General features: G+C 39.5%; 1 protein-coding gene across 1 annotated transcript; it reads left to right on the top strand.

The window, feature by feature from the left end:
* Nucleotides 1-17,306: 17,306 nt before the first annotated feature.
* Nucleotides 17,307-59,543, top strand: LOC116888158 (fibrous sheath-interacting protein 2-like). The gene is made up of 22 exons (XM_032889482.1): nucleotides 17,307-17,375; nucleotides 27,199-27,312; nucleotides 27,746-27,871; nucleotides 28,473-28,634; nucleotides 29,101-29,190; nucleotides 29,504-29,643; nucleotides 30,545-30,686; nucleotides 31,305-31,415; nucleotides 31,880-31,997; nucleotides 48,938-49,015; nucleotides 49,710-49,772; nucleotides 50,533-50,604; nucleotides 51,235-51,306; nucleotides 52,151-52,225; nucleotides 52,978-53,046; nucleotides 53,778-53,825; nucleotides 54,695-54,790; nucleotides 55,504-55,575; nucleotides 56,353-56,424; nucleotides 56,642-56,733; nucleotides 58,228-58,264; nucleotides 59,410-59,543. The coding sequence occupies exons 1-22, from the start codon at nucleotides 17,307-17,309 to the stop codon at nucleotides 59,541-59,543; spliced, it is 2,052 nt and encodes a 683-aa protein (XP_032745373.1).
* The last annotated feature ends 12,546 nt before the right edge of the window (nucleotides 59,544-72,089 follow it).

Here is a 72,089-nt window from a genome sequence, read left to right as displayed (position 1 = left end):
CTCTAACTCACATCTCCCTTATCTTTTACTCAAATTACCACAGCCGCCTTGTGTTGTGATTGAAACTGTGATCCTCATGTGTGCTGACGTTTACATTAGTTAATTTTAGCATCACTGACCCAAATACCTGACAAAAGCAATTTAGGAGGAGAAGCGTTTATTTTGGCTGAGTTTTTTTAGTTCATATAGCGCATACCTAATTTTCCTGATATCCTCCCTCATCTGTCTTCCCGGTCTCAACACAGGCAGCTGAAAAGATCTTGTGAAGCCTTTAAGTCAGCTCCACCATCTCTGTTCAGAACCCTGTGGTGTGTCCATTTTCCCTTTGGAATAGGAGACTTATCCTATTTGATCCCCTTCTACTTACTAATTTACTGACTTTCTCTTCTCCTTCAACATCAGCGGCACTGGCCCACTCTTCATATCCTCTAACTTAAGCAATTAAATAAATGAAGATCCCCAGATTTCTCTTCCCTCATCTGTCAAATGGAAAAATAAACATTTCCACCATATTATTAAATCACATAATACATGCAAAGTGCTGGCCACATTGACAGTATTTAGGAAATATCGGCAAGTATTATTAGTCAATGAACTGCAAAAGAATCTGAAGACAGTGCTGAGACATTAAAATTAAAGCTTGAAAATAAGGCGGATCTCCATTTTGCAGATATGGTTTCCTTCGCTATAGTTTCAGATTTTTAACTTAGTGAAATTGGGATCAAATATTTGAAGAATCCTAGGGTTTCAGCCAGTCAGCACAAGTCTCTCCGATGCTATTTCCAGTGCGAGGCCGTGGGCTTGTCTCCGCCAATGGGATTGTGTCATGGCCAAGTTTTCCAGAGAAAGATTGCTATTCCCAGAAACTTCCTCACAAAACTCAGTTCCTGCTTTCTCCCACACACCCCAACATCAAGACTGGTTTGGTTTTAAAATAAGGAGAGTGCTCTTTATCTCTTTATTGAAAACTGTCGGGCTTCCAGTTTTGAGTGTATAAAATAGTTTCATAGCTACGATGTGACGGTAAAATATTCAGGACTGGTAAGGCAGTCAGGACGATTCTGCTTCCATGTAAACATGAGAAAATTGGGAGAACCTAGAAAACCTCAAGACGGCTTCTGGCACCTCTGGGAACAAAAGAAGAATTTGACTGGAATGAGAAAGTGCCGTGTTTGACAGCCCCGATGTGAGTGAAAACAGAGCCCACGAAAGAAGTAGCAGGTGCAAAATAAATTTTTAAAATATGTCAAAATCGTATACTTGTGTGTTAGAAGATGGATGGAAGGCTAGTTGAAACTTTTCTTTATTTAGATTTCAAAACCTGTGACAGGATTGTATTTTCAGAACTTTAATGGCATTTGATAAGGGTGCGCCCTCTAGTGACTCAAACACTAGTGACTGACAATGACCGGGCACTCAGCCTTCCAATCTAAGTAATTGTATTTCCTCTAAAAGTTAAAAAAAGAAAAATGACTTCCTTTACTGTAGCTTAAAAATCACCCTCCTATCAAAGGCTTACACCATAAAGAATAGTTGATTTTAGTCTTTCGTTTTTTATTTTTAAGGAGATATATCCAGTGTTACTATTTTTGAACAAAGAATTCGTAATTTTTTACTGTCTTTTTTTTCTACAATAAGCAAATATTCCTGTTAGTTCTTAACTGTTTTTATTTTGGAATTTTTAAATCACATACAAAATTATGAGTATCATCATAATAAGAAATTGTGATCATACCATGCAAGTCTCCAGATTTAAATTTTGCCAAATTTCCTTTAACTTTTAGTTCTATTTTGAAATGTGCAAAAAAAAAGTTGCAAATACTCATATTATTTTTTCTGGCTTTCAGTTTGACACCAGAACCACCAAAATCCTTCAATATTTAAGATAAGCAAAAGTATTTTCCTATATAAACCCAAATTTCAGATCTCTGCAAAGTCCTACCCACTGTCCCAGAAATGCTCTCACAGATGCCAGGATCGCTGCAGATGCAGCCAATTTCCTCGCCTTCCATGGACCTCAGCACTCCATGAAAGGTCCCCTTTTCTTCATAGATGGTGTTCCCCCTTATCTGGGCTCTGAAAACCCACAGGATATGCCTAACAAAGACTTGCTCACTCTGTTTAGGCTCAGAGAACTGGCAACCCTCTTCAAACATGCTTTCCTCCCTGGCTCAGAATCCCTTCCCAAGATTTCCCAAGCCTAAAGATCTAGCTTCCATTGTCCTGGATCTGACTCTGTACATAAGATACCCTCCCCATCCTGCTCCTGCTCTGTTTGAGTTCCCCGTGCTCAGCAACCCACCTCACTGATTAGGCTCTTTAGTGTGTGGAGAAATATGTAAAATCTCTGAACATCGCAGGTATAATTGATTACTGTACGGTCATATTGGAGTATGGCAAGTCCTTAAACCACCAGCCGTGATATTTTGATAAGAAGGCTGCTACATGAAAACAAACATATGTAGGTAGAGTTTTATGTAATGAGAATTTTAAAAGGCAGCAAAATTGGAGTTATGCAGCAGTAAAAATTGAAACACAAAAATTGTTGGTAAGTCATCAGACATTAGGGAAAGGCAATGTTCCCACCTTACAAGTTTCAGAAGATTGTGGCCTGCTTGCTTCTGACTCATGCACTCCAGAACTGTAAGACAAGAAATTTCTATTACTTTAGGTCACTCATTGTATACCACTATACTTCTTATGACAGCTTTGGGACACTAACATAGATTTTGGTATTGGAAACAAGGATACCACCATAACAAATACTTTGAAATGTGGAAAGAGCTTTTGCATTAGGTACAGTTTGGAGGCTATAAAAAGTTCACAATAAAAGCCTACACTGCTATTGTAATTTGGGTACGGAGTGTCTGAAGAATAGGTTCAGCTTAAAGGCTTGGTCACCAGATAGTAACACTACTGAGAAAGGATTTGAAAATGCTAACTTCATCGATGTGGTTAATCTACTGATGACTTTATGACTGAATAGGCTGTTGAAAGATGGAACCTAATTAGGGGAGTAAGTCCCTGGAAGTGAGTCTTTAAAGATTATGTCTTGGGGTTGGGGATTTAGCTCAGTGGTAGAGCGCTTGCCTAGGAAGCGCAAGGCCCTGGGTTCGGTCCCCAGCTCTGAAAAAAAGAACCAAAAAAAAAAAAAAAGATTATGTCTTGTTCCCAGATTCTTCTTTTCTTGTTCAGTTTCTCAGACACCATGAGGTGAGCCTCAATTTGCTATATCTTCTCTGACCAGAACACTCATCACAAGTGCATTAATGTGGGGGCAAAACAACCATGAACCAAGACTTTTGAAAACATGAGCCCAAACATTCCTTCTACTACATTTTTATCTCAGATATTTTGCCATAGTGATGCAAAGTGACAACCACAATTGTCCTAAAGTTATCACTTACAATATGAATGTTAATGGTGCTCTACCCTGTGCAGAAATGAGGACCAATTTATTGGGTATAGGAAGAAAGGTTGTCCTTACAACAAAGTACAGTGTTATTTTTCTTGACTATCCCTAGAGTTTCAGAGCAAGGATGTGTGACTGAGGTAATATGAGCACTGCTTGAGTCAGCAGAGTTCAGGGTCACATCTAACAATAAGAGAGTAAGGCCATCATTTGCATGTCAGAAAACAGTGTCATTGCTCTGGGCTAATGCAAAGACAACACTACAATGTTTAAAGTTAGATGCCACTGCCCAGGTCTGGGTGTGTGGAATCACTGACTGGTTTCCAGGCTACTGTCAAGATCTGAAGGGTTGGAATTACTGACTGAATTACAACGGATATGGCCCTAGATTTTAGATAGTGGAATGGGAACATTGCTATAGTTGAAAGTAAAATGCCAGGGCTGTGGGGATAAACACATTGACAGAGTTCCAGAGGCCATGGCCATAGAGACATGATCTGCTCCTCAAGACTCAGGGGCCTTGTGGATCACTGTGTTTGTTCCAGAAAGGAGGACCACAGCACAGCAGAGGACAAAGGTGGTTGGGGAACAGACAAATCTACAGAGAGAAGTTCCACTTCCCAAATCTGAGCAAGTGAAACCATTGCCAGGGGTCCAGACACAGGAGCCATCGCCCAAGATGAACAGGGTGAGACTACTTCTTACATTTCAGAAAAGGGATCAATCTCCCAGGATGGAGTGGTGACACCTCTTCCTGGGTCCAAAAAGAAGTTGCAATTAGTGCTAGCGCTTCCAGGGTATTAGAATCCTCCCAGGCCTTAAAGTAAAGCATCAATCCAAGGTTTAAGAGTATAGGGATAGGTCCTACAGCCCTCAGACACAAAACCTGCCTGCAGAGAGCTGGTCTGTCAGGAATAATCTCACTCCAAAGATCACAGGCGTACAGATTCATGGGCCGACAGGAGGGACAAGCTCCAGTCAGAGACAGCAAGACCAATTAACATCAGAAATAACCAGATGGTGAGAGGCAAGCACAAGAACCTAAGCAACAGAAACCAAGACTACCTGGTATCATCGGAGCCTAGTTCTCCCACCAGAGCAAATACTGGATATCTAAACACACCCAAAAAGCTAGAATTGGATTTAAAAACACACCAAATGATTATGAGAGAGGACTTTAAGAAGGACATAAGTAACTCCCTTAAAGAAATATAGGACAACACAGGTAAACAAACAGGAGCCCTTAAAGAGGAAACACAAAACTCCCTTAAAGAATTGCAGGAAAACACAACCAAAATAGGTGAAGGAATTGAACAAAACCATCCAAGTTCTAAAAATGGAAATAGAAACAATAAAGAAATGACAAAGAGAGACAACCCCGGAGATAGAAAACTTAGGAAAGAGATCAGGAGTCATAGACACCAGCATTACCAGCAGAATACAAGAGATAGAAGAGAGACTCTCAAGGGCAGAAGATACCATAGAAAACATTAACACAACTGTCAAAGAAAGTGTAAAATACAAAAAACTCCTAACCCAAAACATCCAGGAAACCCAGGACACAATGAGAAGATCAAACATAAGGATAATAGGTATAGAAGAAAGTGAAGACTCCCAGCTCAAAGGACCAGTAAATATCTTCAACAAAATCATAGAAGAAAACTTCCCTAAAGAAAGAGATACCCATAAGCATACAAGAAGCCTACAGAACTCCAAATAGATTGGACCAGAAAAGATATTCTTCCCGTCACATAATAGTCAAAACACCAAATGCACAAAACAAAGAATTTTAAAAGCAGTAAGGGGAAAAGGTCAAGGAACATATAAAGGCAGACATACAGAATTACAACAGACTTTTACCAGAGACTATGAAAGCTAGAAGATCCTGGGTAGATGTCATACAGATCCTAAGAGAACACAAATGCCAGCCCAGGCTACCATATTCTCAGTTAAGCAAAATTCTCAATTAAGATAGATGGAGAAACCAAGATATTCCATGACCAAACCAAATTTGCACAATATCTTTCCACAAATCCAGGCCTACAAAAGATAATAGATAATAATAATAAAAAAAAACTCCAACACGAGGAGGGAAACTACAACCTAGAAAAAGCAAGAAAGTAATCTTCTTTCAACAAGCCCAAAAGAAGAGAGCCACCCAAACATAATTCCACCTCTAACACCAAAAATAACAGAAAGCAACAATCACTTTTCCTTAATCTCTCTTAACATCAATGGACTCAATTCCCCAATAAAATGACACAGACTGACTGGATACATAAACAGGACACAGCATTTTGCTGCGTACAAGAAATGCACTTCACTGACAAAGACAGACACTATCTCAGAGTAAAAGGCTGAAAAAGAATTTCCAAGCAAATGGTCCCAAGAAACAAGCTGGAATAGCCATTCTAATAACAAATAAAATTGATGCCCAAGCAAAAGTAATCAAAAAAGTCAAGGAAGGACACTTTATACTTGTCAAAGGAAAAATCTACAAAGATAAACTTTCAATTATGAACATTTATGCTCCAAATGCAAGGGTACCGACATTCATAAAACAAAAAACAAAAAAAAACTTTACTACAGCTCAAAGCACACATTACACCTCACACAATAATAGTGGGAGACTTCAATACCCCTCTTCCATCAATGAACACATCATCAAAACAGAAACTAAACAGAGACACAGTGAAACTTACAGCAGTTATGAACCAAGTGAATTTAACAGACATGTATAGAACATTTCATCCTAAAACAAAAGAATATACTTTCTTCTCAGCACCTCATGGTACCTTCTCCAAAACTGACCATATATTTGGTCACAAAACAGGCCTCAACTGATACAAGAAGACTGACATAAACACTTGCATCCTATTAAATCACCATGGACTAAGGCTGGTCTTCAATAACAACAATAACAACAGAACGCCCACATATACATGGAAGTTGAACAATGCTCTACTCAATGATAACTTGGTCAAGGATGAAATAAAGAAATTAAAGACTTTTTAGAATTTTAGGAAAATGAAGGCACAACATACCAAACTTATGAGACACAATAAAAGCAGTGCTAAGAGGCAAACTCATAGCTCTGAGTGCCTCCAAAAAGAAACTGGAAAGAACATACACTAGAAGCTTGACAGCACACCTGGAAGCTCTAGAAAAAAAGAAGCAAATACACCCAAGAGGAGTAGAGGCTAGAAATAAACTCAGGGCTGAAGTCAAACAAATACAAAAAGAACTATACAAAGAATCAACAAAGACAGGCGCTGGTTCTTTGAGAAAATCAACAAGATAGATAAACCCTTAGCCAGACTTCGCAGAGGGCACATAGTATCCAAACTTAAAAAAATCAGAAATGAAAAGGGAGACAAAACACCAGAAACTGAGGAAATTCAAACTCAGGTGACAACAGATGCTATTGAGGATGTGGAGAAAGAGGAACACTCCTCCACTGTTGGTGGGATTGTAGCTGGTACAACCACTCTGGAAATCAGTCTGGAGGTTCCTCAGAAAGTTGGACATTCAACTACCTGAGGACACAGTTATACCACTCCTGGGCATATACCCAAAAGATGCTCCAACATACAACAAAGACACATGCTCCACTATGCTCATAGCAGCCTTATTTTTAATAGCCAGAACCTGGAAAGAACTCAGATGCCCTTCAACAGAGAAATGGATACAGAAAATGTGGTACATCTACACAATGGAATGTTACTCAGCTATCAAAAACAATGACTTTATGAAATTCATAGGCAAATAGATGGAAGTAGAAAATAGCATCCTGAGTGAGGTAACCAGTCACAAAAGAACACACAGGCTATGCAATCACTGTTAAGTGAATATTAGCCCAAAATCTTGGAATACCTAAGAAATAATTCACAGATCATATGAAACTTAAAAAAGAAGGAAGACCAAAATGTGGATACTTCATTCCTTCTTAGAAGGAAGAAGAAAATACATGAGGAAATACAGGGACAAGGAGTGGAGCAGGGACTGAGGGAAAGGTCATCCAGAGACTGTCCCACCTGGGGATCCATCCCATATGGAGCCACCAAACCCATTCCCTATTGCTGACGCCAAGAAATGCTTACTGACAGGAGCCAGGAATGGGTATCTCCTGAGAGGTTCTGCCAGAGCCCTACTGATACAGATGAAGATGGTTGTACCTAACCATTGGACTGAACAAGGGGACTCCAATGGAGGAGTTAGAAAAAAACTGAAGGAGCTGAAGGAGTTTGCAATCCTATAACAACAATATCAACCAACCAGACTTCACCTCCCACTGCTTCCAGGGACTAAATCACCAACCAAAGAGTACACTTAGAGGGACCTATGGCTCCAGCCGCATATGTAGCAGAGGATGGCCTTGTCCAGCATCAATAGGAGGAAAAGCCCTTGGTCCTGCGAAGTCTCATTTCCCCAATATAGGGGAATGTCAGGGCATTGAAGTGGGAGTAGGTGCGTGGGAGTGGGAGCACCTTCATAGAAGCAGGGGAAGGGGGGAGAGTTATGGTGGGGAAGGGGATAACATTTGAAATGTAAATACATAAAATATCCAAGAAAAATAAAATTTGAAAAAAAAAAGAGTGTAGGTATACTGTCAGAGTACCAAAATCCAGGGCCAAGTCAAGGAAGTGAGAGGGATGGGGCTAGTACCTAAGTTGCAGTGGGTAGAGGAAAACATTAAGGCTCTTGGAGGGTTGTTACTTCTAGAGTTTCAATGGGTGAGGTCACTGCTTAAAGTCAGATCCAGAGTTAAAACTCACTGAATAAGGATGAAAGAACGGGACCATTGTCCAAGTTCCAAAAAAGAAACCATTGATCAAAACAGAGAGAGGCATCAAAGAGTAACGTTTGACAGTTGTGGAGGATTACTCAAGGTATGGAACCACTGGCAGAGTTTTAGAGGGAGGGTCCACTTCCCAGGGCTGGGTGAGGAAAAGACCACTATCACCGTTGCAGAGGGAGGAACCACTGTCCAGAACTGAGTGGATAAGACCATTATTAGGGTTCCAGAAGGAGGTCCACTGTCCAGAACTGAAGGGGTAAGACTAATACCAATGGCACCAGAGGAAGGGTCCACTGTCTAGGGCTGGTGGGGGGAAGTAGCTATGAGGATGCCAGAGGAAGCATACAGTTCCCAGAAATGGAGGGGCAAAACAACTGCCAGAGTTCCAAAGGGAGGATCCATTGCCGGAGGCTGAGAGGATGGGAGGCCATTGACCACAGTTCCAAAGGGATAGTCCACTTCCCAGGGCTGACGGGGGAGAGACCACTATCTGAATTCCAGGGTGATTGTCTACTGCTCAAGGCTGAAGGAGACAGAGCAATACCAGAATTTGAGAGAAAATTCCACTGCTCAGAGGAGATGGTGTGTGGTGACTTCTGAGGGCTAAGTAGTAGATTCAGTGTCCACTAATGAGGGAGGCCAAAGGACCATAGCATCTATATTAGTTACTTTTGTGTCACTCAATTCAAAGTACCCAGAGAAATAGCTTAGGAGAGGAAAGCTCTGTTTTGCTTTTTCAGTTTCACGGGATTTCTATCTGTCCTGTTTGGGAAGGCAAGTTAGAGCCATGAATCCATGTTGGCAGGAACGCGTGGCTGAAGCTGTTCACAGTGAGGTGGACCATGAAACAAAGAAAGACACTGGAACTGGAAGAGGCATTCCTTTCTGACCTATCTTGTGTTCCACAATTTCCCACAATAGAGCCACTAATTGGGGAACAAGTATTTAATGCATTTGCCTAAGGTGAACATTTCAGATTTAAAGTGTAGCAATCTACTCCTGATCCCCAAAGGCTTATGGTCATCTCATAATGCAAACTTCATTATCTAGATTCCCCAAAGTCTTGATAGTTACAATATTGTGATAGTTAGGTTTATGGTTGTTTGTTGGGTTTTTTTTTCCGTTGGTTTTGTTTGGGGGACAGTCTTACTATGCAGCTCTGGCTGACCTGAAATGTGCTAAGTAGATGTAGCTGACCTCAAACTCATGGAGACCTAGTTACCTCTTCCTCTGACTCCCACGTGTCCCAAAAGCAAGCAAACTAAACTAAACTAAACTAAACTAAACTGAACTGAGCTAAACAGACTCTGGTTAGTGTTGCTTGGATATATAATTATTTATCTCTGACTCAGAGTGATTGAGTAATTTATCAGGGGCTTTTCCCTGTAGAAAACTGATTCTCCCTTTCTCAGTACACCTTAATTGCCTGGAGCTCTTCATCTAGGGGTAGGGCCTTGTGAGATTTGTAGAGGGATATTTAGGTTCATTAATGTGGGAAGACCAACCTACTGTGGACAGCACCATGCCACTGGCTTGGGAGAAAGCTAGAGAATCACTAGCATGAATACACTGGCTCTGCTCTCTACGGCGCATGTGATGTGACCAATTTACTTGAGCTCCCAATATCCATGACTGCCCTGCCATGATGAACTCTAACCTGAAACTGTGAGCCAAAGAAGCCCTTTCTCCTTTAAGTTGCTTATGAAATTGCTTAAGTTATTTGTTAGAGTATTTTATCATAGTTATAGGAAAGAAAACTAAGAAAAATACTTAAAGTTTTGAACTTCGAAGCTTCTACTAAGACTCAAGGTGTTCCCTTATTATAAGCCTATGTAAAGTAAAAAAAAAAAAACAATAAATCCATACACTTAAAATATACAACAGTGCTGAGGAAACATTCTTAATTCAATAAGAATCAAAGGGAGGACAACAAGAGACGAGAGATGATAGAACTAAAACAAGACAGAATCAGGGTCAAACCCTATACCCCAGAGCTCCATATCCTGTATCTGGGACACATTGGCATCTTTGGAGCTCCAACAGGCTCCAGTAGCTTCACCTCTTTGTTCTTATAATTTGTAGTACACATAGGTTCTCTCTTGGTAAGCTATAGTAATATACGCATATTTCTTCTGCAGATATTTCATTTTCTTGTCACCACGCTGAGGTCATACTGAACCTACATCCATTACAATGTAAGCTTCACCCATTCCTTCATAACTTCATCTCCCAGGTGCTCCTTGCAGAGAATCTGATTTAGCAACCAGTTGCTTGCCTCATAGACATCCTTAAATATCTTGAGGCAAGACACTGCATGTCTGGGAAAGCAGAACCATGTACATGATGCCAAGTTCTGTATTAGTTGTACCCTCTTGGAACACAGCGACAGTAGTCTCTTGCAGACTGTAATCTTTTGGGAGTTTTCTTCTGTGCCTTTTGAACCTGAATAAATGAAGGACATTTCTATGCCTGTTCTAGCCCATTGTAGCTCCTGGATAATGGACACAGAGACCTAGTATTTTTTTTAAAGATTTATTTATTATGTATAAGTACACTGTAGCTGTCTTCAGACACACCAGAAGACGGCCTCAGATCCCATTACAGATGGTTGCGAGCCACCATGTGGTTGCTGGGATTTAAACTCAGGACCTCTGGAAGAGCATTCAGTGCTCTTAACCACTGAGCCGTCTCTCCAGCCCAGAGACCGGGTATTTTTATTAACAAGCTGCAAGCCTAAACAGGAAGCTTCTAAGTTATTCTAACCCCTAAATGTTAATAACCAGATAAATGCCATATTACTTGCCATTTGATTTTGGTTCAGCTCGCTCTGTCCATGTATGTCTTCATAGCTGCTCTCTCATCATGATCTCATAGAGAAGTCCTTGTTCTCTCCAGGTTGTTTCTCCACAGCTTCTTCTCCTTGTGTTTCTTCCTCTCCCCTCTCTCCCCCTGGGACCCCTGACTGGGATTGGACATCCAGCCTTCCTATTTCCTCTACCAGTCATAGGCTGAATCAGCTCTTTATTGACCAATCAGAGATGGTGGGAAACAATTTTTACATAACATTAGACTGAGATGCTTGACCGCATACCATTGTCAAGACTGTAGCCCGAAGTCTAGGCATAGAAATCAGCCTCTGAATACACAGTGCACAAGATCAACCCCCACCAGTCTCAGACCATCTTAGTATGTCTTCCTGGAAAAGTACTTCCATAGGATTCTCTGTGAGAATAGGAGACCCCAGGGGCACTTTCTAAAATGTCCTTCAAATGAGGGGACTGAAGGACAAGTTAAGAGCACTTGTTCTTACACAGGACCCAGGCTCCAGTCCCAAGGACCCCACAGTGGCTCACAAAATGCATAAGTTCCAGGAGGTCCAATGCCCTCGGCTAATCTCCATGAGCACCATGCACATACATACATACAGGCAAATTATTCATACACATAAAATAAAATAAGTCTAAAAAATCTTCCAAATGAATTTATATTTCATACTCTGGAGCCTGTGACAGGTGTAAGTCGCCTAATTCCTGAAGTACTTTCTGTTAAATATAAAAAAAGAAGCTAACAGCAACTATCAATCTGGAAATAAAGCTGGTACACAATTCATAATTCCCTTCAGGTACGACAGTTATAAGAATGAAAGGACCATGATTGAGGGTCAAAGTGGGAGGGAAAACACTAAATAGAATATATGGCAAATCAAACATAATGATGCCTTAAAGGGAAAGAGGGGTTTCTTTTAAAGCCTAGAAAGAATCTTCATTAAGTATGAGAGAGACAGAGACAGAACACTATGAGGAATCAAGAAGCATTTTCAGAGCGCCTCTCCCAGCAATTCTTCCCGAGGAGTCTCTCAGAACTAAACCCCCAGAGCAAGGAAAAGATCTGAATTTTTATAATCTTTTAGAGATGTTAGAAGTTCTCACCCATGTCATTCAGTTTAACACATAATATGGGACAAAGAGCTTGGCGGAGCCACATACTGGTTAGCCTAACGAATCAGGGTCTTCTGTTAGGCCACAGCACAGCTTCCTAATTCTCTCCCTGAGAAAACTATGTGTATACCACCACAGTCCAGGTAGCAGAGAGCAAGGGCAGAATCAGAGTCTGAGCCGTAGTTTCAAAGGCCTTCCCTAAGCTTCTGCTAGCTAGATCCCACCTTCTAAAGGTCCCACAGGCCCCCAAAATCACTAGCAAGGAAATGGATGTACATAACATCAGTCTGTGGTAGATATTTCAGAGTTGAACCATGGCACTTTGCCTCAGTTCTAGAGGGCATTAAAGCCTTATCTAATCCTGAAAGTCTGTAGACAGGACAAAGAAAGGATTACCACCCAAGACTGATGTAACAAGATGTGTTCTAGGTTACAAGGGTCAGACTCCCAAAACATAAATTTGTCTTTCAACCTTCAAAGAATCGAGGCCACTGCTCATGCCCAAGTTCCTTCCCATCATCTCTTTCTAGCCTCTGTTCCCACTCTGTCCTTAGTCCTTGTATTCTCCATCCGATGAATTCAGATGAGACACGTTGTAGTAATTTGAATGAAAATGCCCCCTATTAGCTCATAGGGAGTGGCACTATTTGAAAGGATTAGGAGGTGTGACCTCGTTGGATTAGGTGTGTTCTTGTTGGCAACTCCTTCTCCAGCACCATGCCGGCCTGCATGTCAGTGTGCTTCCTACCATGACAATAATGGGCTGCACCTCTGAACCTGCAAACCAGCCATGATTAAATGTTTTCTTTTATAAGAGTTGTCTTGGTCTCTTAACATCAATAGAAACTCTTAAGACACACTCAAAGTGTAGTGAAAATGATGGGCAGAGTTTATTACTGAATACTATGAAATATTCTCAAGGGGTGAATGTGGACAATGGCCATCTTTAGGTAAGCTGTGTACTAGCTTCTAGTGTCTCTGAAAACAACAGCTTTCTTGTTCAAATGGATGACTGACAGGTTCGTTTGAATTAACTCCTAAGGAAGGGAAGACTTAATCCTTTACCATGAAAGCCCCCTCCTAGATCATGATCATAAAATCTTCATGGATGCTCACATCTCCACTCAGAGCCAGAGATGCAAGTCCCATCTCATTTGCTTAGCAACAAATCATATAATGGAGTAGATTTTTTAATAATAAGGAAAGATGGGGCTGGAGAGATGGTTTGGCAGTTAAGAGCTAGCTTTTCTTATTTATCATGTATAGGTACATTGTAGCTGTCTTCCGACATACCAGAAGAGGGCATCAGATCCCATTACAGATGGTTGTGAGCCACCATGTGGTTGCTGGGAATTGAACTCAGGACCTCTGGAAGAGCATTGAGTGCTCTTAACCACTGAGCCATCTCTCCAGCCCAAGAGCTAGTTTTTCTTGCAGAGGACACAGGTTCAGTTAAATAACATCATCTGTGTGGTTGAAAGTTACCCAAAAGAAGCATACCTTACTTTGAACTATCTACAAGAACAATTAACTGACTGACTAGGACTTGTAGGTCCAGACCCTAATGACAATTGTCTTGAGGCATATTTAGGCTCTTAATAGCCATTGCTTGCCCACCTCATTGTCTTACTTAACTTCCTTGTGACTGTCAGCTGATGGAACATACTAACCCAGTGGACCACTAGCTTCCACCAATGCAAAAGCTGAGGATGTCATCAGATAGCATCCAAGGCCTATAGCAAAGGGTTCCCTGCTTTGCAGTCACCTGCCTACCTGATGTTTCTGATACAGGTGTCTTCATTTATAATATTCTTTGTTCTGTTACTAGAAAAGTTCATTAAACTACTACCAAGATGAAATATAGAATCTGGGGGTATACTAAACCTGTGTTTCTAGGCCATGGCCTCTCATGTTTGGCTCTAGAATATCCCCTTTGTGGAGAGAGCCGTGTTTCTTGCACAAACAGTCGTGGCACCCAAACTTATGGCTCCAAGAACAATAAACTTTTCACTGGAAGGGTTGCCTCAATTGGAGACAGGTACAAATGTGTGCCCTTTGTTTCCAAACTGCCATACACTGCCTGCTATGAGTTGTTTCTAGGGCTCAGAACCCCCTTTGAATTATTAATCATATGCTGACTCTGAGTTGGTTCTTTATGAAATACTTATTTTTAGTTTTAGAATTGGCTATTCGAATTCCTATTTATTGAATTCCTGGTTATGTTTTGCTTTCAAAGTATTTAGGGTATCTATATTGTTTGCTTTGAAATCATTTTGGTTTCTGACCATTGAGTTAATATAAGTTGCTAACATTCAATCTTTTCCTCTGAAAATTCCTCTAATATCTAATAAGGAAGAGAAAAACAGCAATTTGGTGCTCTGGCTAGTTTTATATCTAATAAGGCTGTTAATTCAACTCATAAGTATTTTAATGGAAAAATATAACTAATGATAACTTGGTTTTACATTTCCCTCAATGGAGAATATTTATTTTCTCTAAATTAGTTTACTTTTGTGTTTAACTAAAAGTGATAGGAAATAAATAAAATACATAACAAAAATCATAAATGGGCAGCCTGCTTTAATTAAAAATGCCTTTATGATATTAGGCTAGTTAAAATTCCAGCATGGCCAGGAAAGGGGTTTATGGGGCTCCAGCTCCCAGCCAAGAAGTTATTGGCAGTTGATGACAATTGACAGAGGGACTTAGGACTGTGACCATTGTTAGGTTATCCATGCTCCAGTGCATGCACATACAGGCTGTACTACTTTGATGCAATGGGATCAATGAAAAGAGCATGAAATTGGGAGGAGGACACCTTGAGGGAATCTTGGAGTGGGGACTAGGGGTGTATGATAATAATCCACTATATACATGGATGGAATTCTAAAAGAATAGATGGAAACATTAAATAAATGAATTTTTTTAGATGTGAGAACTAAAGATAAATTCTCCATTCCAACTTTTCATTCTTTATATTTCATCAGAACAAGTATCTATATTGAAGGTAAAGACTGTGGTGAATTATTTTAGGGGAAAAAGCTTCAGGGAAAAAGTCCCACAGTGTATTAAAAATTCCAATTTAAAATGGCAACTCTCCCTCAGAACACACATACTCCTACTTGTATGTATCTCACCCTACTCTTGAGTAATTCTCTTTCTCCTAACCCTTGTATTTACTTATATATGTATTTTCTCTACATGTACATGGCCAGAAGAGGGGTTTTGATCCACTGGAACTGGGGCCATGCACTGGAGCACGGCCAACCAAACAACATGCTCAAGGCACATGAAGCTGATTGTTCTTCCCCTATGCCAGTTCTACCAAACTGCATCCTTACCTTTGTACTGACGTGTCTCTTGTCTTCTTTTAACTTTAATTCTAGATCTTCAATAGACAATGTTTTGAGGAAAGAGCTTCCATAACTCACATCAAAAAAGGTTCAAAATTCCAGCTGCTATGTGTATAACTATGCCTTTAAACTTTCTCTGGGGGCTGGAGAGATGGCCCGGAGGTTAAGAGCAATGACTGCTTTCCAGATCCTGAGTTCAAATCCCTGCAACCACATGGTGGCTCACAACCATCTGTAATGGGATCTGATGCCCTCTTCTGGTGAGTCTGAGGACAGCAACAGTGTACACATATACACAAAATAAATAAATAAATCTTTAAAATAAAACCTTTTCTGGACAGAATTATTTCCAATGGGGAGCAGATTCAGCAATAGATAACTTTTCATGAGATGGAATGCTTCTGAGCCAAGGACCCCCAGGGATCCTCAGAGAGAAACCAGCCACCTGAGCTTTTGTGGTAACCAAATGCAGACAGTGACTGACATGAGATGGGCTACATTGCCTGACTCAGGAAGGGAGCTATACTCCAGATTGGCACTGGGCAGATAGATGACCCAGGAATCAGTATTTCTTTTATGAACGTCTTGTCTTTTTTATTTTTCCTTTCAGATACAAAACAAACATGGAGAATACAGTTTGATCTCACTATAAATTGAAAGAGTAAACGGTGTTAGCCCAAAGTGACATTGCAAAGGAGATTTCATCTTTAGGGTGTCTCTTCCTCTGTTATTTAGCCCTGGAATGAGAAGGACTATTGCTTTAGATCGGCGTGACAGCTTCACATTTTGACTTTCGTGCTATTGGTGCTCAGGTTATACTCTGCATTCCAGGGATAGGTCTTCTGCCTGGTTTCTTAAGGAAAACAAAAACTAACCCAGGTATAACTAAGTTAGTTATAATCAAAAGTATTGAAGTCTTTTCAAGTCAAAATTCAATATTCTGAGATAAAAGCAATGCCAGGTTCTCTGTTTACAATAATGTTTTTCTACCAAAAAAAAAAAATGGATCTGTTCCTGCTCTTAGTAATTTTTTTTATAGAAAACTGGATTTTTAAAGGATTTTACTTTATCCTTTTACTAAGTGAGAAATTTAACACTTGTCATTAGATTTTATAGAAACACTAGGTTTATTTGTTTTCCCATTGGGTGAAGCCTTCACTTGCTGCATAGCCACTGGCATAAGCAGAGGTAAGCTAATAAATGTAGAAGTTGGGAAACGCTGTTAGAATTACCCCTATTTGGAGCATTGCAGCTGAATTACATAGTCATCTTGAAACTCATTCTAATGGACTACTTGTTAAATAGATTTTAGACGTTTTGGCCTATCAGATAAACAGTGACACTGACAACTTGTCATAATTAAGGTTTTTGCTAACTTACAAACTCCTACTCATTTTGAAAGCCTTTCTTATCACTTTATAAAATGAGTACTTGGCATTCTATAAAAATTAAGTAAAAACTATATAAGTCATTTCCATTAATGGGATACATAGACTATTAAAAGTGATGTTTCTGTTCGATTTTTGAGGCAGTGTCTCTTTACACTGCCATAGCTGTCCTAAAACTCACTATGTAAAGCAGGCTAGCTTCAAATTCACATAGATCCACTTGCCTCTGCCTCCCAGCATTAAAGGCAGTAGCCCAAATACCATCGAAAGGGTGCACCCAGGAGAAACAAGCTTAAAAACTATGCCATTATCAAATTCCTCTTGATCCCTGTGTCAGGCATGAAGAAGACAGACGATAACAATATACTTATGCTCATTGTGGACTTCAAGGCCAACAAGTACCAGATCAAATAGGCCATGAAGAAACTCTATGATATTGATGTGTCCAAAGTCAATACCCTGAAAAGGTCTGATGGAGAGAAGAAGGTGTAAGCTCGCTTGGCTCCTGATCATGATTCTCTAGATGCTGCCAACAAGATTGGTATCATCTAAAGTGAGTCCAGATGGCTAATTCTAAATATCCACTCTTTTTCACCATTAAAAACAATGCTGAATAACTGAGCATTTCCCTCCTTAAATACTTTTAAATTGGATATTTATAGACTTTTAAGAGAGTCAATATTTTGCTTAGTATTCCTAGGGCTAAAAATAATAATTTTTAGTTTTAGTGAACTTATAGATAAGATAATATGCCTTTTCATTAATCACATTTTTGTTATGAATGCTAACCCAGCCCCTTACTTAAATGAAGCTTTCATGTCTAAAAACATTCAAAACTTTTCACCATCTTTATACAAGAATTTTCTCATTATTCAATATAATATGGATTTTTTTTCAAGATCTAGTTGTTAAATTGGCAAAGAATTTTTGAAATCTTCCAACAGAAACTCCATTTGGGGGATACTGTCATTTTAAATGCAAATTTTTTAAATCCAAAAATACATTTAAATTTTAAATTTTTTCCTACCAACAAAAAAGAATATTAACTAAAACCAAGTAATTCTATTCCTAGGTTACTATTGATGCTTAAAAGATTGAGGCACAGGGCCTGGAGAGATGGTTTAGCTGTTAAGAGTACTGGCCCCTGTTAGAAAGGGGCTTATTTATTATAACAGTTTACAGCCTGTAGGCCAGCCTACAGAGGAGTCACAGACAGAACTCAAGGCAGGAACCTGGAGGCAGGAGCTGATGCAGAGGCCATGGAGGAATGCTGCTTACCAGGCTTAGTCATCATGGCTTACTCAACCTGCTTTCTGAGAGTTCCCAGGACTGGCCCCACCCACAGTGAGATCCCCTTCCACATCAATCATTAGTCACAAAACTGCCCTAGAGTTGCCTATGGGTCAATCAAATGGAGACAATTCCGCAAATGACATACTCTCTTCCTAGGTGACTCTTTGTGTAAAGTAGACAAAAACTAGTCATCATCTGATACTGTCACTTCATTAGACCAGACGATGTTCTTGATTGCCTTAATTTTAAGTGTGATATTTCTACAGGTCACATGTAAGCTATGTCAGATACAAAGAGAAAAAGAAAGAAAAAAATCAACCCTGGATCATGATGGCTACTGGACTTTGAAGATTGTTGTAGTTTGTATGTATAATGTCCACTATGTCCTTAAATGCTTGGTCCTCAGTTAATGGTGGTATTTAGAAATGTTGGGGAATGTCTAAGAGGTATAGCCTTGCTGGAGGTGTACGTCACTGGAGAAAGACCTTGGGGTTTTATAGCCCAGCACACTTTCTCTTTTCTTCTTCTGTTCTTTTTTTTTTTTTTTCCGGAGTTGAGGCCTGAACCCAGGGCCTTGCGCTTGCTAAAGCACTCTACCACTGAGCTAAATCCCCAACCCCTCTTCTTCTGTTCTTTATTGCCAATGTGACCAGCCAGCTTCAGGATACTGCTGCGGTGCCTTCTGCACTATGAAGGACTGTACCCCCATCCCCCTGTCTCCCTGAGGCTGTAATCCAAAATAAACCCTTTCTCCCTTAAGGTGATTTTTATCAAAGAAATTTATAACATCAACAGGAAACTATCTGAAGCAGTAATATATGTGGAAGTTTTTTCCTCATAATGGCCTTACCATTTATTCTCTCCTGAACACTGCTTTCCTGTCTGCTACTCAGACCCATCTACACTATGAGTTTCCAGACAAAAGCCATATTTTACACTGAACCTATTATGGAATAGTAAACTAACTAGAAACTCAGGAAATGTGGCAGTTGGAATGTTGCAAGCCCAGACCCTAACTGCAACTGTTTTTTGAGCTATCTGTTGTTCCAGAATAGTTATTCCTTGCCCAATAATTAGTCTGACCTAGCATCTATTTGGCCATCAGGTGAAGCCTTTTAGGACATATTATCTCAATAGACCATTAGCTTCTACCAATCCAAAAGTTAGAATATTATCAAGCAACACCTGAGGGCTATAGCAGAGGTTTCCACACTTTCTTATACCCTGCACAGCTGCTGTTTTCACTGTACTGGTAATAGAGTCTTGATTTGAAACATCCTTTGTTCTGTTACTAAGAAACTTCACTTCTGCCACATTAAAATACTGACTTTTTAAATTTAATTTTATTTTGTGTATGAATAGTTTTCCTGCCAGTATGCATGTGTACCGCGTGTGCTTGGTGCCTATAGATGTCAGAAGAAGGTGTTGGTTACACTAGAAATGGAGTTACAGATGGTAACAAGCCCCCTTGTGGATGCTGGTAATCATGGCCTGGTTTTGCAAAAGCAACCAGTGCTCTTAACCACTGAGCCATCTCTCCAGCCCTGAAATATAGAATTTGAGGTAATCTAATTCTGTTTGTCCAAAGCCATGGTCACTCCTACTGGGTCCAAAATAATCTCAACCCATTGGGGTAAGAGCTGAGTTTCTTGCAATTGACTTTCTCAGTTGCTATAAAAACTACCCCTACAGTGCAATCCCTTCTCAAGAAGCTTTCTAGCTGTTTTTCCTAGTTAAAGATTTTTATTACATATAAGGAAAAATACAAAATTAATGCAATAACTAAGTGGAAATAACTGAAGTGCCATTTTTAATAGTTATTTTAGTCTAAGATTTCTTCTTTGTCATTAATCATGCTTCTTATAAAAAAGAAAACACTTTATTATAATTAACTCACAAATAAAAACAACACAAGGTTAGGTTAAGGGAGCCATTCAAACCTTTGTCCTGTTCCAAACTCCATGCATCTCATCGAGCTCCTCCATAGTTAGAATGGCCCTTCTGAAGCCACAGAGCTTTACTTAGGGTTTTACATTTCATTGCCGGTTGCAGTTTTTATAGGCAAACCTACCAGGAACAAAGAAAGATCTAAGGCAGAGAAAAATTAGAAATGCTTTCTGCATTTAGGGGACCTCACTTAATATTATACATTCTGAGTCCATCTAATTACCTTATATTTTCTGATTCAATTTTACTTTTCAGCTGAACAATATTCCATTTTGTATACATGCTACATTTTCATTTCATTTGTTGATAGACATTATGCTGGCTAGTTTTATATCAACTCAACACGAGCTTCAGTTATCTAAAAGATGAGAAGTTCAATTAAGAAAATGCCTCTATAAGATCAGGCCCTAGAAAAGTCTGTAAGACATTTTCTTAGTTAATGATTGATTCTTTTGAGGGTTCCTGGAAAAGACCACCAAAATGAACTAGGGTAGCTGAGAAAACAAAGAAACAGACACCTGATGGAGTGAGGAGAGTGCTTATAGCCTGCCTACCTACATAGGCCCAGCACCTCTTCCTGACCCGTGGCCTGCAGGTACTGCACATCTGGGCATCTGAGGCTTCCCCACACAACCAACATCTATCTAACCATGAAGCAGATGCCATCATACCCCATCCTCTGACTTCCTCTCCTCCCACATTTGCCCCCTAGACAGGGAAGGAGCACGTGAGTGGTATTTGCCTGCCAAGGCTATGTCTCTAGTCACACTTCCCAATCTGAAAACATGGGAAATCAGACTAGACCAGGACACAGCATTTCCTCCTTTCTCTTCTACCAGTTTCAGTTTGTAAAGTTTCCCCTTAGGTCAAACTTAGCCTTGAAGTGAAACAGATTTCATTTCTATGGGCTGAGAAGATCCTTTTCCCAGAGATTTTCAGGAAAAGGCACATTCAGGAGTTACTATGGTGAGACTGGGTCCCATTTTGGACAATGAGAGTCACTGCCAAAATGAATAAATATTATACTTTCAGTAGGACCCATGTGCTAGGTCTGAGGCCCTCTATCCCTTCTGGCTCATTCCTGAGACATATTTGGAAAAGCTGGTCCAAGCTTGAAGCCAAGATCCTGACCTCAAAATGTCAGCACATCTCTCCCTACCAAAGAAGAGGTACCCAATTTTAGCTCACTGGCTGATTCATTCCCTACAAATACTTCTTTAGCCCATGTCTACATATGCTTATGTTTCAACCGTTTGCTATCACAGGATCTCTCTAGATGTTTAATTTAAAATCTATGTATTTAAGATACAAATTGTCTACCTTGTTTTTCTACTGAGTGGGCTCTGATTAAATGTAGTCATTCTGTGTGTTGTTTAAGTTTCTAATTCAAGTGTCTATGTAATTGTTTGTGTATCGTTTTGTCTGCTTGTCTAACTCTTCTGTATATATTACTTAATATCATGCTTTTGAGACTTTCATACATGTAAAGAAATATCATATCTACCCCAATTACCCCTTGCAACTTCCCACATATCTCCCAACTCCTACTCCTCCTTTTTCTTTCTCTCTTTCTTTCTCTCTCTCTTTCTTCCTTTCTTCCTTTCTTTCTTTCTTTCTTCCTTCTCCTCCTCTTCTTCCTCCTCCTCCTCCTCCTTCTTCAACCCACTAATACCAATTAGTATTTATCACATACACATGGACTTGGGGTCATTCACTGGAACATGGAAAACCTACTACTAGCTACATCCTCAAAGGAGAGTGATCCTTATTCCCCAACAGTTATCAACTGTCCTCAGTAAGGGGTGAGCCTCAGAGAGCACCAGCCTTGTCTACAACAGAATTTTGATTGGTTTCATCTTGTGCAGACCTTGTGCAGGTAATGCCAGCTGCTGTGAGTTCATGTGTTCACTCCTTATCATCCTTTCATTTTCTCAGATTCTCTCTGTCTCTTCTTCCACAATGATCCCTAAGGCTTGGGAGCTTGATGAAGATGTTCTATTAGGGACTACTTAAGCACTCACAGTCTCTTGTGCTCTGAGTTATGAGTCTCTGCACAACAAAGAGAAGCTTCTCTGCCCAAGGTTGTGAAAAACTCATGTCAATGAACACTAATATAAATTTTTGGATGACAATTTGACAACATGACCATTTATCAAAATAACAATAATGGTTTCATGGTCTATGATCATCCGAACCTTGGACTTTTGACCACTGTTATAGAATCAGACATGGCATTCCATCCTGTAGAAAACTTGAATATAATCAGAAAGTGGTTAGTTACCCCATTAACAGTGCTGCCTCTTTTGTCCCAGTGGCATATATAAAGGAACTAAGAAACTTAACTTTTAATTTAATTCTTGGTTTTCATTCAATGCTATTGTTTTCCTGAGATACACATTATATTATGTAGGTGCAAATATTTTAAACTGCTGAATAGGCATCAGTATAATCTAAATTTTATTTATATATTCTTTTATTGGCAGGTGTTTAATGTATCTCTATAATTGTAAACGTGTCTATTTCTCCTTTTATCTCCACTGTTTTCTGCTTCATGTATTGGGACGCTCTATAATCTAGTATATGAACACTTAGAATTATGATATTTTCCTGGTGGAATGATCTTTTTGTCATTTCATGATGTTCCTTTCTGTCTCTAACAACATGTACTTTAATATATTGCCACAGCCACATTTTACTAGAATTGGTTTTGAATGTTCTTTTTCATGTTATTTTCAACTTATGTCACTGCATTTTATGAACATATTTATAGACAACATAATAGTATTATCTTTTTTTTAATTTATTCTGGCCATTTCTGTTTCTTAATTGTTGGGTTTAGATGATTTAAATGTAAAATTATTACTGATATTTGAGAGATTAACTCTTCTATTTTACTTATTTCTTTCTCCTTCCTTAATTTCTCCTTGGTTTCTCTTTTCTTGTATTCCTCTAAGTTTTTAAACACTCTTTTTTAAGATTTATTTTACTTTTATTTATGTGCATTTGTGTCTTAGTTCCATTGCTGTGAAGAGACACCATGACCAAGACAACTCTTATAAAGGTAAACACGTAATTCGTAATTGGGGCTGGCTTACAGTTTCAGAGGTTCAGTCCATTATCATCATGGTGGGAAACATGGCAACATCTAGGCAGACATAGTGCTGGAGGACCTAAGAGTTCTAAATCTCCATCTGCAGGTAGTAGAAGGGGGCTGTCCTCCACAGGTAACCAGAAAGAGACTCTGACTCCACACTGGGCAGAGCTTGAGCATGAGAGACCTCAAAGCCCACACCCAGAGTGACACACCTCCTCCAACAAGGCCACAGCTACTCCAATAAGGCCACACCTAATGGTGCCACTTTCTATGGCCAACCTATGTGGGCCAAACCTATTCAAATCACCACATTCCACTCCCTGACAGACATAACCTTGTTCAAACACATGAGTCTATGGGGGGTTACCTAGCCACACCATTATACAAAAGCATTTAATCCAACTTCAAAAGTCCCCATAGTCTATCACAGCCTCATCAGTGTAAAAAGTCCAAAGTTCAAAGTCTCTTCTGAGATTGATGCAATCTCTTAACTGTAACTACCCTATAAAATAAAAATCAAAAAGCAGATCACATAATTCCAACATCACCATAATTCCAACATTACCATTCCAAAACATCATGGTGAAGAAATACTGGACCAACGCAGACCAAAAATGAGGAGGACAACCTTCAAATTTTGTATCTCCATGTCTTACGTCCAACTGCTTTGAGATTTGTTGACGGCAACAAACTTCTTTCTCTTTGAATGATTCCAGTCTATGTTAGTAGCTTTCCTTGGCAGGTGTCCAATGACTCTGGAATTTCTAACATCTTGGGGTCTCCAAGGCAACTTCAATTTCATAGATTCATGTTCCAGTGTCTGAGATCCACACATGATCTTCTAGGCTCCTCCAAAGGACTTGCTGCTGTTCTTGGTGGTCATCTCATGGTACTAACATCTCCAATATCCTGGGGTCTTCTGCTACAACTAGGCTTCATCAATAGCCTCATAGGCTCTCTTCATGGTGTCAAGCCTCAGCTTCTTTGCAAGACCCCTTCAGTCCTGGACTGCCTCTGAGGCTGCACCTTCACCAATGGCATTTCCTGTCCAACCAACAGTGCCAGGCCTCAGCTGCTCTCCATGACTCCTACATGCCTTCAAAAGAAGTAACACAGGAGTGATTATTACATATTACCAAGTCCAGCTGCCAGCATGACATCTAAATCTGGAACATAATTCTCTTTGTGCTCTCAGAAAACACTTCCTAGAAGATTTCACCTCAGTGATGCTTCTCTCTCTCTCTCTCTCTCTCATCTCTCTCTAGCATCTTTTGTTTTTAAAGATTTATTTATTTATTATATATAAGTACAATCGTGAGCTGTCTCAGACACACCAGAAGAAGGTATCAAATCTCATTACAGATGGTTGTGAGCCACCATGTGGTTGCTGGGATTCGAACTTAAGACCTCTGGAAGAGCAGTCAGTGCTCTTAACCACTGAGCAATCTCTTCAGCCCAATGCTGGTCTCTTAATCACCACTAATTTCTTGGCTCCAGCTAAGCAGCATCAATTGTTCCACCTCTTCTACTTTTTAATCTAAAGCCAGAGCCACATGACTGAAGCTGCTGAGTTCTGCTGCTTTCTGGGGCTAAAACAATCTTAATTTTTGATTTTTGATGATATTTTGAATTACTATTTCATATAGTTTTTAATGATTACAATAGAATTTATAAAACCTATAAAGTTTCCTGGGACTAATATCTGACAGCTTTTAGGATTTTGCTTCATTTTGTTTTTCTATTTAGGGACAAGGTTTCACTCTGTAACCAGGCTACCTGTGACTCCTTATGCAGTCTAGGCTGGCTTGAAACGCTTAACAGGTCTCCTGTGGTGGCCTTCCAAGTGTTGATCTAACAGGCATTAGACACTAATGTGAGAAATAAAGATATTAAGAAGTGTACTGCTTAGTTTTTGTCAACTTGACACAAACTCAAATTATCTGGGAAAAAGCAACCTCAATTGAGAAAACCATTCCATCAGATTGACCTGTAGGAAGTCTAGGAGGCATTTTGTGTTTGTTTCTTTAATGGTTGATGTTAGAAGGCCAAACCAACTGTGACCAGTCGTGCCCCAGGCAGGTGGTCTTACCTGGCAGAACCAGGCAGTAAACTACCATTCCTCTGTGGTCTCTGCTTCAGTTCCTGCCTCCAGGTTCCTGCATTGATCTACTGCCCTAGTTTCACTTGATGATGGACTTAAAGCTGTAAGCTGAAATAAGTCTCTTCCTCCCCAAGTTGGTTTTGGTTGGTGTTTTATTATAGCAAAAGAAAACAATCTAAGTCAAGAAGTTATTTTAACTCACAACTACAAGCTAAACAAGACAAAGTGGGAAAAACTGTTCCATGTTCATTTACTGTATGTTGAAAATTTCTCTTTCCATCATCCATTACTATTTCATTTATTTTTTTGAAACAGGGACCTACTATGGAAGGCCCAGACTGACCTCAAATATTTAATAATTTCCTGCCTCTGACTCTCAAGTGCTAGGATTATGTATGTGTGCTTTAATTTATGTATGAGTCTGTCTGTATGTATGTATGTATGTATGTATGTATGTATGTATGTATATATGTATGTATGTATGTATGTCAGGTTTGTTTTCTGCTTTTGAAACCAATCTGAGAGTAGGAAGATTGACTCTTGCTAAGAACATAGCTCACTATTTCAAAATTTGCCTAGTGTAACCAAAGTCTCTAGTAATCATAACAAACAATCTTTTTTAAGGTTGGACATTGTGGTATATGTCTGCAATCCCATCCTTCAGGAAGCTGAGACAGGAAGATCTGTGAATGTGAGGCCAGTCGAGGCTACTTAGTGAAACCCTGCCTCAACAAAAAAACTCTTTATGGACTAACTTATCCCAGGACTTGACCTGTTTTCTGTTGTCTTGATGTAGGTTCCATGTCAATAATTTATATACTTTAACCCATAATATTGTTAAACACCTAGCCCCTTAATTTCAACAGATGTTTTTTCGGCTGCTATCTGGCCATGTTGCTGAATTAGTTCCACAACTGGTTCTTTCATCTTGGCTAGCATCTAATACAGTTCAGTAAAGTGGCCCAAGTGTCCCAGATATCTCTTAGTCTGAAATGTCTGTCTTAACAAAACTTGGGTCTCAAGTAGGACTGGAAATTCACATATCTAGGAGCAAAGGAAAATAACAGAGAAAGCCAAGAATATGACCCTAATTAAAATTGCACAATTGTTCATGAATCTGGATGTTTGTTGAAAAGAAATGATAGCTTTGATGCATTTGGTGAGGGTATTCATTTCAGAGAACTGTGAAATCCACCCCCTTCCTGTGGTACTCTGCATTTGGTGAGGGTATTCATGTCAGAGAACTGTGAAATCCACCCCCTTCCTGTGGTACTCTTAACGGCCTTTCAGACTACTTTCTCAATTCAAATCATTCAAAATGCTAGGTTTAGGTGATGCGCATGCGCTCCCAGAACAGCAACTGGGTGATGCGCATGCACTTCCAGAGCAGCAACTGGGTCCTTGCCCCCACCCTCCAGAATAACGTCTATTAATGTGACATCCATTGGGATGACGTCCACTGGGGCGACATCAGTTGGAACAATGTATACTGGGACAGTTTATGAAGGGGATGTCTGTTGGAGTGTTGGCTGTTCAGGCAACGTTTTTCTTGGCAACGTCTTTAGAAGCTGACGACTCAACTGTCGATGTGGCATCTGTTAGAGCTACTTCTGTTGGAGCCACGTCTATTATGGAAACTTCTATTGGGGTGACTTATGCTGGTGTGACGCGTCTTAAGGGTGACACCCATTGGGCGTGGCCTTGAGGACATCTACTGAGAACGCCAGCAAATCAGCATTGTGATGTGTGCATACTTGAGGTCCTGTTACCCAGGTGTCTCGGGCCTTGGCTCAGTCTTGTTCAGGACATTGGAGGAGAGGTCACAGAAAGGGAAAAACCTGAAGACAGTTTGCTACCCCAGGCGCAGCCCTTAGGGGGGCTGCTGGGTATATGGACTTGTACTCTGCAACTGTTTAAAGGTTGCTGAAGCTGCTGCCTCTAAAGCGGCTTCCGGCAACCTAACAAACAGCAAAGACGCATGTAGTTCTGTGAGTGGTGGCCTATCCAGTGTCCATTTGTGCATTCCCCTTCTTTCTTGCCCAGGGCAGGTTTAAGGCCAGCAGGTGGGATGATGGGGATAGAGCCTGCGCTGAAGGACAGAAACAAGGCAGTTTTGATTTGGGGTTTTTGTGTGTGTGTGTGTTTTTAAATTTTTTTGTTTTTAACTGAGGTCACTCTCTGACCATGCCAATGGGTGATTCAAGGTGCCACTAGCTGATACTCTTGGGCAGAACCCAAAAGTAGGGTTGTAGCTTAGGAACTGGTGAGGCAAGGCCTTCTTGATCCATGGGCAGGGAGTTTCTTCCACCTAAGTGCCTAGCAACCTGGGTTGTGCTATCTAGTTGAAGTGAAGCAACTGATATAAACTAAATGAAGACTTCCTAGTACAAAAGACGTAAATTTCAATTTTCTTTCCCACAGAAAAAACAGAAACCTATCATTCCAAAGATTGGACCAGCTAGTCTATTAGATTTGCCTCTTGGGGCCAAACTGCCTATTATCCCAGGAAGTACTAATATATTCTACACAACAAATATAAGTGAAAAGGTAAACTATGTTTTAATGGTGTTTAAGTGGCTTACTTTGCCCTTTTTAACTGTTGAATTTGAAACATTATGCTATGATTACGATTTGTGTATCACCTTTATTTTCACACAAATGGAATTGAATTACAATGTTTAACCTTCTTAAACTCACTTTAATAATAGGAATCCCCAGAAAGAGCTGTAATCACTCTCTCCAGACTTTTCTTCAACCGCAGCATCAACTTGACAAATTGAGGGCTTTCTGGACTACTCATATACAACATGTGGATTGCTGCTTCTGTGCCTTGATCCATCTGGCTCCTGAAACCAACCATGTACTCTCTACTCTTTCCTGACAGTCTACCCTGACCTATGTATACAGGAATTGGACTAAGGTTGAGGTTATATAGGTAGATCAAGCACAGAGTTTATAAGTAGACCAGAAGAATAGAGGGACGTTGAAAGGCAATGTATTTACCCAGATCAACCCATCGCATTCTCTCACTTTAGTTGCTTGTATGGTTTTTTCAATGACCATTCTAATTATTTCAATAAACTGAGGTTTTAAACTGATTTCATGAATTTTGCAATTGCATTAATTTCAAATCTATTACTTTTTGCAGCTTTACCAGCCTTCTTTCGATTTTAACCTTAATGACCCATATTGTAAACTCATGGAAACCACCTACAAAAGTCTTCATGATCCACACTTAAAATCATACTTCAAACGAAAAGACATTCTCAAGAAACTAAGAAAGGGAGGATACATCACCGGCAATAATAAAGTGCGTTGAGGCCTACTTCTTACCAGCAAAAAAATCTAAGCACATGTTAAGTGCTTTGATATCTGTTGAGCACTTCTAGTTGACCACTCGTAGATAACACAGACAAAAGTCAATAAAATGCTTGGTATTGGATGGCTTCTTTTTTTTTTTGTGAAAACACTCTACTTGACATTTTTGAATGATTGAAAAGATAATCACCAAACCATTTTGATGTGCAAACACATTGATACATTTATTTTGCATATGTTTCTAAAAATTTTTGACTTGGCACTATATTAGGGAAATGATATTTAGAAAGGTTTTCGGAGGTTCAATCGCCTAGAGATAGTGACTACAAAACTGTTGTGAAATATGTTATCGTTCCATTTGATCCTAAATCTGTTACTAAAATGATCTTATCCTCTTCTCTAAATGTGTTATCATTTTTACAATTTTATAATAATATTTTTCATGTTTGTATTTGTAGGTTGTATGTTCATTAAGAGAGCTCAACAAATACAGACAATATCTTACCACTTTAAAAATTGACTTTGAACGAAATTATATAAGAGAACAAGTAAGTTAAACATTTCAGTCTCTTTTATTTGGGACCCATAAAGAATTTTGTGAAAAGGTAGACCCTTTGCACAATAGTTCCTTAAAATATTCTTGGAATACAGTCTCTGTAAAGAGTTTGTAAAAGACAACCCACTTGAATTTTGCATTAAAAAGTTGACTTGTGGGAAGGGGCCATACAAGGCCTAAAAACAGGTTAGCAGAATTAGAAGTTTTTAAAACTTGGAACATTTATGTAAGCTTACATTTTATGAAAATATATCAAAGGATACATTTATTGTGGCAAATACATAACATCTAATACTTTTTTGCAGAAAATAATAGAAAATCAAGTAAACAAACTGAACGAAGAGAGACGGACCTGTGACAACACTGCTGCTGCTGAGTTTCAGCAGTGGTTGTTACAAGAAGGGAAAAAAGCCAGCCCTCATCACAACCGCTTAATTAAACTCAGGTAGAGTCATAGGTCATGAATATTTCATGGACACATTATAAACACCCAAAACTACAAAACTATGAGAAATAATTGAAGATGGATTCATAAAAGTATTAAATACATTTAAGTTCCTCAGAGTTTTCAACATGGAGAACAAAAAGGATACATCAAGGCAGGCTGAATAGATGTCTCAGTACTGTATACTCTTCCAGTGGACTAGGGTCTGATTTCCAACACACATATCATGGTTCACAACCATCTAAAACTCCAGTTCTAAGGGTCTGATACCTTCTTCTGGCCTCCATGGGCACTGCAGGCATGCAATGCACAGAATTATATGCAGGCAAAACACCCATAAACACAATTAAATTTTTAGAAAATTATAAAAGGTACATAAAGAGGTGCAGGGATTAAAAACCTTTATAACAGTGCTAGGATGGTAAGTTTCCATCTGAGAAATTGGAGCCAGCAGGAGCCTAAGAGGCAAGTCAAACTTTTCTAGAAATCCAAAGTACAAATCACCAATCTTGTGAAAGCCAGGCCTGAGGGACCAGAGGAAGAAAGTATTTTTTAACACATTTTAAACCTAAGTTTAAATTATTTTAAAGCCACAATGAACAAATTATAACAACCTTTTCTGAGGCTAATGTTACTATTCTATTCTGCTACCAACTGTGCATCCTTCTTCAGCTACTTAGTCACACATTACCATGTGGAGATCAAGCCTCAGCCTTAGAAGGGAAAAAGGGAGATGAGAGGTATCTTAATTGAAAGTCAGTTCCCTTATCCTCTGGCTCCCATAATCCATGCATTCACCTCACACTATACTAGAATGCATGTTGCTATACCATAGTTGTAAAGTAGTAGGTATCCTGAAGGAAACATCCATTTTACATTTCTCTATTTCACTTTTATTTAGACATTTAAATATGATTTATAAAGAACTAGACAAAATTGAGGACACCTTGGAAAGACGAAGTACACTACAGATGAAGGAAGAAGACAGACAATATTGGGATGAGGTTAGAAGAAAACTGAGTCTACGTCAACAAATTAAAGAGGTAAGGGTCAATAAATTTTGAATGGGAAACTTGTATGGTTGTTTACAGTTGGTTCACTATATCATGCGTAGTTCTTTCAATTTAGAGGATAAGTTCAGGACAGCTGGATGGATTCATGGATAAAGGCACTTCCTGTACAAGCCTGATTACCTGAGTTCAAGCCCTGGAACATATGTGAAATTAGGAGAGAGCTCACACTATGGAGTTGTCCTTTGACCTCCACATGAGCTCTGACATGGATGTTTGTTTAATGTTTCTGTCAGAATATTTTTATGACCATCAAGTTCCATGTGATATCCTCCCTGACTTCAAAGAAAGAAAACGCCCTCCCTTTTACCAATATCTCTTGAGATTCATCATTAGAGTCATGTTGTGTGGGATTCATGCTTGTAATAATACAGCAATGTCACTCCTTTTCCATTCCATTACATCCACCAAGACATTCCCAATGGATGTCAGATGAACACATTCAAAACCCAATGCAGGATTTGCTTTAATGTTGGCCCAAATGTGGTTAGGCCATTAATTTGATCTAATTGGTATATTGGTTGAATAAAGAGAAAATACTTTTAAAATGAAATAGACATATGCTGACCACTGTGATGGCATGTCCTTTAGGAATGGCAATTCAAGGAGATGTCACTTCTGACAAAGATCGGAGATGAAGTAAGGAGAGAAACAAAGGTTGAAGAACATCACCGGAAAATCAGAGAGGAAATTAACCGAAAGGTAGTTAGCTTTTGCTGGGCTCAGCCTATTTCAAGAGAGGTTCTTGCCACATTTTTATATTTTAAAGTGTGAATTTTCAGAAGATAGTTATCAATGAAGAGACCCATTCTAGCCCAAATCTGTAATTCAAAACTCCCCAGAAAGTTAAAATAGATTGCATTATGAAAATATGCTTTACCTAAGGAGAAAAGGAATTGCCTAGCATGCACAATACCTTAACTTTAATTTCCATCTGCCAAGAAAATATCCACACATGCACATGCATACACACAATTTTATGCTATGCTTTAAAAACTTACCTCTTACTACATTTCTTCAAATTCATTGTGAACTTAGACATCTCCAGACAGGAACAAAGGTCTACTTCAGGTACATCATCACATTTGAAATCATCTATGTTGTATTTTTACTGACAAGTTTCTATTTAAATTTGAAACATTTAACCTGTTTTTAATGTTTTATAGAAACAAGCAATGCTTCAGAAAAGAATTGCTTACCATTTACAAAGACTTCAAAGGAAAGATAGTATAGAAGAAAAGCAGGAAGCAAGTGTCCCTGAAACTAGAAGACAAACTGAAACAGGTGAGAGAGAGAGAAAAGACAAAGTAGATAAGTAGATACTATGAACAACCACATAGTAAACATTTCTTTATATAATCACTATGCTCACATGAATATATATACATATACACATACATATACATATATATACATATACATATACATGAATATGTATATATGAACCCCATGCAAAAGCAAATACTAGAAGCCCACAATACCTCTGTCAGGCACGATAGGAGGCACATTCCAGTTACAGATCCAGTTAACAAAAGGGTATAAACACACATAAGAAATAAATATATATCCAAAGTTTAACAAACAGCCAGTACGAAGAGATAGTATGCAGACATAGGTAAGAAATACAGAAGCAGATGAGTAAAGTAAGTTGAGACAGTTAGTTAAGAAAAACATTCAAAAGTGAAATAAAACAAACCAGTAAGAGAAAAATTCACAGAAATTAATGAAAGGGATAATATTCAGAGATCAAAAAAGAAAATTACAATATACAAAGCAAGGAATAGAAAAAAAAGACAAAGAACCTTGACAAGGAAGAAACACCTAGTGGATAAAGGTGATACAGAAGAAATAATGAAGCCAAGGAGAGAGAGAAGAAAATAAGTAGAATCCAGCATTAGGAGATTTAATGGGGGGGGGGATGGGGAAGGAGGAAGAAAAGAAAAAAATAAGAGCTAGGCAGGAGCGGAGGAGGAGGAAGACTAGACAGACAAGCAAGGAAGAGCTAGTGAAGAAAGTTAAAGATTAAGGTAGTAACAGAGGGATTTAAAAAGGATTTAAATGGAAGAAATTCCAACACTCAGGGAAGGTGTGCAGGGAAGATTTATTCAAGACACTTCAATCCTACAAAGCTAACGAGATGGAGCAGTAAAAAAAGAGTAAGTAAAAAAGGTAAGGAGGGGAAAGAGGATCAGTAAGTTACAAAGGGGGAAGAGGCTGGGAGAAAGCGAGGTAGTAATCCACAAAGGAAGTACGGACAGGGACAGCATGCTTGCTGAGCCTTCAGATATATTGCAAAAGATGCTATGTGAAAGAGGAAGAAAGAGAAAATGAGGGAGGGAAAGGAAGGGAGAGAGGCAAGAGGGAGAGTGAAAGGGAGTAAAAAAGAAAGGGGAGAGAAGGGGAGAGAAAAAGAGGGAAAGAAGGGGGAAAGAAGGAAAGAAGATGAGAACAAGAAAGAGGAGGAAAAGAGGGTAGATGTAGAGACAAGAGTGAAAAGGGGAAGACATGAGGAAGAGGAGGAAAGAGGATTAAAAAGGAAAAGGTGGGAGGAAGGGAGGAGAAATGGATAATGAGAAGATGAAAGAGGAAGGGGTGAAGATAGAGGGAAGGGTAAAGATTGGAGGAGGGTAGAAAAGATAGGAAGGAGAGGTAAACATGGGAGGAGGGAAGGGTAAACATGGGAGGAGGGAAGGGTAAACATGGGAGGAGGGAAGGGTAAACATGGGAGGGGGGAAGGGTAAACATGGGAGGAGGGAAGGGTAAACATGGGAGGAGGGAAGGGTAAACATGGGAGGAGGGAAGGGTAAACATGGGAGGAGGGAAGGGTAAACATGGGAGGAGGAAGGGTAAACATGGGAGGAGGGAAGGGGTAAAACATGGGAGGAGGGAAGGTAAACATGGGAGGAGGGAAGGTAAACATGGGAGGAGGGAAGGATAAACATGGGAGGAGGGAAGGGTAAACATGGGAGGAGGGAAGGGTAAACATGGGAGGAGGGAAGGGTAAACATGGGAGGAGGGAAGGGTAAACATGGGAGGAGGGAAGGGTAAACATGGGAGGAGGGAAGGGTAAACATGGGAGGAGGGAAGGGTAAACATGGGAGGAGGGAAGGGTAAACATGGGAGGAGGAAAAGGAAAATGGGAGGCCAGAGGGAGAGAGGTGAAACAAGGGAAGAAGAAAGGGGAAAGAGAAAAAGGGAAGTAAAAGGACAGAAGAAACAGGGAAGAAAAAGGGGGGAACTGGAGGAAAGGGAGGAAGGAGAAAGTATAGAAGCCAGGGAAACTAGCAAGGATAGAAAAGAAGGAAAGAAAACAAAAAAGAAGAAAGACAAGTTTTTTTTTTTAAGTCAGTGGGAACAAGAAAAAAGAAAAGGGAATTGTGTGGGAGAGATGTTTGAAAAGGAGAAGCCAGTAAGAAATCCAAACCTTGTCGGCGGAAGGGGTATCAGCTTAAAAAAAAATAACAAAACTAAACTAAACTAAAACATATGTAGACAGATCAGAAAACAGCAGAGCAGGAAAAGAGAAAAGTTTAAGAAGAGGAACTAATAACATGCTAAGTCATGAAAGGAGATGGGAGGAGGAAGGAGAAATGGAGGAGATGAACAGTCTAGAGGGAGGAAAGAAAAGGAAAAGTTGTGAAAAGCAAAATGAACCAAGTAAAAATGAAATAAAAGTTGAGATTAAAAACTAAAACAAAACTTATAGGGAATGGAGCAGTACAGACAAAGTGAAGAACTAGTACAATATGGATAGGAGGTATTTTGAAAAGCCACCAAAAGAGTTGAACGAAAATAGTGATCATCCTAGGTAGATAGGTAGGCTTCTGGGTATTTTAAGAGTAAAATAGGAAAATATTAAGTAGAAAGAGAAAGAAACATACAGCTAGAAAGAAAACCCTCAAACACGGGGCAGGGGTGTATTAAAAAAACACAAAGAAAAACGCATAGGGGATCTGATAGGGAAAGCAATTCAGCATAGACTGGATTCTAAATTAAGATGATGGAAAGTAGAGGAGGTAAAGCAGAGGCTTAAATAAAAAGGACCCAGAGAGATGATTAATGTTCTGTTAATAAGAACATTTATGGGGTTGGGATTTAGCTCAGTGGTAGAGCACTTGCCTAGCAAGCACAAGGCCCTGGGTTCGGGTCCCAGCTCCGAAAAAAAAAAAAAAAAAAAGAACATTGTTGTTCTTACAGAGGACCAACCTTGGTCCCAACACTCACATCAGGTGGCACAGACAACTGTAAGTCTCCAGTTCCAGTGATCCTGTCCCCGCTTCTGCAGGCACCAGAATACATGGGGTGTACACACGTATACACACACATTGAAGAAAATAGCAGGAACTTGTAAATGGAGGAAGACAGGGGAAGAATGGAGGAAGAATGGCAGGAAACGTAGTGAAAGCATAGGAAGAAGGGGAAGATGGAAAAGAGAATGAATGAAAGTAATCAGAGAAGGCAAGAAAAGAAAAAGAGAGGGAAAGGATCAAAAGTATAAAAGTGACGAGCAGGAAAATGTACCGTTTTTAAAATTTGGAAATACAATAGTGAATGAAAACTGAAAAGGAGTAAAGTGAAATAGATTTGCAGCAGCAAGAGAGATCCAAAGTTTAGTCAAAATATAAACACAGTAAAAGGTAACAGGTAAGTAGAGATAGAGTCCACCTTAAAAGGATGACGCCAGGAAATGGGGAGATGGCTCAGCAGTTAAGAGGACTGACTTCCTTGCAGAAGACCTAGGTTTAATTCCCAGCACATACATGGCAGCTCAACACTGTAATTCCAGATCCAGGGAACACAAAGCCTTTTCTGGCCTCAGGGCACCAGCTCATGTGGTTCACATCCTATTCATGCAAAACACCCATACACATTAAAAAAAATGATAAAATAGCAAAAAAAAATGTTAAAAGACATGGAAAGAAAAATTTAGTGTGTGGAGTCAATAGAAAGATGGTGTGAGAAAAATAAAAAGCAGCAAAGAGCTGAGTACTGGTGTGAAGAATTGGAAGAAAGGAATGGAATTTAAGATCAAGGGAAAGGAAAAAGGAAGGGTGGTAAACAAGACTGAAAAGAAGGAAGCAAGAAAGATGGGGAAAGGGAGGGAGAAGGAGGGAGGGAAAAGTAAGAAAAAAACTTCAAAAAGAAACAGACCAGCAAGACAGGCACGTGGCAGGCACATACCCGTAATCCCAGCATTTGAAAGTCTAAGGCAAGATTACTATGAATTGAGGGCTACAAAGTAAGTCTGTCTGAAGAAAAACAAAAGAGAAACCCAGCAAGGAAGACCGAGTACCTTTGTTAAGGAAAGGCAAAGGGACTTTGCAATGAAATAGTAAAAGAAGAGAAGAGAAGCCAGGAAAGACAGTAAAGAAGGAAGAGCCTGACACCAGTTGGAACTGTGCTCTTGGGGGCAGCTGCCATCAGAGAGCTGGACTCAGAACAGTGCATAGGCTAGTGGAAACGGTCAAGGAGTCAGCGGAGCTTGGAAGATGCAAAATTCAGGAAGAGACTTCAGAGGCGAGGTGTGCAGGGGGATCTGGTCAAAGTGACCCACTTTTGCTGAAGACAGACCAGGGAGACAGGATATCCCCAAGGAATGGCAGAGAGCAAGGGACCAGGCTGAGCACTGAGGATTCGTCAAAGGTAGGCTTGGGGAAAATGGTAGCTGAGCTGATGCAGCAAGGCTTTTGTCCAAACTTGGTTTTCTGTGGATATTCACCAAGCAAGAGTTAGGAGCCAATGGGGAGAGAAGGAAAGTAGAATCCGTAGAGGAAAGTAAAATAGAGTGGTTGCTAACAGATGTATGTGGGGAGATAAGTAGATGTGAGGACAGACTTTAAAGGCTAAAATCAGGGACCAAGGACTAGCTCAGGTGCTCCTTTCCATCACCAGATGACAAGAGGGAGAGGAAGGCTGTAGTGATATAAGAAAATAAAGAACAAATATGAACCAAGTCAGAAAAAGAGGACAGAAAAAGAAAAATGGAAGCTAGGGCCAGAGGAAAGGAGAGGCAAGGTGTAGGGGAGGCATATAACAACAGAGAAGGATGCAGAAAAGAGAGACATCCTGCAAGCAGGCAAAAATAACTGAGAACTAGGAGACACAGAAACAGAAAAGGGAAGGGAGGGACTTGGGGAGGTTAGGTAGGAGGAGATTTTAAAGGGGCACATCCACAATCGATAGTGAAGAAGACAAGGGTACTTTTTAAAAGCCTATAAAACATAACAAATATTTGACAATTTTGAAGGTAAGTAAGTGTTTACTTTGGCAGAGATGCAGGTAAATGGAACTTGATGAAAAAGCAGTAGAAGAAAGTATTAGTGTGGGAAAGGGGGGAAAGGAACAGGGAGAGGAGAGAAAATGTTGCTGTGATATTTGTAAGAAGGGAATATAGTTTCACAATATGCTTTCAGTCTCTCGTCTATTGTGTTAAAGCTCTAACTCATCAAATGATTTAAGCCAAATACAGATGGGTGAGAGGTACTTCTTTACTAAGAAATAAGGTTTAACCTTTTCCTTTCTTATTGTCCTTTTTAAAATCCTTTTTAAAACAGAGAAGCCAGTAATAAGCACAGGATAAAAATACAGAAAGCAGAAAATAAAGAAAATGTGTTCAAATATGAGCAATATCAAGTTTTGAAAAGCTTAAATAAATGAAGAAAGATAAAAAAAGAAGGAAAGTCCAGAAAGGATGAATCAGTAAAGAGTTGGAGGGAATGTAAGACTGATATGTAGGGACTGGTAATGCAAGTGAAATTTTATTGGAGGAGACAAATTTTAAAAGCAGGGGTCAAGAAAAAGAGCAAAGCCCCAGAAAATTGATCGTTTATGGTAGATGAATGGATGGATGGATGGATAGATAGATAGATAGATAGATAGACAGACAGACAGACAGATGAATGATAGATATAGAGATGATGATTCAATAGATAAGCAAAAGGTAAGCAAGTAGGTAAAAGGTGGGAAGATAAAAAGAAAAAGAAAGTCACTGGAAGATCTAAGTTCATAGGGAAATGTCAGGGAGGGCAGGAGGCAGGAAGTGAGGAGGTGATTGGGAAGGGGGAACACCCTTATAGAAGAAGGGGGAGGGGAAGGGGATAGCAGGTTTGTGGATGGAAATCTGGGAAAGGGGATAATATTTGAAATGTACATAAAAAATATCCAATAAAAAAGATGTTACGTTTAAACTTAAAAAAAAATTAGTGTAGTGAAATAGCATATAAAACTCAATAATTTTTAATACTTGAATAGTTTATAAAATAGTTTAATAGTGTATAGTACTATATACTATATGATACATAATATATAATAACATAATATAATCATTTTCTACTATATAAAACTATTTGAATGAGAAAAAGGAATGCATTTTTTATGCTAAACCTGATAAAAGATGAGAGGGATGATGTAAGTGTAAAGGCAGCAGGCAGCAAGTTGGAGTGTGTATATTTACAAGTTGCTAGGATCCAGGATCATGTCCTCTGAACAATAAAGAATAAATCCCTTAGACTTGAGTGCTCCAACCAATGTCATTTATTAGAAAAGGGAACTCCTAATGCATGAAGAGTTTCAAAACAGAACACTATTAGGTGGCAAGGACTGTGTGATTTTTAAATGGTTACAGAACAAAGAGGAAGATCAGAAAACTGGAGGTATGAGGTTAAAAGGTAAATCACCTGGTCTTCTGGTGCAATAAGATGACAGGTTTCTCTCAGAGGTCCATAATTAACTAAAATAATAATCTAAAGGCCATAAGACTTCACATGGGATTAGTTTTAGGAAATTCCGTTGAGGTAGTTGGAGTCAGGGCCTTACTTGGGCTAAATGCCTAACTGCCTAACTCTTGCTTCAATACCCCATAAGAACAGTAGCCCTAACTTCCTGCTTAGCTGTCTTGTGCCTCAGTACAGGTGGCCCTTTGGTGTTGGGAGGGGGGAGGATTAGGGCAAAGACAGTTACAGCTATTTCAGGCTGAGAAAGGGTATTGAAGATTGACAGCTGTCAGGGTTTCCACTTAGAGGTTTTTCTAATGAGCTATAGTAAAAGATAGAAGACCCGTTTCAGATTATGTGAACAAAACCATCTGGTATTGAATGGATCTCAATCATACACAAACACATGTACAACACAAAGTATACTCCAAAGGGAAAAAGGCTAAGGCTCTCCAAGGACCACATAAGCCATTGAGTTAAGGCTTTACTGTTGAGCTTTGAGCTTTAATGGCCTGGATGGTGGAGGCCAAGTAGACTGTGGAACTTGAGAGGGATAGTGAATATTTCTTGGTGTTCAAGTGTAGTAAAAAATAGTAGATATAATGAAACTCTAAGGCTATATCAAGATGATGTGGATGGTTCCAAGGAACAGCTTGGAGAATTGGAGGATTGGTCACATTGAAAAGTTATTTTATGGAAGAGACTGCCTTAGAAAAGTACAGAAGTTAGAAAGGACTTCAGATGATGGGAAAAAGCTTTAAGAACCTGTGCTCTGAAGGGGTTTAACATGGTAGAAGCCTTCGCACTCTTTTTACCATTATTAGAAGGTCCAAGGATAAGTACCCCACAAATGAGGACACCCAGGGAAAGGAAGCCTATGGTTATAAGTTGTAATCTAGTTTGTGAATGTTTTGGCAAGGGGTGGATATTTTAAAAGAGAGCAGGGGCATGTCCCAGGAATGAAGGGAGTAAATCCATAAAAGTTAAGAGGGCTGGGGAACAGAAGGGTCAGCCCTTATGGCAGGAAATTAGGTATTCCCAGAACAGCAGTTTGCTTTGGTTGAAGAGATACTTTAGGCCTTTTACATGCAACTTATGTACAAGAATAAGACTTTTCTTGGGTTGGAGTACCCATGGAGAAGGTCTGGTTCAAGGTCTGAGGCAGCTGTGGAAATACAGAAGTCAATTTGAGGATCTTTTACTGCAGAAAGGCCAGAACGACTTATTATAGGGTCTCTTCCAGATGGGTTTTAAGGATGAGAACCTATTAAATACTGGTCAGATCATCGCTACATCCCCCAAGGCAGAAGAGGGCCCACCTCCTGACAGTAATGTTTTCAGCAGTTGTGAAGAGTTTGTTGCAAATTATCTAAAGTTGCGTGATTACTTAGTCTTTAGTTGCTAAGATCTCATTAAGAAGAAAAGGTCTCCCACATAACGTTTTATTGGGGTTGATACCACAGCTATGAGAGTAATTTCTGGTCTGGATCAGAAGCAAGGGGAAGAAAGAGGTTCAAGAGAGGCTAACTTCTTGGTCAGTTTCATTAAGTTCTGTTGAAGAGCTCATTAACTTGACTGGGTTTTTTTTTCTGGTTTTTTGTTTGTTGTTTTGTTTTGTTTTGTTTTTGGAAGATTGAAGTCTTCAAACAATGGAGTAAAATTTCCTTTTATACCACTATATAGGCATGGAGGAATAAAAGGTCAGACTTAGATAGATGCTGACTTTTGTTCCTATTTCACTTTAGAGCTCTGGTTAAAGCTGTTAATTGTACTAGTTGGACCCTGTTCTCTGAGGGAAGGGCTTCCTCTTTAAGGGTGTCAGCAAGGGTTACCCTAGGAAACCTTGTTCTGTGGATCCATATTTACGAAAGGAACACCCATCTGTAAAGAAAGACAAATCAGGATTTTCCAAGGGAATAAGCAAGCTAGTCTCCAGATACCGATGTAAGGAGGGGAATTAAAGAGGAAAACAGGAAGCAGAAAGCAGAGGTGAGGGAAATCAAGAATGTCTAAAGGGTTCGAGTTATGGGGGTGGATCAAAAAGTAAGAAAAGAAGAGAATATGAGAATGAGGGAGCCGGAGAGGAGTTTAAAAGGGGAGGCACTGAGGAAATTAAGGAGAAAGCAAATAAACTCAGAGGGGATGGAGCTAAGTAGAAGAGCCCGTGCTCAGGCAAATAAAATACATTTAGATAAAAGAGGACATTTTAGGTATAGGGAGACAGTTCCATAGACAGATAGGTGGAAGAAAGAAGAAATAAAAAAAAATAAGGAAGAGCTTTTGAAGGGTGTATAAGTCAAGAATAGTTTAAAAGAGAATATGATTATTGGAGAAAGGAGGCAATATAATTGTGCTGATACAAGAAAGATTTAAAGAGTCCAGGGTCAGTCCATGTATAGGACTCTGACCTCATAGGTAGCAATGAATATCCTAGTAAGAGCACCAGTGGAAGGGGAAGCCCTGGGTCCTGCTAAGACTGAACCCCCAGTGAACTAGATTGTTGGGGGGAGGGCGGCAATGGGGGGGAGGATGGGGAGGGGAATACCCATAAAGAAGGGGAGGGGGAGGGGGGGGGGATGTTTGCCTGGAAACCGGGAAAGGGAATAACACTCGAAATGTATATAAGAAATAATCAAGTTAATAAAAAAATTGTCAAAAAAAAAAAAAAAGATTTGAAGAGTCAGGAAAAAGGAAAACCAAATAGACAGGCAAGTGGGAAAACAAAGAGGTAGTAACTGGAATTGAAAAGAAATGTCTTTTCGAAGTCCTAGGAATTCAACAAAAGATACAGGTAAGAGAATATTTTAAAGGAGCAGCAAGACATGGAAGAATGAAATCAGAAATATAAAGGGTGGAGTGCAAAAGAGAGGAGGAAAGTGGGCAAGATAAAGGAAGGAAAGGAAGTGAGAAAAGACAAAAGCAGTAAAGGAGGAAGAAAGAAGGGAGGAGAGGGGATAAGAAGGAAGTTTCAAGTGATATATGTAGGAAACAGCCAAATGTTAAAATGTGAGAATGGGAAACTGGTTTGAAAATGCAGGGTTATAAGAGAAATAAAACTGTAGCTGGTAAGGCAATAAGAATCCTATATGAAAGAAGCTTATCCGTATATCACAGGAATGTTTGGGACGAATCAGTAACAACTAGACAAGAAGGAAATGAGAATAAGTGGAAAAAATAGGAAAATCACTTTTTAAAAAAAGTAAAGACAGTAAAAAGGAAAGGAGAAATGGGAAGCTTTTTCAGAGGCAAATAAATAGAAAGTAGTTTGAGGTCAGCCTGGATTACAGAATGAGAACCTGCCTGAAAGGTTTTTTAAATGGATGCCTATAACAAGACTTTTCATAAAAGAGAAAAGTAGTTTAAAAGGAAGCACCAATAAGACAATAAATTTTAAAATGGGCATGTACTCTCAATTTTGTGACATCAGCCTTTGGAGGCTAATGTAGAATTGGTATGTGTTCAAAGACAGTCTCGGCTAGAGAATGAGACTCCTTCTAAAAAAGAAATTAGGCAGGATGTGGTGCTACATACTTTTAATCCTATGACTGAAGAAGCAGAAGTTAGCAGATCTGATCTCTATGAATTCTAGGCCAGCCTGGCCTACATGACAAGTTTAGGCCAGTCATGGCTACATAGGGAGAGCCTTGTCTCAAAAACAAAATAGTTAAATGATAGATAGATAGATAGATAGATAGATAGATAGATAGATAGATAGATAGGCAGGCAGACAGACAGAAAGACAGAAAGACTGGCTAAAGAAAGAATACATTTAAAATAAGCACAAAAAGATCAGAAAAGGAGCAGGGATTGGGAAAGCTAAAAATAATAACATCAGAGAATGAAGAGAGTAAGAGGGTGGAAAATATTTCTTTGGGTGAAAAAGGAAAAATATTTATAAAAAACTTAATGAAAGATGGAAAGGTAATTATGTAAGTTCCAAGTAAGTTGGAATTTTAAATGTTAGGAATGGGCAAGAAAATAGAGACATATATGATAGGTGGGCACATGGGTAGATTAGATGGATGGATTGACGAATGGGCAGGCAGGCAGATGGATGGATGGGTGGGTAGATATGTAGATTGATAGATACATAAATACATAAATAGATACATAGATAAAATATATAAATCATCAGAAGATAGAAAGATGTAAAGAAAAATATACAAGGAAGAAGACAGTAGAAAAGATTGTGAAAATAGAATGTGACAAAAATAATGCACACGGAGGAGACAGTTTAACATTACCAATAAGTACAAAAAGTAGAAAAGATGAGTGAAAGCAAAAGTAGCACAGGAAAGAGGGGAAATGGGAGGAATAAAGAGGAAAGGAAGGATGGAGAAGTCCCAGAAGTATGGCTGGATAAATAAAGTGGGACTCCTGGCCTCTGTATACAAGTGAATAAGTGTGCATAGCCATACATGTTTACACAAACACATGTATACAGCACACAGAGTCCCTATCAAAGCAATCAAATAAAACTGAGGATATCAGGGAAATACAGAGGTCTGTATGAAAAAAATTCAACCAAAATAACTAAAACATGGATGCATGTCTTGATGGCAGGTAGAAGAAAGGAAGTGAAGATAGATATAAAGATAGAGAAAAAAAGTAAATTTTTCAAAAGAAAATAAAAATTCAATAGTAAATGACAGTTGGAAAAGGAGGAGGAAGAGAAATGAAAACCATCTTCAGGGGAGATGGGTAGACAAATAATAAAAAAGAATGTAAGACAGATGGGACAGAAGGCAGAAGTAGGGGGGAAATGGAAAAGAAGCAAGACTGTATGGGTAGGCAAGGGACCCTGAGGCAGGCACAAAAGTAGAAAAGTGACTCTCAAAAAGAACAGAGAAAGAAGAAAAAAAATATGGATGTTTCTTAAAGTTTTAATTAATAGTGTAACAAAATAAAATTATAAAAGACAAAGAAAAAGAGACCATGAAATGTAAATATAAAAAGAAGAGCATCCAAAGGCAGGGAGAGTTAGAAAGAACAAAGGCTGTACAAGAAACATGAGATAAAAAGAGAGGGAAAGAGAGAGAAGAAGGGAATGGAGCTATACAAAGAAGGAGCTTTCACTGTAGCTTTGTTACTCAGCCTAGGAGAGTGGGGGGACCTGAGTGACATTTTCCAAAGCCATGTGAAAATGTCATGAGGGTGTAAAAATGATGTGGGGATGGGTAGTCCAAACACTGGAGATGCCGAGACAGGAGGATAACTAGTCTGGCCTAATTTGTGAGGGGACAGATAGAAATGGAAGTGAGTAGCCTCCCTGAAGATGACACCAATGCTGACTTATGGCACACAAACACACACACGCACGCACGCACACTCTCACACGTGCACACACACTCACATGCACACGTACTCACATGCACACACACTCACATACACGCACACACACACACACACACACACACACACACACACACACACACACACACACCACCTGAATATGCTAAAGGAAAGAAAAAGAAGCATGCCCAACTGTGAAAGAGTTGATAAGACCAAAATATGCAAACAAGAAGCAAAGGCAAACGTGTGAGAGGGAGGGAGGAGAGATCAAAAACATAAGTTTTATAATGAGATTCCTGCATCAAGACTTTTGGAGGAAAAAACAGAAAATGTGAAGGGCTAGGGAAACCTATTTAATAGAAATGGCTGAAGAGAGATGGAGGGAAAATTAAGAGACAATAGCATTGAAAAGAAAGGAGAACACAAAAGAGGCAGAGGATCATTTCAAATTCCAGGCCAGCCTAGTTTACATGTAGAGGTCAAATCCAGCCTGGAGCTATAAAAATGGGGGAAGGGTGAAGAGAGGAAAGAAATGCTAGAGAACAAGGAAAAAAGTTCATTGTAAGTCAAAAGCAAAATGCTACTGAAAACAAAAGCAGGAAAGGAAGAGGAGGGAGGACTTTCTACAAAAAGTTTTAAGCATGCAAGATGTGACAAAATCTAACAAATTTAAAAAGGAAGGGAGGGAGAAGAAAGAGGGAAGGAGAAAGAATTCAAAGAATGACTGTAAAGGATATAGAAAACTAGATAAATAGATGGATAGGTGAGTAAGCAAACAGGCACATAAATTAGACCTTAAAAGCCATGAAACATACAGGCATACAACGCAAGACACAATATAAAGATAGACACATGAGCCAGATACAAAGAGTTTCAAAAGAAAGGGTACATAGAAAATCAAAGTCAAAATTTAAGTATGCCAAAAAGAAGATAGATTTGGTAGCATGCCCATTGAATCCAAACACTAGAGGTAGGCACAGGCTGATCTCTGTGATTTTGAGACTAGCCTGGTTTATATAACCCTGTCTTAAAAGGAGGGACAGGAAAATGATGCCAACAGAAAGAAAATGGAATACTGAAAGAAGAGTTTAAAGAAGGGAAGAGACCGAAGGAAGACATGGAGGGAGAAAAAGATGCAAGCACAATGAGAAAGAGGATAAAATGAGGTGAGATTAGAAAAAACAATGTAGAAAAGGAAGAGATAGAAGTTTAACGTAAGTTTGTGGGAAGAGTGGAAAGGGTAATGTTTTTAACACAATGTATAAGACAAGGTTGGGAAATCAGTCTGGAGGTTCCTCAGAAAATTGACATTGAACTACCTGAGGACCCAGGTATTCCTCTTTTGGGTATATACACAAAAGATTCACCAACATATAACAAAGTCACAAGCGCCACTATGTTCATAGCAGACCTATTTATAATAGCCAGAAGCTGGAAAGAACCCAGATGCCTTTCAACAGAGGAATGGATACAGAAAATGTGGTACATCTACACAATGGAATATTACTCAGCTATCAAAAACAACGACTTTTATGAAACTCATAGGCAAATGGATGGAACTGGAAAATATCATCCTGAGTGAGCTAACCCAATCACAGAAAGACATACATGGTATGCACTCACTGATAAGTGGCTATTAGCCCAAATGCTTGAATTACCCCTAGATGAACAGAACACATGAAACTCAAGACGGATGATCAAAATGTGAATGCTTCACTCCTTCTTTAAAAGGGGAACAAGAATACCCTTGGCAGGGAAGAAAGAGGCAAAGATTAAAACAGAGACTGAAGGGACACCCATTCAGAGCCTGCCCCACATGTAGCCCATATATATACAGCCACCCAATTAGACAAGATGGATGAAGCAAAGAAGTGCAGACCGACAGCAGCCGGATGTAGATCGATCCTGAGAGACACAGCCAGAATACAGCAAATACAGAGGCGAATGCCAGCAGCAAACCACTGAACTGAGAACAGGAACCCCGTTGAAGGAATCAGAGAAAGAGCTGGAAGAGCTTGAAGGGGCTCGAGACCCCATATGAACAACAATGTCAAGCAACCAGAGCTTCCAGGGACTAAGCCACTACCTAAAGACTATACATGGACTGACCCTGGGCTCTAACCTCATAGGTAGCAATGAATATCCTAGTAAGATCACCAGTGTAAGGGGAAGCCCTTGGTCCTGCCAAGACTGTACCCCAGGAACGTGATTGTTGGGGGAGGGTGGTAATGGGGGAGGATGGGAGGAACACCCATAAGGAAGGGGAGGGGGAGGGTTAGGGATGTTGTTCGGAAACCGGGAAAGGAATAACACCAAATGTAAAATAAGAAATACTTCTTAATAAAAAAAAAAAAGAAAAAATGCATATGACAAACTATAGTCAGCATTATATTAAACACAAAAATTAAAAATAAAAATAAAAAAAGTGAAATTGTAAGGAACAGGATAATACAGGGACACATCTCTAAGATGTCCTCAAAGGTTTAGAGAACTATAGATAGATGAACTGGGGACAAAAGTAAGAATGACAAAAATCCTAAAAAAAGAGGCCAATCCAAAATGTGAGGAAAAGACAGAAAAATAAAGGAGGAGCCTCGGCAAAGATTGAAGAGACGAGGGAGGACACCATGGGAGAAGCAGGGCTCTGGTACTCAGGAAGGCACAGGTTCAGTGCAATGACAGGCAGACACAATACACTCAGGGTGGTTTGAATCTGCTGCAATTTTATTGAAATCTGCTTTGTGGTTATATACAATGCTTGAACAGGAGCTAATTTTTTGGTCCCTTGCCAGGGTGCACTCAAACAATAACCAAGAAAAAGTTTAACAGTTTACATGAAGTACAGAACAAAAAGCAAGACAAGAAATAAATTTTCCTGAGAATCAGACCAGTGCCAGACGGTGGTCATAAACCTCATTTACCTCAACCTCTAAATATCATCTCTCGGATAACAACAGCACAGCCGGCTGTAAGGAATCTTTAGTCTTTTACTCTCTCTTAGCCAAAATTCATGCTAGTGCTTTCGAAAGAGGCATGGTCCATAAAGACCAAATCAGGTCTTGATGTTCCTGTTAGTAGAGAAAGAAACAAAAGAGCAAATATGTAACTCCCAACCATACCGATTCGAATCAGCTAGGCAGAAAGTCGATTAGGAAGTGGCCAAGTGTCTCCAGGAGACCAAGTTCCGAGGAACACATATCTCTGGGCCTGCTGACCACGATTGTTCCATGTCAGACAGGATCCACTGGAGCTGGTGCAGTAGCTCTTACTTTCCTACTCTCCCTGCCCTTCTAACAGCCCTCTCTCCTACTCAGTTTTATGATGTTTACTCTTTCCTCCAGACTCATCATTTTAACATTTTCTTTCTACCTTCATTTCTTTGATCACTACCTTTCCACTTTTCTCATGTTTCATTATGTCTCTCCTTCCCTGCAAGTCTTCGTTCTTATCTTCTGCCCCCTTATGCCTCTCATTTCCTTTCTTTTATTCTCCTTGTTTTTTCTTTAATCTGTCTACTCTCTTTTTACGGGCATCTGATTTTTATTTAGTTTGTTGTTTAACCATATGTTTATTTTGATGTTTTGGAAATAGTAGGGAAAGCATGTTGGATAGGGAAAGCATGTGGAATAGCCTGATGAATAAGTAACCAAAGGAACAGAACCAGTGGAAGAGATGGATGGGTGTATGGTGGATAGATGATTGATAGATAGATAGATAGATAGATAGATAGATAGATAGATAGATAGATAGATAGATAGATAGATAGATAGATATGTACGTTCATGCATACATACATACATACATACATACATACATACATACATACATACATACATACATACATATTACACTGGCTCAAACAATATAGATTGGACAACCCAACAGTGACCATCGGTAGCTGCTCAACCCCCTAAGTAATCCCAGTCTGAGGTGGAGAGTAAGGGTAAGACCAGTTAAAAATGAGGAATCAGTTGAAAGGTATAATGAAGAAAGAGAAATTACAAATGGAGGAAGAGAAAGAGAAATGAAGTGAGATAAAGAGAGGATATGAGGTGTGGCTGGAGGAATCAAAAGACAATCAGGAGAAAAAAAACTATGTTGAAAGAAGGTATGAAATGGGGAAGAGTAAGAAGGGAGAGGGCAAACAGAGTAACAATGGGAAATAGAAGAGGCAGCACAAACAAGAAAAGATTAGCTGAGACAAGGAAGACCATTTCTCCCCAATATAATATTTTCATTAATTATTTGGTAATTCCATACAATGTCTCCTGATCATACTCACTTCCCACTTCCCACTCTTTAGAGGGTGACCACTGGGAATTTGACCATGCTCCAGTGAGTATATAAACAACAGAAATTGAACTTGGAAATGGCACTTTTACAAAGGAGTCATTAAGAAGTTCCTAATACAGTTCCGTGACCAAGTGTGGTTTTCTGCCTCAGATGCTAAACTACTTTAGTGACATTGCTCCAAGCATATACTAAGGAGGCCTGGAGCCAAAATTAGATTTTATTTATGATGATTAGAAAATAGAAAATTGTAGGCATACTCGATTTGGTCATGATATCTGTTGCTTACAAGGCAAATCAATCTTTTTAGCCATCACATGGTGTAATACATACAGTGCTTATCCAAACCATATCACATAATCTATTGATCATTAGATTCATCTCAATAACTACTCAATTGTATTGCTCCCTGTACATTCACTTTGTGTAGCTGACAGTCCTCAAGGGCAGGTCACAACACTGACTTTCCCACAGGCCCTGCTAGTGATATGTCTCTATACTTTGCCTTACCAGTGAGATCCTGAACAGACTTTAGCCCATGCCTCTGCTTCTCCAACCCCTTAATCAACACCTCTGCATCCTCCTCTTTCTGCTTAGTGAACTATCCATCCAGAATGCTGACCAGAAGTTCTGTAGATTCCTCTGAAACCTGTGGTCCCAAGAACAAAGCCATGTGCTTTCTTAATCTCCTCCCTTTGGCCCTGAGCCTTTGTGATCTACAGTAATAATATATCATGCCACTGGGAACAGATATATTTTATTAGTCATAAATAATGTACACATAAATTTCTACAGCACCAGAGTTTTCTACATTGTTGTTATCTTGAGCGGTTTGGGAAAGTACCAAGTGAGTAGTAGTTGTCATTTTAATATTTGACGTTTTATCATTTTGTCATCTCCATTGATGAAAATAAATGTCTTTTTTTAAAGCTTCTTCAACAACTCAAAAGCAACCAAGTCTCACAGAGGAGAAGAAATATGAAGAACATCTGGAACAAAAACGTAACTGTAACGTTATGATTGGAAATTAGTAATTTTTAGGAATTCTGGCTTTAGTAATGATCACTTCTGCTTATAATGCAGAAAAAAGCTCTATCCTTTTCCATCAAATGGTGTCTTGTGGGTAATACTCATGAACAACTGTTACTGTCTTCACTCCTCTAGGCCAGACTCCCTAATTACTCAGGCAGGTCCTCTCCACAGTCCCAGAGCAGGATAAGCCACCTTGTTTTGCAACTAAGAACTCTCCAAACCCAATTCAGTCCCCTGACTTTCTCATGACCCACTACTGGACTCATCTCTACACTGTTCATTAAAATGAGAAGCTGAAGTAGCTCTCTCTGTTGATGGCAGCCCTCTGTCTCTGATCCCTTTCACCTGGAGAGCTGTCCTTCCAGATTACTCAACAGAGGCTCGCCTCATGCATCTGAAGCCTGTGTCCCTGTGAGCTTAGGACCAGGACCAATGTGCTTTCTCACTCGCCACCTTCCCTTGTCTATGAGTCTCTGGTACAACAACATACACCATTGTCCGCAGACATATTTTTAACTTACCACATTTATGCAGTAGCACAGCACTCCTCACTATTGTTCCCCTGGTTCTTTGGGAAGGCACAATCAAGTAGTTATTTTAATATTTGTCATCAACTAATTTGTCTTTACCACTACTAAAAATAAATGTCTTTTTTTTAAAAAAAAAATAGCATCTTCAAGGGTACTGACAAGCACCTCTGAGAAACTGATGCAAGAGTCGAGGGAACCGAAATGTAACTATTGTGTGGTAATTGGGATTTAGTAATAACTTATGATACTTGGTAAGGATTACTCCTTCTTAGCACACAGATGAACCCACTGTCCCCATCCATCAAATGATGCCTGGCAATAGTGTTTGCCTGTGGTGCTATCATCTCTACTGCCCTCTAGATGAGACTTTAGAACCACTACTCAATTCCGATGGCTTTTGCAGCATTCTCAGGAGCAGGGAGACCCATTCTTTGCAACTGACAACTCTTCTAGCCCAATGTAGACCCTCACAGACACTGTTACTTAACTTTTCCCTATAATTTCCCTTACTAAGAGGATCCCGAGACAAATCTTCAGCTATGTCTCTACTGTGACACCTCTTGCTCTGCAGCTCTACCTCACAAGGATTTTACTGCCACGTCTATTGCTCTGTCCCAACAACCAACAATGCAGATTATTGAATGGAGGTTCTGTTACTACTTAACTTATTCCTACTGAAGTCTATCAACTCACGAGGCTAGCAAAAAACCAAGAGTCCTGCCAATGTGCCTTCTCGATCCTGCTTTGGGCTCTTGAGACCACCAGGAATCTGTCTTGTCACTCTAGTAGAAACATTTTATTCACTACACACATTCTATATGAATAGAATGCTGCCTACTCTTGTTCCCCTGGTCCTTTTAGAAATAAATGCACAGCTGGGTAGTAGTCAGTGATCCTTTTAATATTTGTGATTTTTCTAATTTTGTCATCTCCATTGTTAATAACAACTATCTTTTTTTAAAGCTTCATCACAAGTGACAAGAATCAGTTTTAATGAGAACAGATCTTCAATTTACGAACTATTGGAAACAAGATGTAATTAAAAGTTCATAATGCAGAAGTCCTCCATCCCTTTCCACTAAAGCATCCTTGGGGTTAATGCTTAGGAACTGTGTGCCCTTCTCTACTACCCCCCGAAGAAATGCCTCAGTGAGGTTCTCCCCACATTGCTAGGCAGGGCACACAACTTTTCACAACTGACAACTCTCCAAACCCAACTCGGAATCCCAACTTCCTCGTGACTCCCACTACCGGACTCCTCTCTGCGCTGTGTACTACAATGAGAAGCTGAAGCAGCTCTTCAGCATGTGCCTCTGTTGATGGCAGCCCCTCTGCTTCTGATACCTTTGTTTCACCAGGAGAGCTGTCCTTCCAGATTACTCAACAGAGGCTCGCCTCATGCATCTGAAGCCTGTGTCCCTGTGAGCTTAGGACCAGGACCAATGTGCTTTCTCACTTGCCACCTTCCCTTGTCTATGAGTCTCTGGTACAACACAGTAATATACACAGCAGACATATTTCATTTCTCATTTACATTTCTGCAGCAAAGAATGTTCCCCTGGCTCTTTTGGGAAGTCCCAATTTAACATTTGATGTCATTTTAACACTTGTCATGTCGTCTTTTATTCTTCTCCATTGTTAATATATGATACCCCTCCCCTTAAGTTTCTCCAGCAGATACAAGGAGATCGAGTTTGCCTGAGGATCATACATTTCAAGAAGATTTGGAACCTAAACGTAATTGAAATTTTATCATTAGAAATTAGCAATTTGGGGGAAAGATTTGGTAATGTAAGGATCTCTTCTGATTATAATGCAGAAAATCCTCTACACTCATGCAAAATGGGATATTTGGGGTAATATTCTTGCCATCTCATGTCTTTCTGAGTTAGACTCCCTAATTACTAATTTGGTAATTAGGGAGTCACTGTGCTCCAAAGTGAAAGTAGGTCTCATCTTGTGACAACTCCCCAAGCCCTATTTATAACCCTGATATTCCCAATAGACCTGGCTATTGAACTGCCTCTGTATTTCTCTATTGCCAATATGATTCTGAGGCAGCCTGATCTTCATGATCTTCAGCCTGCACCTCTGCTGCAGCCACAACTTGCTCAGCAGCTCTGCCTCCCACAAAGGTTTTACCTCAAACTCCATTCTTACACTGTTACATCCTGCCTGTAGCCAAGGATAGCTACAAATGCTGCCCAATACAAAATTGTAAGCTTACATAAAACAGTGAAGGTTTTGGCATTATTGTTTATAACACCATTCCACATTTCTCAAGTATACATATTTTAGATGACAGCAATGTGATATGCTATCAGAAGGTTGAGCACACCTGCCTAGAAAGTTATCCTCTCATGTTACTGATACTTGTGAAACTTGTGGCCTTGCCAACTTCTCACATCACATCACATGCGATAGAAATGGTCTAATTACAGCGTGTGTTTGTACAAGAGTTTCCCTCACTCTTCTTTTGTATTTTCAGGAAATCTTAACTGAGTAGTAGTCATGATTGTAATGTTGTAATTTTACTGTCACTTGCACAATTAAAAAGAAATGTCTGTTCTTTCTTTTAAAGATTATCACCATCCCAGTGGGAAGAAAACAAGTTTCGCTGAGGAGGCATTGTTTTATGAACATAATGAACAAAGACGTAATTGAAATGTTATGATGGAAAGTTAGGGATTCATGGGAATATAAAGTTTGGGAATCTCTCCTGTTAAATGAGGAGGGGAAAAAATCCTCTGTAGTCCTTTTTGTCAGATGATGTAGTTTTGATAGTGCTCATGAACAATGTTACTGTCTCCGTAGCCTTCTGGGTTAGATTCCTAATTCCTCAACCAGTGTCATTCTTTCCACCTGCCCAAAGCAGGAAAGCCCTCCTATCGTAGTTCCAAGCCCATTTCAAAGCCTCAACTCTCCTGCCTTCCCTGCTCCTTGACCCATCTCTGTACTTTTCTATTACCAATGAGCTTCTGGAGATATACCTACAGCCCATCTCTGCTGCCACTCCTTGATAACCAGTTCTGCCTTCTGTGTGGGTTTTGCCTCTAAATGCTTTATTGTATCTTGAGAACTCTCCTTCCAGGTTATTGAATGGAGACTGCTATTTCTGAAACCTCTGGCCCTAAGAACCTTAGAAAAACAAGCCTCCTGCTAGTGTACTTTCTCAAATGTCTTCCCTTGACTTTGAGGGTTTGAGATCTACTGTATCAGTAGTTTCCAAGGCTGCATAAATAATATTCATCACATAGATTTTCTGTAGCAGGACAGTTTTCCCTAACTCCTGTTCTCCTAGTCTTTTGGAAAATCTCAGCTGTAAAGTAGACAATAATCATGTTTATATAATGTCACTGTATCAATTTGTCAATTCTATTGTTAAAAATAGATGTCTTTTTTTTTAAGACGGTCCACCAATCACCAAAAGAATGAGTTTTGCTGAGAAATTCATGGAAGATCTTCTAGAAGCAAAATGTAATTACAATTTCCTGCTTAGAAATACGTAATCTATGGGACTGGGTAGTTTATGGATTTGGTATTTATCTCTACTGCATACAATGCCAATGATCCTCTATCATCTATCAAATGGTATATTTGGGGAGATAGTTAGTAACTCCGCTATCCTCTCTGTCACCATCTTGGTTCCACTCCCTGATCACTCCATTGCTCTTGCTCTTTCCACTTTTCCAGAGTGGGGTAAACTACATTTCCTGAACACAATTTTCCAACTCAGAACAGTGATCTCCTGCGTTTTCTATAGTGCATGAACTGAACTTGTCTTTATACATTTTTACCCTCAAAGACAACTTAAGGCAGACCTTTAGCCTCTGCTCTTGTTACCCCATGTTCAGATGCTCTGCTTGGCATAGAGTTGACCTATAATTTACTTTTTCTACCTGATGAACTCAGCTGCTACGCTGCCGACAGAGAGCCTGGGACCCTGGAAAGCAAATATGGTCTTAGACCCTCAACCAGTGTCCTATGTCAGTCCTGCTCTTCCTTGGTTTTATGCTTTTGAGACCTACATTAACATGTCACAACATCCCTCATGGGAACAATATATTTCCCATGTTTTTTTTTTTTACCACTCATGTTCCCCTAGGCCTTTTGGCAAAACCTAGTGGAGTAGTACTAAAACTTGTCTTGTAACATTGGTCATTTTACCATTTCCACTTTTGAAGTTGCTGTCTTTTTTTTCCTTTAAGATCTTTATCAAAATACTAAAAGAACAAGTTTCACCAACCAGAAAACGGATGGATTTACAATCTAAAACCAACATGTAATTGAAATATTATTATAATTTCATTAATTCACGGTTGGTAACGCTTTTGTCTATGGAATGATGTATCCCATAATAGTGCTTGTGAAAAGTGTCATCACTTTTGTTGTCCATTGCATTCGTTTCCCCAGTTAGTCAATTGGTACTTCTCTCTTCAAACTTCTAGAGACTGTAGCTCAGTTTTTTTGCAGAGGACAACTCTCCAAGCCCAGTTCAAAGCACAGCTCCCACCACTGTGGAACTGTATTTGTTCATTTAGGTCTCCAACAAGATCTAGTGTCAGATATTCAGTGTCTGCCACTGCTGCCACCCCTTTCTCAGAACCTAGACCTTTCGGGGATGGTTTATCCTGAGTCTTTGTTCCATCTGGAAAACTATCTTACCATATTGCTGAACAAAAGTTCTATGAGTGTCTCTGAAGCTTGGGGCCCTACAAGTCTAGAAGGATCGAGGAACCATCCAGTGTGCATCCTTTTTTCATTTTTTTTCTTTTTCTTTTCCTTTTGAGACAGGGTTTTTCTGTGTAGCCCTGGCTGTCTTACAACTCACTTTGTAGACCAGGCTGCCCTTGAATTCACAGAGATCGGTCTGTCTCTGCCTCCTGAGTGCTAGGATTAAAGGTGTGCACCACCATTGCCCAGCCCGTGTGTGCTTTCTTAGCCCTGCCTGTCTTTTAGCTGCAGTGGCATAGTCATCACTGGTGGCAGATGTTTGCTTACCACCTGTATTTCCTCAACAAAATAGTGTTCCTCAGTCTTGCTCCTCTAACCATTTTACGAAACCCAACTCAGCAGCAGTCAGTGGCCCTTAATAGCTCCTGTTTTCTCCTGTTGGCTATTTGACTGTTAACTCCGTTGTCTTTTCTTTTAGTGACTTCATCAAATGAAAGAACAAGTGTTTCAGACCACAGATTGGTTTATGACCATATCAAACCAAAATGTTATTGAAATTTCATTATTAAAAAATAGCAATTAATGGGCAATACTGGATTAGGCAATGAGCTTTTTTGCTAATAATGCAAAGAAAGGGGGGGGGCCTCTAGCTTCTTTCATCAAATGATGGAGTTGGGGCAATGCTTACCAATGATTGTGTCCTCTGAGTCGTCCTCTGGATTGGAAGTCTGATTACTTAATTGGTGCTCCTCCTCCCATAGTCTCATGAGCAGGGCATGCCACTTTTCCCAGTCAATATCTCTCCAAGCACAGTTCAGAACAATGGTTTTCTGTAAAGCTTGTGTGTCTGCTCCTGCCACCCATTTCTCCTTTGACTCTGTTTCCCAGGGAGGTTTTACACCCATCTCCTTTTGGTTCACCTACAATACTCTCCTCACACATGGATGACAAGGTGGTCTACTCATGCTTCTGAAGCCTGTGGCAGTATGAAGCGAGCAATAACCAAGACCTCTGCTTACATGCTGTATTAATCCGAGCCTCTCTTTAGCTTTGAGCTTTTGAGACCTGGAGTGACAAAGTCATGTCGCTGGCAATAGAACTATTATATGAACCGTGTATATGCCAACAGCAATAGAGTTTTGCCCACTCCTTTTTCCTGATTTTTAAAAGTCCAACACTAGCAATCTGTCATTCTTTTAATATTTGTTATTTTGTCCTTTTCACTGTACAAATTAAATGTCCTTTTGTTTTTCGTTTAAGCAGCATCGCCAAGTATAAAGAAAACAAGTTTTGCTGGGGAGAAATCATTTCAACAACTTATGGAAGCAATAAGTAATTGAATTTTTATTATTACAAATTAACAATGTATGGGAATACTGGATTTAGTAAGGATCTCTTCTGCTTATAATGTAAAAAAGGAATCCTCTAATTTAATTGTATGATTTAATTTGGGTAATGCTTTTGAATAGCATCCAAGTCCCTGTTGGCCCCAGGATTAGACACTCTAATCGTAAATTGATGTTGCTCTCCATACATCCCCCCCAGACTAGACCGCTCTTTGCAGCTCATAACTCTCTAAGTTCAACTCAGAAGAGTGACCTTCCAATTCCCCATATTTTAACATATCTCTGTGCCTTTCTATTCCTAAGAAGAGAGGCAGTTCTTCAGTCTACACCTCTGGGGCTGCAGCCTATGATGCTGCCACCCACCAAATTGCTCCATAGCTATGTCTACAGGGAAGAGGGGTAGCCTCTCTGTTCTTTGTTCCACTTGAATAACTGTCCTTCCTTAGTATTGAATGAGGATCTACTGGGGTCATTGAAGCCTCTGGCCCTAAGAAACTAAGGAGAACCAAGAGCCCTGCCAATGTGCTTTCTGGCTCTCATGCTTCCTTTAGCTTGGGCTTTGGGGATACACAGTAACAAGCATGCCATTGGCAGCAAAAATATTTTATACACATATATTTCTGAAGCTGTGGACTAGTCTCTTCTCTTGTTCCCCGATCTTATTCTAAAAAGCCTGAGTAGAAATCAGTTGTCATTTTTTATTGTTTGCCATTTTATCTTTTGCTATGACCATTATTAAAACTAAATGTTTTCTTTTTTTAAGCACCTCCACAGTACATAAAGAAAACAAGTTTCGCTGGCCAGAAATCATCTCAAGGATCTCTGGAATCCAAACGTAATTGAAATGTTATGAATTTGTGGGAATTCTACTGGGTAGAGAAAAGCATAAGGAAATTTTTTGTTGTGATGTAAACACTTGTTAGTTCTGGAAATTGTTTCATAAGTTTAATATATCAAAACTGAAGAAATTGCACATTTTGATTATATACAATTTATTCTATTTCAATGATAATAAACTTCCAAATTTATATAAATTTTTTGGTCTACCTCAGGATCAAGCCATCATTCTCAAAATAGTACCAAGGCTTTTGTTAAGAAAAGTTTACCACCTCAACAGAGGGATATACAAAATACAGAACTTAAGGTAAAACTTGTATCACATATATTCTGCATTGATGGTGACTTTATCTAGTACCTATTTGTATTTGGGATACCCTCTTCTTTAACTATCTAGTCAGAAATCATGGAGTTCTGGTTGGGTCTTTACATCTCCATGACAAGGTATGCTGAGTTAGCTTCATGCTTAGTATACTATGAACTTTAGCAGAAATGAGTGTAAGCATTGGATGATGGTAGTGGTCATGGTCATGGTGCTAATGATGAAAACAATAGCTAACATTTATTGAGAGTCAAGAAATGTGGGTAAGCTAAGATATCAAGACATGAGATAGTTACCATCTACATGTAAAGCACACTTAAACAAAACTTCTCACAATATTCCACAACATTTTATTTGTATAAACATCAGTGGGAGAACAGAAGATATAGAGACCACTTCTGCTTTGAGAAGTCTAGAAAGGCTTTACTAAAGGAAGATTTAGTTGATTTAAACCTTGAGATATAAGTAAGGGTTTCCCACATTGATAGATGTGAGGATATATTGAGGCAATATTGACAATGGAGTGAAAATATGGGGGCATGAGGCAAAGAAATGAAGGAGATGACCCTGTAAAGATAGATTGAAGTCAGAAGCTTGCTGAAGTATGAATTTTTCCTCTCAGTAATAAAGACATTGAAATTTTTTAGTTGCAGTGTGAAAGGAAGAAAAAATATTTGGATTTTAAAATAAAAATCTAGCTGTCATTGTGGAAAGGATAATGGAGAGGGAAAAAAGATGGAGGGAAAGCTAGTTCCAAGTCTCCTTGGAAAGCTGTGATAAAAATGTAGAGCCCAGGGGTTAGGAAGGTAGTACGGTAGTAGAGTGCTTGCCTACCATGTAAAAGGACCAGGGTTCAGTGACTAAGACTGAAAAAATGAAAACAGGACCCAAACTAAGGCCGTGGCAATGAGATTGAACTAGAGGCCGCATACTCAATGGATCTCAGACTTACATTCAGGACTTGGCCACTAAACTCCTGAGGTAGATGAGGAATGTAATGATGATAGTTTTGTGTGTAGGTAGGTTCTCATAGTGCTTAGCCTTACCTCCACATCAGAAATCACGATATTGGGTTGTATTTGTTCTAGAAGCTGCACTTCTTCAGGTCAGAACTGTCTATTTTTGTTCCAAGAAGTGTGCTAGATTGGATTGGATTAGCCTCCTCTGAAACAAAGAAACAACTCTTAAGTTTTGTTGACATTGAATACTGGCCATGTATCTAGCCAAAATAAAAGAGAAGAAAAGCTAATTGGGAAAGATGGGGTATTCACATAATTCTTCATTTTGAACATAGTTATATTTAGGTACCTCTGTGAGACACCCAGAACAGCACTGGTATTATTTATTAGCATTGAGAAGAGTGCTAAGTAAAGATGTGGGGATTAAGGGGTTACTGTGTTGGATTGCTGTAGTGTAGATTAAAAGTCCCTTTTAGAAGCTTAATCACTAATATTGTCTCTTGAATGTTATACCACACAGTATGATAAAGGAACAACACATCATTCACATAACAGAGGTAAGAAAAGGAACAATATTCGTAGGGTTTTTTATTAAATAACTAGTTTTGTATTTTTTCATGGTTATAAAGCTCCTGTTTTCTTTGCTACAAAAAGCTTAAAGTATACTTGTATAAATGTCACTCATCCATTTTGGAGCAGTGGCTAGGCAAACAAGCCCTTTTGGTATTTGTAACATATAATGAAGTTAGGGTCTTTGCTACATCTGCCTATAACAGATAGGCTAAGTTCTAATATTACACTGTGGTTTGGGAGTTTGCATGAAGAAACTTCTCCCAAGAAGGTTTCCACCCTCTATTACTTTACTTTTCTCATAAGCATAACATAATGAAGCCTATCTTCTATCTCCTGAGGGCTGGACTCGAGATTAGGCATACCTCTGCTAGCTACTACTACTACTACTACTACTACTACTACTACTACTACTACTACTACTACTACACACACACACACACACACACACGCACACACACACACACACACACCAATAAAAAACACTAGGACATACATCACCACCTGGATGGTTATCAAGACCTAATATTTATTATGCAGAAAACCAAATATTTCACATTTCACTGAACCAAAGCCCTGTTTCTTCATTTACCCTTACTTTCCCAGGCATAGAGCCTAACGCATTTTTTACTCTATTGCGTATATTTCACATCCTACATTTTTTGTATTCTGATCTTAAATTCAAACAACCTCAGTTCCTTTCTCTGTGTGTTATTCTATTTGCTCTTGCAGTAATTAGCCCCTAGTCTCCACTACTTCACCTCAGTTGATCCTACATGTCAGCTTTCAACATAGGATTCTTCCACTGGCCAGTCCCCAATCACTCATTCCCCTTGCCTACTGAGTGAACTGTGAAAGAGCTGCTCCTTCTGGTGGGCTACAGGGACAGTGAGAGTAGTTGAGGCTTCCAAATAAAATTAAGACTAGACAGTAGGAAGCCTTGAAGAAATGGTAGCCATTGGAATTTAATAAGAAGAATTTTAAAAGCCAGGGAATTGTCCTATCTTTGGAGGGTCTGTTTGCCTTCTCTAAATAATACCCTCTTACATCAGGTAGTGTAGACATTCTGTATTCCCAGCAAGGGATAATGTTTGCTATTTTTATATTTAATGGTACCTCTTCTTCATCCCAGGCATCAAAAGAATCCCAAAACCTGCTCCATCTCACTCTCTGCAATCAACAGTACTTTCCAGACAATCACATGATATTCCAAAACAAGAGATAGATCCTTCTTTACAACAAAACACACATAAACAGAGCAAGTGATTTATGGAATTATGGCCAAGATTAAGGTAAAAATTTCATTGATTAAATGACAATTTTAAAAACCTCGATTCCTGGCATTTGTGAATTCTAGAAATAGGGTTGCAAAACTTCTGTGTGTGGGCACTCACTGCTCCCATGGACAGTCTCAGCACATGAGGAAGGCCACCAAACATCTGAATGCAATGAGCTTTGGGTTTTAACTTTGTTGGGCAGAACTGAAATGGGACACTATATTTGCCTTCTTTTTGCAGTTGGTTGTACTGACGATTGATTCTAGCATCTTGTATACACAAGGAAAGCAATGATCTACATACTCCCAGTTATTCTTTTTATTTTGAGTTGTGGTCCTATTAAGTTATTCCTGCTGGCCTCAATCACTACTATATGGCTCAGTCAGGCCTAACCTCCCACAAGTAGTTGGAATTAAGACCTTGATCTCTAGGCCCAACTTGCCAGGATTCTTAATAGTGATCATCTGAAGGAAGTTGGGTGTTCACCTTAATAACCATTAGGTGATAGGGTTCCTCACTAGTAGATACAAGAAATATAAGACATATGCTGTGCCCTGCAGAGAATACATCCAATTAACTGTGAATTGCTTTCTTCTACTTCTAACAGAGTGCAGGGACAGCCATATTGTCTCATTTGTCGCCTTTGGCACTGGTACGCAGCCATCTTGGGAAGTTGGCAACAGATATTCACAGTGAAAGTTCTGATGGCAACTCATTGTCTCCAGGGCAGTGGTACTCAACCTTCCTAATTCTGTGATCATGTAATACAGTTCCTCATATTCTGGCAATCTCCAATCATAAAATTATTTTTATTGTAACTTCTTTACTAATTTTGATACTGTTATGAATTATAATGTAAATATCTGATATATAGGATATCTGGTATGTGGCTCTAAAGGGGTTGTGACCTACATGTTGAGAACCACTGCTCTAGGGGCCACCAACTCAACTGTGATAGCAGTCAAATCCATATCAAATCCATGGCTCTGTAGGTATTCTTTTTTTTTTTTCTTAACTTGAGTATTTCTTATTTACATTTCGATTGTTATTCCCTTTCCCGGTTTCTGGGTCAACATCTCCCTAACCCATCCCCCTCCCCCTCTGTATGGGTGTTCCCCTCCCCATCCTCCCCCCATTGCCGCCCTCCTCCCAACAATCACGTTCACTGGGGGTTCAGTCTTAGCAGGACCAAGGGGCTTCCCTTCCACTGGTGCTCTTACTAGGCTATTCATTGCTACCTATGAGGTCGGAGCCCAGGGTCAGTCCATGTATAGCCTTTGGGTAGTGGCTTAGTCCCTGGAAGCTCTGGTTGCTTGGCATTGTTGTTCATATGGGGTCTCGAGGCCCTTCAAGCTCTTCCAGTCCTTTCTCTGATTCCTTCAAAGGGGATCCCATTCTCAGTTCAGTGGTTTGCTGCTGGCATTCGCCTATGTATTTGCCGTATTCTGGCTGTGTCTCTCAGGAGAGATCTACATCCGGTTCCTGTCAGCCTGCACTTCTTTGCTTCATCCATCTTGTCTTATTGGGTGGCTGTATATGTATGGGCCACATGTGGGGCAGGCTCTGAATGGGTGTTCCTTCTGCCTCTGTTTTAATCTTTTCCTCCCTCCCTACCAAGGTTATTCCATGTGTGTTCTATACCATGTGTGTTTTTCTGTGATTGGGTTACCTCACTCAGGATATTTTCCAGTTCCCTCCATTTGCCTATGAATTTCATAAAGTCATTGCTTTTGATAGCTGAGTAATACTCCATTGTGTAGATGTACCACATTTTCTGTATCCATTCCTCTGTTGAAGGGCATCTGGGTTCTTTCCAACTCCTGGCTATTATAAATAAGACTGCGATGAACATAGTGGAGCATGTGTCTTTGTTATATGTTGGGGCATTTTTTTGGGTATATGCCCAAGAGAGTTATAGCTGGGTCCTCAGGTAGTTCAATGTCCAATTTTCTGAGGAACCTCCAGACTGATTTCCAGAATGGTTGTACCAGTCTGCAATCCCACCAACAATGATATGCACTCATTGATAAGTGGCTATTAGCCCAAATGCTTGAATTACCCTAGATGCACAGAACACATGAAACTCAAGATGGATGACCAAAATGCGAATGCTTCACTGCTTCTTTAAAAGCCGAACAAGAATACACTTGGGACGGAATAGGGAGGCAAAGTGTAGAACAGAGGCAGAAGGAACACCCATTCAGAGTCTGCCCCACATGTGGCCCATACATATACAGCCACCAAACTAGACAAGATGGATGAAGCAAAGAAGTGCAGGCTGACAGGAGCCGGATGTAGATCGATCCTGAGAGACACAGCCAGAATACAGCAAATACAGAGGCGAATGCCAGCAGCAAAGCACTGAACTGAGAACAGGACCCCTGTTGTAGGAATCAGAGAAAGAGCTGGAAGAGCTTGAAAGGGCTCGAGACCCCATATGAACAACAATGCAACCAGAGCTTCCAGGGACTAAGCCACTACCCAAAGACTATACATGGACTGACCCTGGGCTCCAACCTCATAGGTAGCAATGAATAGCCTAGTAAGAGCACCAGTGGAAGGGGAAGCCCTTGGTCCTGCCAAGAGTGAACCCCCCCAGTGAACGTGATTGTTTGGGTGCAGGCGGTAATGGGGGGAGAATGGGGAGGGTAACACCCATAGAGAATGGGATGGGGAGGGGTTAGGGGGATGTTGGCCCGGACACCGGGAAGGGGAATAACAATCGAAATGTAAATAAGAAATACTCAAGTTAATAAAGATGAGAAAAAAAAAAGAAGAAGAAATGTACAAGAATCGTAGAGAACACCAAAACAATTGGACCAGAAAGGAAATTCCTCCTGCAATATAATAATAAAAACACCAAATACACAAAAAAGTAAGAATACTAAACGCAGTAAGGGAAAAAGGACAAGTAACATATAAAGGCAGACCTATCAATTACACCAGACCTCTCAAGAGAGATGCAGAAAGGTCCCGGAACTGGACCCTTCTGCTCTCCATCTGTGCCCAGACTGGGACTGTCTCACAGCTCTTGGACCCAAAACCTGCCTGCAGAGAGTTGGTCTACCAGGAGCACAATCACTCCAAAGATCACAGGCTTATACGTTCATGGACCCACAGGAAGCAAAAGCACCAGTCAGACACAGCAAGACTAATTAACATCAGACTTAACCAGATGGTGAGAGGAAAATTCAAGAACCTAAGCAACAGAAACAGTTAGCATCATCAAAACTCAGTTCCCCCACCACAGCAAGTCCTGGATATCTCAACAAACCAGAAAAGCAAGGTTTGGATTGAAAATGACATCACATAATGATGCTGGAGGACTTTAAGAAGGATATAAATAACTCTCTTAAAGAAATACAGGACAACATAGGTAAATAAGTAGAATCTCTTAAAGAAGAAACACAAAAGTCCCTTAAAGAATTACAGGAAAACACAACCAAACAGATGAAGGAATTGAACAAAACCATCCAGGATCTAAAATTGGAAATAGAAACAATAAAGAAATCACAAAGTGAGGCAATCCTGGAAGTAGAAAATCTAGGAAAAATGTCAGGAGTCATAAATGCAAGCAAAACCAACAGAATATAAGAGATAGAAGAGCGAATCTCAGAGGTAGTAGATACCCTTGAAAATATTGACACAATAGTCAAATAAAATGCAAAATGCAAGAAAGGTCCAAACCCAAAACATCCAGGAAATCCAGGATACAATGAGAAGATCAAACCTAAAGATAATTGGTATAGAAGAGAGCTAAGATGCCCAACTTAAAGGGCCAGTAAATATCTTCAACAAAATTATAGAAAAAAGAAAAAAGAAAACTTCCCTAACCTAAATAGATGCCTATGAATATGCTAGAAGCCTACAAACAGAACTGCAAATAGATTTGAAAAGAAAAGAAAATCCTCTCATCAGATATTAGTCAAAACAACAAATACAAAAAAATAAGAAAGAATATTAAAAGCAGTAAGGGGGAAAGGTCAAGTAACATATAAAGGCAGAACTATCAGAATTACATCAGACTTCTCAACAGAGACTATGAAAGCAAGAGGATCTGGGACAGAAGTCATGCAGACCCTAAGAGAACACAAATGCCAGCCCAGGCTACTATATCTAGCAAAATTCCCAATGACAATAGAAGGAGAAACGAAGATATTCCATGACTAAACCAAATTTACATAATATCTTTCCCCAAATCCAGCCCTACAAAGAATAATAGATGGAAAACTCCAACACAAGGAGAGAAACTACACTCTACAAAAAGTAATAGTCTTGCAGCAAACCCAAAAGAAGATAGCCACACAAACATAATTCCACCTCTCACAACAAAAATAACAGGAAACAATCACTATTTCTTGGTATATCTTAACATCAATGGACTGAATTTCCCATTAAAAAGATAGAGACTAAGAGAATGGATACTTAAATATGACCCAGCATTTTGCTGCATTCGGGAAACATAGCTCCATGAAAAGACAGTCACTACCTCAGAGTAAGGCTGGAAAACGATGTTCTAAGCAAAGGGTCCCAAGAAACAAGCTGGATTTGCCATTCTAATATCGAATAAAATCGACTTTTAACCAAAAGTAATCAAAAAAGATAAGGAAAGAGACTTCATATTCATCAAAGGAAAAATCCACCAAGATGAACTCTCAATCCTGAATATCTATGCTCCAAATGCAATGGCACCTACATTCATAAAAGAAACTTTATTAAAGCTCAAAGCACACATTGTACCTCACACAATAATATTGGGAGATTTCAACACCCCACCCTCATAAATGGACAGATAATGGAAACAGAAACTAAACATAGCCACAGTGAAAGCAACAGAAGTTATGAAACAAATGGATTTAACAGACATCTATAGAACTTTTAATCCTAACACAGAAGAATGTACCTTCTTCTCAGCACCTCATGGTACCTTCTCCAGAATTGACCATATAACAGGCCTCAATAATTGATCACAAAACAGGCCTCAATATATACAAGGAGATTGAAAAAATCCTATGCATTCTATCAGATCACCATGGACTAAGGCTGGTCTTCAATAACAACAAAAACAACAGAAAGCCCACATTCACATAGAAGCTGAACAACACTTTATTCAATGACAACTTGGTTAAGGAAGAAATAAAGAAATTAAGGACTTTTTAGAACTTAATGAATATGAAGGAGCAACATAAAAAGAAAACTCAGCTCTGAGTGCCTCCAAAGAGAAATTGGAGAGAACATACACTATGAGCTTGACAGCACACCTGAAATCTCTAGAACAAAAAGAAGCAAATACACCCAAGAGAAGTAGATTGCAGGAAATGGTCAAACAAAGATCTGAAATCAACCAAGTAATACCAAAAAGAACTATACAAAGAATTAACAAAACCAGGAGCTGGTTCTGTGAGAAAATCAACAAGATAGATCAACCCTTAGCCACTCTAACCAGAAGGCAAAGACACAGTATCCAAATTAACAAAATTAGAAATGAAAACAGAAACTGAGGAAATTTGAAATATTCACAGATCCTACTAAAAAAGCCTATACTCTAGAAAACTTAAAAAATCTAGATGAAATGGACAATTTCCTAGACTAGGTGTCAAAGTTAAATCAAGAACAGATAAACCATTTAACAGTCCCATGACCCCTAAAAAAATAGAAGCAGTCATTAAAACTCTCCCAACCAATAAAAGCCCAGGACCAGATGGATTCAGTGCAGAATTCCATCAGACCTTCAAAGAAAGTCAAACTATTCCACAAAAAAGAAACAGAAACAGAAAGAACACTACTCACTTCATTCTTTGAAGCCACAATTGTGCTTATACCTAAACCACACAAAGACCCTACAAAGAAAAAGTATTTCAGACCAATTTCCCTCTTTAATATCAACGAAAAATACTCAATAAAATTCTCACAAACCGAATCCAAGAACACATCAAAATGATCATCCACCATGATCAGTAGGCTCCATCCCTGGGATGCAAGGATGGTTCAATATACAGAAATCCACCATATAATCCACTATATAAACAAACTCAAAGGGAAAAAACACATGATCATTTCATTAGATGATGAGAAATCATTTGACAAAATTCAACACCCCTGCATGATAAAAGTTTTGGAGAAATCAGGAATTCAAGGCCCATACCTAAACATAGTAAAAGCAATATACAGCAAACCAGTAGCCAACTTCAAACTAAATGGAAAGAAACTTGAAGCAATCCCACTAAAATCAGGGACTAAGAAAAGACTCTCTTCCTATTTATTCAATATAGTACTTGAAGTCCTAGCCAGAGCAATCAGACAACAAAAGCATGTCAAAGGGATACAAACTGGAAAAGAAGTCAAAATATTACTATTTGCAGATGATATGATAATATTCCTAAGTGACCCCAAAAGTTCCTCCAGAGAACTACTAAGCCTGATAAACAACTTCAACAAAGTGTCTGGGTATAAAATTAACTCAAACAAATCAGTAGCGTTCCTCTACTCAAAGGATAAACAGGCTGAGAAAGAAATAAGGGAAATGACACCCTTCACAATAGTCACAAATAATATAAAATACCTCGGTGTGACTCTAACCAAGCAAGTGAAAGATCTGTTTGACAAGAACTTCAAGTCTCTGAAGGAACAAATTGAAAAGGATCTCAGAAGGTGGAAAGGCCTCCCATGCTCATGGATTGGCAGGATTAATACAGTAAAAATGGCCATTTTGCCAAAAATCAATCTACAGATTCAATGCAATCCCCATCAAAATTCCAATTCTTCATAGAGAGAGAAAGAGCAATTTTCAAATTCATCTGGAATAACAAAAAACCCAGGATATCTAAAACAATCCTCAACAATAACAGAACTTCTGGGGGAATCACCATCCCTGACCTCAAGCAGTATTTCAGAGCAATATTGATAAAAACTATATGGTATTGGTAAAGAGACAGGCAGTTAGATCAATGCAATAGAATTGAAGACCCAGCAATGAACCCACACACAAGTCATATGGTGGGGAATATGTATCTTCAACAAATGGTGCTGGTCTGTATGCAGGTTTACATGTAGAAGAATAAAGATTGATCCATATTTATCACATTATATAAAGCTTAAGTCCAAGTGGATCAAAGACTTCCACATAAAACCAGATACAGAACCTGGGAAGAGAAACTGGGAAGAGTTTTGAATACATTTGTATAGGAGACATTTGTCTGAAGCTTATGTACCAGTTACCCTGCTATATACAGCAGTGAACAACAAGAAGAGACTTTGTCTCTAACGAGGCAACTGAGCCTTGAGCACCTGACGTTGACTTCTAAACTACACATGTGCGATGACATGTTCAAAATCATACACAGAAACATGCAAGCATGCACACATGTCCATTAATTTTTAAATAAAGATCATCGCCCAGGTATGCTACGGTTATCTGAAAATTTGACCAGGACTAATTGACTCATTTCCAAATGCATTACTGACAAGTCTTTTGGGCAGGAGGCCATTCTTTGTTTCCTATTGGCAAGTGGTTTTAGTTCCCCACAATGTGGATTTTTCCATAGGGCTACCTGAGAATCCTCATAATGTAATACCTTTTTTACTAGAAGAGACCTAAGAGGAGAAAAATCCCAATATTTTGCAAACCCAGTGTCAGAAGTACACTTTTTTCCACCATGCACTATTCACTCAAACTGTCAGAGTCCACTCCACACCCAACAGGAAGTTCTTTGGAATGAAGAATATCAACGAATTTGTGGGCATGTTATAAATAAATAGATATAGTGAATTCATACTTATTTAACAACTTTAATGTGGATACTTCATTCCAAATCTTATCTTTTTGAAACTGAAGACACACAGAAACACCACACACACACACACACACACACACACACACACACACACACACACACCCAACACACATCATACAGAGAAACAGAAGAAAGTACATGTAATTGAAATAAGATATTCAAAATGAATCATTGATTCTTTTTTGTGATGCTACAATTTCTGAGCCCAGGCCCTTGCACAAGCTAGATAAATGCTCTTCCACTAAGATATATTCCTGGCCCTAACCACAATATATTGGTTCTTCATAATATACTTTACAGTTATTGAGAGAAAAATACCAATACACCTTGAATATGATCTGGGCTCCAATCAATACTACTCTTTGTTATTCCAAGCATTCTCTTTAAAGTTTGATTTTTCTCAGGTCTGTGTGTGATTGATATAAACCATCCCAGAACTCCCAGGACTCCCATGAACATTATTTCTATGAGTACTCAACTTAATATCAATACCCAGTAATATGTTATAAAATTCACTTATGGAACTAGATGATGGGAAAGCATGTTAAATGGCGTTCGAATGGGAAGAAATTAATGATATGCAGACAAGTAAGCAAACACATAAAGCATTTCTTCAACACATATTATGTTATTCCATTTTCTCTATTTATTAGAAACTGTGAAGTAGTAACGACAATCCGGCACAGAAAGTCCTGTACTCAGACCGTGTTTACAGTTCTTCAGGAGCATTGACAGAAGATGCCTTGGCTAATTTCAAGGAAGGCTGTTTGGAGATGACATGAGCTGAACAAATCCTGAAAGGGTAAGAGGTTCAAAAGGAACATTGGGGTTCCAGACAACAGAAATATTGTGAAGACGAACCCTGAGATAAGATAAGAAAGATCTCCCAGGAGTACTTTGAGATTGGATCTCTTTTTTTTTTTCCTTTTTCTTTTTTCAGAGCTGGGGACCGAACCCAGGGCCTTGCGCTTGCTAGGCAAGCGCTCTACCACTGAGCTAAATCCCCAACCCCCCAGGAGTACTTTGAAGACCAAAAGAAAGCAGTAACAGCAGGAACATAACTATTAAAATCTAATCGATTATTTGTTAATTACATAGGCATGCTGTTGAGAGCAGATTTTACACGTGTTTTTAAGAGACTAGATATTTTATTTTTTTAATTTTTCCTTAATTTATGTATTTATTCACTTTATATCCCAATTGCACCTCCCACCCTCCTCTCCTCACAATTTCATCTTCACACCTCCTCCTCCCATTCCCTCTTTCTCTTCTCCTCTGAGAAGGGAAGGCTCCCATTGGTACCAACCGATCCTGGTACATCAAATCGCTAAAAGCATTCCCTTCCACTAAGTGCATCCCCTTCCATGAAGACCAGACAAAGCAGCCCACTTAGGGGAAAGGGATACAAAGACAGGCAAAAGAGTCAGAGTCAGCCCCTGCTCCGATTGTTAGGGGACCCACATGGAGAGTATGCTACTCCTCTGCTACATATGTATAGGGAGTTCAGGTCCAGACCATGTATACCCCTTTGTTGGGGGTTCAGTCTCTTAGCCCCCATGGGCCTGGGTTAGTTGACTGTGTAGGTCTTCTTGTAGTATCCTTGACCCCTCCAGTTCCCTCAACACTTCCTCCCACTCTTCAAGAAGAATCCCAGAGCTCTGCCTAATGTTTGGCTGTGGGTCTCTGTATCCATTTCCATCAGCTTCTGGACAAAGCCTCTCAGAGGACAGTTATGCTAGGCTCCTGACTACAAGCATGGCAGGAAGTGGGCATATCACCATCTATATCCCTGCTGCTAGGAGTCTCAGCTACAGTCACTTTCACAGACTCCACCATAGAAGGACACTTGTTCAATTATGTTCATAGCCAGAAATTACAAAAAACCTAGATATACTTGAATGGAAGAATGGATAAAGAAAATGTAGTACATTTGCACAATGGAATACTACTCAGCTATTAAAAAGAAGCCATCATAAAATGATGATAAAAAAATATCATCCTGATTGAGGTAATCAAGACCCAGAAAGATACACATAGTATGTGTTCACTTATAAGTGGATATTAGCCATGATGCACAGGAAAACAACATTACAATCCAAAGACCCCAAGAAGCCAAATAACAAGGAAGGCTCAAGAAGGGATGCCTGGTTCTCACTGAGAAGGGGAAATAAAATAGATGTGGAGGTGGGGCAAATGGAGGCAGGGGATTGGGTGCCAAAGGAAGTGGAATGGGAATCAGGTGTGGAGAGGAAGGGGAGAAGACTGGGAGAGAGAAAGGAAATCAGTAGAGGGAGGCATCTCTGATTTTATTCATTCTCTATTGATAGAAGTTTTTTCTCATGTAGTGGCACTGCCATCTCTTATAACCTCTCAGGTCTAAACTAAATGAGTAAATAAAGTAGACGAAGTTAGTTGCTCCGTTCTTCCATCTATTTCTCTGTTTCATCTACTTTTCTCCTCTCTTCACAGCCGTCACCTTTACTCCCCTGTCGGTTTTCATCGCCTCTCCTCTCTGGAGCTTCTGTGAATCTGAACCAACTGCTTTTCCACGGAACTAGTCAAAGTTGCACCTCTAATTACATCTCGTGAGGTTATTAGTTTCCCAATGAGAATAAATTATTCTCCACTATATTATTAACCACTGTTACTCCACCTTAAAGATATTTTCTCTAGTAATGGAAATTAAAGGCTGCAGAGATGTCTATTTTTAGTCTATGGGCCTCTCAGCTCTCAAACGTTGTTAACCATCTATTTTGACAATGTTATGTTCTCTGCAACCTTGAGTAATATATTACATGTGCAAAAATCACTTCCAACACAACACACACAGCATCATCATGTTTTACATACTCAGCAAACCAAATGAGGTGCAGGAGGAGCTTCATAAGTCCCAAACTATGACGCAAATGTGTAGGCAAAGAAGTATCTGTGCAATAAACAGTATTGACACTCAGATCAAGTATCCTAGAGGAGTTGGAGCTAAGGACTCACAAACATCCGTTTGCATTGAGTGTTCATGACAATCAACAACGTCATAAGGAAGAAACTGACTAGGCCAAACATTGTGTCACATCAGTCTAGAGAGGGAGAGAGGATGGTGTTTAGATTTAAAAAAGGAAAGAAAGAAAGAAAAGAAGAGAGAGAGAGAAGAGAAAGGGGAGGAGGAGGGAGGGAGAGAGAGAGAGAGAGAGAGAGAGAGAGAGAGAGAGAGAGAGAGAGAGAGAGAGAGAGAGAGCCGCCACCAATAGAACTATCACCAATAGAACTATGTAGTCATTGGCTGTCAGGCTGTCATGATCCCTGGCTGATGCTGGGATCCAGGGATGCTGAATTCAAATCCCATTCAGCAGCTACAATAAGTGAATTCAACAGTAGGTAAGTTATAAAGAAAATCAAGAGGTACCAGAGCTTAAACCTATGGGTTTGAAAAACAGGTAGAATATCTCCAATCAGAATTACATATATTAAGATGGACTAGGCAAACTAATTTTCATTTTTGCCACATTAATCTTCAGTGGGTGGTGGCTGACTGATCAAGTAAAGATTCTATTTGGGTATAAATTTGTGGACTAAAGTGAGGTTATGTGAAGGTCAAGAGTAAACTCTATTTGCCGTTTTATAACATGATAAACTAAATCATGAAACCTGTTCCTTCTCTTAAGGGTTTCTGAAGTGATTGTCATTTAAGCCACTGCTTCTGAGCAGGGAGATAGGTCACTAGGTTAAGTGTTTGCCAATCAAGAGTAAGAACCCTGAGTTGAAGTTCCTAGAACCCACATGAAACTGGGAGCAGGAATGCATACCTATAACTCCAGTTTTACAAAGAGGAGATAGGAGGAAAGGGCAGGAGAAGCCCCACAAGCTCGCTGACCAGCTAGTCAGAATTTCACAGCAGCAAAAAAAACAACTAAGGGACCATGTCTGAATGTGAAAGGTAAGGGCTGAGAACCAAGGTTGTCCTCTGACCCTGACCTCCACACTTATACTGTGGTTCACAAATGTACACACACACACACACACACACACACACACACACACACACAGAGGAGGCAGGGAGAGCACACCATAAACACATATCATATGCAGAAAAAATATTTTAAATTGAAATAATTATCAAAAATATGTTGCTTTCTTCAAGAAGTAGAGTAGGCATCATAAATTATCTAAATTTTAGACACTTTAAGTAGCATTCTTAACATACTGGCAGACCTGTCAGAAAGAGTCATCATAGGTGGATGACAAAAGAGTGTGATGGAGGTGTGAATGACAAAAAATACAGCATCTACAAGTGCAAAATTGTCAAAGAATTTAAAATTCAAAGAAAGAGAAAACCACCTTGGGTGGTAAATGGATTATCAAATCACTCCTGAGAAAACTGTCCAGTATAACATGTTGCTCTATTCATCTACATGTTTCTGCTCACTTCATTGCAACAAGATGATCCAATAAAACTTCTTGATTGTATTTAGTATAACAACTAGTTTCTATTGGTTTTTCAGGAGTCTTCTTAAAAGTTATGTTGTTTTCCTTTCCTTCTAAGTGCTTGTCTTTTGGACAAAAAACCTATAGGGCCACATAGCAACAGGTTGAGGAAATCACTGGACACTACATGCTGCCTGTAGTGTGAGGCAAAGAAACAGAGACAGAGAGACAGAGAGCAAGATTGAGAGATAGAAGAACCCGTGAACATTAAACTCCATGGTATTCATATAGAAAGAAACTTGTACCAGAATTGGCCTGAG

This window comes from Rattus rattus, chromosome X (assembly GCF_011064425.1).
Source record: "Rattus rattus isolate New Zealand chromosome X, Rrattus_CSIRO_v1, whole genome shotgun sequence".
Classification (NCBI taxonomy): Eukaryota; Metazoa; Chordata; class Mammalia; order Rodentia; family Muridae; genus Rattus; species Rattus rattus.
The sequence above is the reverse complement of the archived record's forward strand: the minus strand, read 5'-3'. Positions and strand labels throughout refer to the sequence as shown.

Coding starts and splice junctions, on each gene's coding strand:
- LOC116888158 (XM_032889482.1), top strand. CDS start 17,307: ATGAAGAAACTCTATGATATTGATGTGTCCAAAGTCAATACCCTGAAA. Junction 27,313..27,745: donor GCAAAGACGCATGTAGTTCT/GTGAGTGGTGGC, acceptor TCTTTCCCACAG/AAAAAACAGAAACCTATCAT. Junction 27,872..28,472: donor CAACAAATATAAGTGAAAAG/GTAAACTATGTT, acceptor TACTTTTTGCAG/CTTTACCAGCCTTCTTTCGA.